The 57,217-nt window shown below is 42.6% G+C and overlaps 4 protein-coding genes and 1 pseudogene across 5 annotated transcripts; 1 reads left to right on the top strand and 4 right to left on the bottom strand.

Moving 5' to 3' along the window:
• Positions 1 to 3,825: 3,825 nt before the first annotated feature.
• LOC120051760 lies at positions 3,826 to 10,451 on the bottom strand. Its single transcript, XM_038998647.1, has 4 exons — positions 9,674 to 10,451; positions 9,456 to 9,542; positions 8,569 to 8,753; positions 3,826 to 4,934 (listed from the first exon to the last, which is right to left on the bottom strand). The coding sequence occupies exons 1-4, from the start codon at positions 9,759 to 9,761 to the stop codon at positions 4,029 to 4,031; spliced, it is 1,266 nt and encodes a 421-aa protein (XP_038854575.1). The 5' UTR covers positions 9,762 to 10,451; the 3' UTR covers positions 3,826 to 4,028.
• A 6,159-nt stretch (positions 10,452 to 16,610) lies between these two features.
• Positions 16,611 to 19,769, bottom strand: LOC120051758 (synaptotagmin-1-like). 2 transcript variants are annotated; one of them, XM_038998645.1, is made up of 8 exons: positions 19,661 to 19,769; positions 18,975 to 19,144; positions 18,649 to 18,735; positions 18,207 to 18,374; positions 17,886 to 18,053; positions 17,610 to 17,727; positions 17,148 to 17,281; positions 16,611 to 16,940 (listed from the first exon to the last, which is right to left on the bottom strand). In XM_038998645.1, the coding sequence occupies exons 1-8, from the start codon at positions 19,767 to 19,769 to the stop codon at positions 16,701 to 16,703; spliced, it is 1,194 nt and encodes a 397-aa protein (XP_038854573.1). In that variant the 3' UTR covers positions 16,611 to 16,700. The 2 variants fall into 2 exon arrangements, with proteins under 2 accessions (XP_038854573.1, XP_038854574.1); XM_038998646.1 differs by lacking the exon at positions 18,649 to 18,735.
• An 18,963-nt stretch (positions 19,770 to 38,732) lies between these two features.
• On the top strand, positions 38,733 to 49,362 carry LOC120051757 (cathepsin D-like). Its single transcript, XM_038998644.1, has 9 exons — positions 38,733 to 38,794; positions 39,101 to 39,251; positions 39,425 to 39,548; positions 40,474 to 40,592; positions 40,673 to 40,869; positions 41,072 to 41,194; positions 48,324 to 48,468; positions 48,756 to 48,854; positions 49,216 to 49,362. The coding sequence occupies exons 1-9, from the start codon at positions 38,733 to 38,735 to the stop codon at positions 49,360 to 49,362; spliced, it is 1,167 nt and encodes a 388-aa protein (XP_038854572.1).
• Positions 49,363 to 52,385: 3,023 nt separating this feature from the next.
• cdhr5b (cadherin-related family member 5b) lies at positions 52,386 to 54,098 on the bottom strand. Its single transcript, XM_038998643.1, has 2 exons — positions 53,962 to 54,098; positions 52,386 to 53,609 (listed from the first exon to the last, which is right to left on the bottom strand). The coding sequence occupies exons 1-2, from the start codon at positions 54,094 to 54,096 to the stop codon at positions 53,043 to 53,045; spliced, it is 702 nt and encodes a 233-aa protein (XP_038854571.1). The 5' UTR covers positions 54,097 to 54,098; the 3' UTR covers positions 52,386 to 53,042.
• Positions 54,099 to 54,934: 836 nt separating this feature from the next.
• On the bottom strand, positions 54,935 to 54,993 carry LOC120053113 (annotated as a pseudogene).
• Positions 54,994 to 57,217: the final 2,224 nt, after the last annotated feature.

Here is a 57,217-nt window from a genome sequence, read left to right as displayed (position 1 = left end):
CAGAACATACCAGGTTGAGGTGGCGGTCACCATAGCACTGAGAAAAAGTGTTTATACTAAACAGAATAACGTTTGTTTTAGTAATAATATATGTAATATCTGCCATTGAATATGAATGTTTAATTTAGTGCCATATTCAGTATGGTATGACGTTAGCTGAAGAGCTGTTTCTTCCAAACAGCCGGACTACATTGAATCTAACACTGTGTTACAATGGGCAAAGGGTTGGAATGATATCAAATGCCCGATCGCATGTAAAAAGGCTCTTTGCAGACGTCACATCACTAATGGGTTGGACAGGTGGGTAAGTGAATACAGCAGCCTCAACATGAAGCCTGAGAATGGGGGAGATGGGAGGGGAGGAGAGAGGTAAACTGTGGGGATATGTAGCACTTAAGGACCAGTGAGAGCCAGAAGAGGGGCAAGGCGATGGAATAAAGGGAAAGCTGAAGTCGTGCAGGTCATAGAAGTCATGGAGGCTGGTGACAGACAGGCCACAGCAGCAGAGTGTTAGCCCTGTGTGTGGGATAAGGCTAATAATACTGTGATGGGGTCACGGTCAGCAAGCCCCCCTTCACCCTCTGCAGGAATGATTGACGTTGTGAAGATGCAATTTCTTCACAAATGTGAATGTTTAAAGCTGATTATTTTAAAACTGGTTCCTTATTCTGCAGAGGGTATTTTGTGTGTGTGTCTCCTCTTCAGATAGCAGAATAATAGTTTCCTGATGCTCGACCTCAAACCTTGAAGCCCCCATTTTCCTATGATTCTCTACCCTTTCCGCCCTCCTTGAGAGTGCACTTGTTCACATCACGACTGATATTAAATTGGGGGAATCCAAGATTAGCCTCGTGTAAATTCACTAGACATCAAACTGAAGAAAACAGAGAGAAATGGGGATGGACTACCTGAACTGATAAGAAACTTGTTTTTGTGGCAAAACGTTTTGCAACATTTGCTATGGTATACACTAATGAATAGAACCCTGAGAACACTAAGACTCAACTTTGTTTACGTTTCTATACAGAATAATCCGGTCAAACAATATACATATGGCAATGATGTAACGTCTTTTTTTAATATGTACACCTACCAAAAACTCGACACAGGAAATGCGTAGCTTCACATATTCTGGTTTCATATACAGTTCAGTCAAAACATTCTGGGCCATTATACAGTTCACCTGAGAACAAGTTGTAAAACCAAACCAAAGTTGAGAGACGACCCAAAGACACCATCACAAGGGTCAAATAAACCTTCTATAACCATTTATTTTTTAAATATAGTATATTCACCATGAAAATGTTAAAACATCCGTCTATGGCCTAAATTGTATGGCGTGCAGAAGTGCACAAAATGTTGAATCATCACATTTAGGGTCGCAAAATTCCCAGGTTTTCCAGAAATCCCAGTTGGTAGATTCCAGGAATCAGGTGGAAATACACAGAAAACCCTGAATCCTCCAACCAGGATTTCTGGAACACCTGGGAATTCTGGGAAAGTTAGGGTCATTCTGTAACCCTGATCACATCATGGATGAATGGTCACAGCCACATTTCGCATAGTACATAAGACTGTGCACCCACTGACCACCAAAACATGTTACAGCAATAACCAATTCACATAACTGTATTCTTTCATAAAATCCTTACGTCATGTATTCCAATTAAAAACATTGACAGCATCAATAGGCAACATTTTAAAGTAGAAAAATGTTTATCAACGCCCAACAACTGCATACAAAGTGTGCAAGTGTCACTGTACAGTCGCACAAGACAAATTCAAGCAAAGGCACCATACTCATATACTGAAGCTTCCATTCCACCCATACTGGTCACAGAACAACAAAAATGTACTATAACCACTACTGACAAAAATAAGCAATTCTAATATTAAATCTGTCAGATAAAAGAAAAGTGGTTTATGATCATAATCATACTACAATAACATTGGATCAGTGGCATTTTATGAATATGATAAATTACTGTAGAAAGCCATTTTTTTTATTTTTTTTTACAGAAATGTAACTATTTTCTAAATCATATGAGCCTCTACACAACTCCCTGGAGAGAAAGTTTTGCTTTCCAATGTTATGTTAATTTGAGTTGATTTTGCAATTCAGACAGTTCTAAAGTGGGCAACATTCAACCCTTGTGTTGAGGTAGAGAATGCTAACATGTAGCCTGTTGTGGCTGAAGCAAAGTAATGAAACACTAATCCTAGACGTAGTCACTACTGGTCTATGACTACTTCCAAGATAAGTAAAATAATGAAAATATTACTTTTGAACAACCTGTCCCTTTAAGGGAAAAATATTGGGACCAAATTAACTGACTCGAACACAAAGTCTTCAAAACAATAATATTAAAAAGACATTTCCATACCACAGAACAATGATAATAAAAAAGTTATAACTGGTGTTTAAATTCATGTCAGCTTACTAATACCCATCAAACTGTGCATTTCTGGAGAACCTTTTTAGGTAGTGCAATAGAATTTCTCGCAGTACAACACTGAATCACCATTCAGTCGGATTTATAATATACTAATACTGACATTCCAGAGAGATAGATACTGACCATTCATTTCATTGCATACACAACAGCTGAAATTACAAAGCCACAGTTTCCAAGAAGTACCACAGCAAATGTTTACAACGGTGAGTTAAAGTGATAGGGAACGTCATGTAAGTTAGTTTTCCTCATAGAGGATGATCTATGATAATTCATTGTCTTCCACCTGGTCTTCTGAACCATAATGGAAAATGTCTGAGGAGGATACCACATTGTTATGTCTGTCTGTGGCAGGAGGGTCACAGACCAATTGAGGTGTGAGGGAGGGATTTACAACAACAAATCGGCATCCATGTGCAAAGTCCCCTGCATGTCGCTGATATAGTACAGTAATGATCTGCTCCTGTGATTGGCCGATGTAGATCCAAGAGAGCAGTGACGTCCTCCATTATTCACACAAAGCTTTCAGATTAGATCAGCAGTGTTTGCAGCTATATTGGAATGACATCATCATTAGTTCTCCTGAGAACTCCCATTCAAATTCCCCTGAAATAAAAACACAGCCACAATAAAACCAACGTGGCACAGGGCTTATTCAGCCTGAAGTCACAGTCTAGAATGAAACATTTTCCATATCTAGCAGACGTAAAGAGTAAAACATCTAATCGCTTATGGAGAAACATCAAAGTCAAATTCACGGGCTCAGAAGAGGACAAATACATCAACTTGCATTTACATTTTCACAAGCATTTTGATGCGTCGTAAGAACAGTGAGCTTCAAAAGTATTGGGACTGACATTTGTTGTTGTTTTGGCTCTGTACTCCAGCACTTTGGATTTGAAATGATACGATGACTGAGGTTAAAGTGCGGACTGTCAGCTTTAATTTTAGGGTATTTTCATCCATAATCGGGTGAACCGTTAAGTACAGCACTTTCTGCACATACCAAAAAGTATTGGGACAAATTCACTTATATTTGTATTAAACTGGTCAAAAGTTTAGTATTTGGTCCCATATTCCTAGCACGCAAAGATTACATCAAGCTTGTGAGACTCTACAAACTTGTTGGAGGCATTTGCTGTTTGTTTTGGTGGTGTTTCAGATTATTTTGTGCCCAATAGAAATTAATGGTAAATAATGTGGTGTCATTTTGGAGTCACTTTTATTGTAAATAAGAATAGAATATGGTTTCTAAACACTTCTACAATGGTTCACCAGATATGGATGAAAATACCCTAAAATTAAAGCAGACAGTCCGCACTTTAACCTCAGTCATCGTATCATTTCAAATCCAAAGTGCTGAAGTACAGAGCCAAAACATAAAAAATGTGTCACTGTCCCAATACTTTTGAAGCTCACTGTTAGTGGCAACATCTCCATATCCAGTTGACTATGACAGAAAGTAAAGCTGCCTTTCAAAAATTGTCCATAGAAAAATATCCATTGAATGCCACGGTTAGATTAGAAAAATAAAGAGGGCCAAACTACAGGGGGAGTGGAGGGGGAGGAGCCAGGTCAGGTCCAGGCCACTTTCCTTGAGATGGCCTGCTTGAAGCACTCTGGGTCCACGTTCCCTCCAGGCCGCAGAGCTCTCTCCAGGCTCACCAGCACATTCTGGTGACACTCCCTGATGTTAACGGGGTACTTGGCCCTCAGCAGCTCGTAGGCCGAGATCAGCCGCATATTCTGCTTCACCATGAGGTACTGGATGATACAGGTCGGAGCCAGGGAGTACCCGTCACGGCAGTGGACTAGCACTCGTTTCCTTTTTTCCGTGGAAGCCTCGATACACTCGTTGATGTCCTCGAAGCAGTGCTGCTTCAGGGCGGGGCTTCCCTCGCCCAGCGCGTCTGGGACATCGCGGATGTCCACCTTGAGGCGGGACCAGCTGTGGCGGGCTCCTCGGGAGCAGGTGCAGGGGATAAGGCTGAGACTTGGGCCGGGGTCCCCCGGCATGCTGCTCATGTCGATGATGCTGTCAATGTTGTTGCGACACAGCGTGCGCCCGTTGTACGCTGCGTTCAGGTTGCCCACGAAGATGTAGTCCGTCACCTTGGAGATGACGGGCTCAGAGTACTGGAAGTGTTCCGGGACGTTCTGTTTGGGCGTGTCTGGGGTGTCAGGTGGACCCGCCCTGCCCACTGACCCCACCCCGGCCGGACCTGTGGCAGCTCTCATGCTGTAGTTACGCAGCTTCTTGGAGCCGGAGCGGGAGGGGGGGTTGGAGTCAGACTCTGAGCTGCTGTTCCAGGGAGGGGAAAATAGGGAGAAGCGGCTGGAGGACTTGCTCTTGGTGAGGTTCTCCACGGGGCTGGATAGGCCTGAGCTGGAGGCCGTGGTGGAACCAGAGGCACAAAACAATGAGGCCCTCTCCAGGGAGCCTGTGCTGCTGGCTGCTCCTGCACTGTGGGCCTGCTCCATCTGCAGGGAGACACAAATGACATCAAACACACACACAAAGCATACTGAAGTAGGGCACCATACCAAAAGATCAAATCCGTGTCCTTTCAAAGAAATTCATTTTGGGATGTCAGCAATACATTAAAATACTAGGAACAATCAGGGGTTGGAACCGAAAAGCTTTTTTTTTTTAGAGGAACAGAACCAGAACTGACAATGAATGTGATCTATATTGTTCTGGAACAGAGGCATTATTTTAAAAAGCATGAGAACAGGTTAACGTTATTTTACATTCCGGACATTTTTTTCCAGTCCCACAAAAAATAAAAAAATAAAGCGCCTATGCAAAGCCCTCACTGTCAACTCAGAAACTAATTCCAGTGTCTGCCTGCCAGCTGGAAATCTTTGCCAGTGTGTGTGCATGTGTAGGGTATCTGCCCCTCCCCCCGAAACATAGTCTACTGTAGCTACTGACATTACAGGCGTCATTCAGAAATTAGGGAGAGATTTTACACTGAACAAAAACGCAACAATTTCAAAGATTTTACTGAGTTACAGTACATAAGGAAATCAGTCAATTTAAATAAATTCATTAGGCCCTAATCTAAGGAGTTCACATGACTGGAATACAGGCACTCTGCCACCATGGGGCACTCTGTTCACAACGTTGTCATCAGCAAACCGCTCGCCAACACGATGCTATATAGACGCTGTCTGCCATCTTCCCAGTACAGTTGAAACCAGAATTGATCTGTGAAGAGCACACTTCTTTAGTGTGCCAGAGGCCATTGAAGGTGAGCATTTGCCCACTGAAGTCGGTTACGACGCCCAACTGCAGTCAGGTCAAGACCTTGGTGAGGACGACGAGCACACAGATGAGTTTCCCTAAGACGGTTTCAGACCGTTTGTGCAGAAATTATTTGGTTGTGCAAACCCACAGTTTCATCAGCTGTCCGGATGGCTGGTTTCAGACGATCCTGCAGGTGAAGAAGCCTGATGTGGAGGTCCACGGCTGGCATGGTTACACGTGGGTTATGAGGCCGGTTGGACGTACTGACAAATTCTCTAAAACGACATTATGGTAGAGAAATGAAAATTGTATTCTCTGGCAACAGCTCTGGTGGACATTCCTGCAGTCAGCATGCCAATTACACACTCCCTCAAAACTTGAGACATCTGTGGCATTGTGTTGTCTGACAAAACAGCACATTTTAGAGTGGTCTTTTATTGTCCCCAGCACAAGGTGCACTTGTGTAATGATCATGCTATTTAATCAGCTTCTTGATATGCCACAACTGTCAGGTGGATGGATTACCTTGGCAAAGGAGAAATGCTCACTAACATGGATGTAAACAAATTTGTGCACAAAATTTGAGAGAAATAAGCACTGTATGGAACATTTCTGGGATCTTTTATTTCAGCCCATTAAACATGGGACCAACACTTTTCATGTTGGATTTATATGTTTGTTTAGTGTAGAGAACAATGGATTACCTTTTTTAATGCTAGTTAAGGACACTATATATTTCATGTTTCACATTGGATTTATTAGCTAAAAAATGTAAGATGTGTTTTTATTTTATTTCTGGTTCTGCTCTGCACACACAAGCTTGTTAGCTACAGTGCATTCGGGAAGTATTCAGACCCATTGACTTTTTCCACATCTTGTTACATTACAGCCTTGCTCTAAAATTGATTAAATAATAGTTTTTCCTCATCAATCTACACACAATACACCATAAATTCAAAGCGAAAACAGGTTTGTGGAAATTTTTGTAAATGTATTACAAATAAAAAACAAATAACTTATTTACATAAGTATTCAGACCCTTTGCTATGAGACTCAAAATTGAGCTCAGCTGCATCCTGTTTCTACTGATCATCCTTGAGATGTTTCTACAACTTGGAGTCCACCTGAGGTACATTCAATTGATTGGAGTCCACCTCAGGTACATTCAATTGATTGGATATAATTTGGAAAGGCACACACCTGTCTATATAAGGTCCATCAGTTGACAGTGCATGTCAGAGCAAAAACCACGCCATGAGGTCGAAGGAATTGTCCGTAGAGCTCCGAGACAGGATTGTGTCGAGGCACAGATCTGGGGAAGGGTACCAAAACATGTCTGCAGCATTGAAGGTCCCCAAGAACACAGTGGCCTCCATCATTCTTAAATGGAAGAAGTTTGGAGCCACCAAGACTCTTAGAGCTGGCCGCCAAACTAAGCAATCGGGGGAGAAGGGCCTTGGTCAGGGAGATGACCAAGGCCCTTCTGAGACTCTAGAGTTCCTCTGTGGAGATGGTTGTCCTTCTGGAAGGTTCTCCCATCTCTGCAGCACTCCACCAATCAGGCCTTTATCGTAGAGCCGCCAGACAGAAGCCACTCCTCAGTAAAAGGCAGGACAGTCCGCTTGGAGTTTGTCAAAAGGCTAAGAAATGACTCAAGGTGCTCTGGTCAAAGATGGAACTCTTTGGCCTGAATGCCAAGCGTCACGTCTGGAGGAAACCTTGCACTCTCCCTACAGTGAAGCATGGTGGTGGCAGCATCATGCTGTGGGGTTGTTTTTCAGTGGCAGGAACTGGGAGACTAGTCATGATCGAGGGAAAGATGAACAGTGCAAAGTACAGAGAGATCCTTGATGAAAACCTGCCCCAGAGTGCTCAGGACCTCAGACTGGGCGAAGGTTCACCTTCCAACAGGACAACTACCCTAAGCACACAGCCAAGACAATGCTGGAGTGGCTTCGGGACAAGTCTCTAAATGTCCTTGAGTGGCCCAGCCAGAGCCCGGACTTTAACCCGATCCAACATCTCTAGAACTGAAAATAGCTGTGCAGCGACACTCCCCATCCAACCTGACAGAGCTTGAGACGATCTGCAGAGAAGAATGGAAGAAACTCCCCAAATACAGGTGTGCCAAGCTTGTAACGTGATATCCAAGAAGACCCTAGGCTGTAATCGCTGCCAAAGGTGCTTCAACAAAGTACTGACTAAAGGGTCTGAATACTTATGTACATGTGATATTATTTTCATTATTGTTTTTATTAATTTGCAAAAATGTATAAAAAACTATTTTGCTTTGTCATTATGGGGTATGATGTGTAGATTTATAAGGGGAAAAAACAATTTACTCATTTTTAGAATAAGGCTGTAACGTAACAAAATGTGGAAAAAGTCAAGGGGTCTGAATACTTTCCGAATGCACTATAGCTAGCTCTGGTCTAGCTCTCAAAAAAACTCATAATCAAGGGCTAACTCTGGTCCAACGTTAGTTAAGCCAACTCTCTGAAGTTCAAAGACATTCCAATGTCAGTCACATGTCACACCCTTTGCTACACTTGTCTGTCCAATGCCTGTACATAGCTTGCCAGCTCCATAGCAAGCAGCTCTATTCATTGGTGAAGTAATTTGATTTCAGAGGTTTAAAAGGGAACAAAAAGGAACGATAAACAGTTTCTTTTTTGGTGTTCGAACCAGTTCAGAACTTTATTTTGCTAGTCGGAACAGTGGAACAGAAAGAAAGAAATTGTAGCTCTGGGCAAAGAATTTTGATTCCAACCCCTGGTTCCAATGCAAGTACTACAGCCACCCACATAGCTAACAGTAGTCACTGATGGGGAAAACCACCAGTATAGGCCTAGTAGACAGACATACCTGGGCTTTGAGATTGTTCTTCCACTCTTGGGTATCCAGAGCTTTGAAGCGGCCATTGCTATCTGAGGAGACGGAGAGGCAGAGGGGCCGGTGGGCCCTTGGGACAAGCTGGGGGGTGAGGGCAACAGGGACAGCCCGAGGCTCGTGGTGCTCATTCCTACTCATCATCAAATTTGGACAGGAGCCTGAATTACATACAGGTAGGAAAACATCCAGAGATTAGGCCTTGCCAAGTTCTGTAACTCTGCAGTTCTAATGTTTCTTAAACTACGAGAAAGGCCTCAACAGCATAGTGCCTCATACAAGCAAAAGGATAGTCTCAGTGCAACATCTGTGGTTTTATAAATAGCTCAACCACTCTGTGAATGTTGCCATTTCTGTTCTACTAGTACAGGGTTTCACAAACCCTGTACTGGTCCCAAACCCTCAGTCCTGGTCCCATTTTGGTTTTTGCACTAGCACTGCACAGCTGATTCAAATAACCAACTCATCATCAAGCTTGGATTATTTGAAGCAGCTGTGTAGTGATCGGGCAAAAACCAAAATGTTTACCCGGGGAGGGGGCCAGGATCGAGTTTGGGAAACCCTGTACTAGACAATGGAGCCTTTTATATTAGACCAATTGTTGCTTGCTGAGGGGCTAAACATTAACACTGAGATATCCCTGATTGACAAAAGCAGTGTGAATATTTACCTGTGTTACAATGTGATTAGTTATGATAAGAATGAACCCTCTGTATATGCTGTAGCTAATGCATAGTGCTAAAACAGATTGTTATCAAAAACCCAACCCCAACAATTAGGATGCAATGCTCAAAAAATAGTCAACATTGAAATATTATCAGGATAAAAAAGGGCACTAGGTTTTAGGACAAATATTTTCTTACCAGTGGCACATTCTGAGCGACTGATGGACTGTATCTGCAAACTATGTTGAAGTCTGAATGTGTTGTGAAGATGCTTCACAATCATGCCTGTGAATGAAAGAACATTAATATTTTCAGTTCTGTATTTTCATTTACCATTCATTCATACACGATGACTTGTTAAGCAACATTGTTTTATGTGTACATTACTAAAAGTGCAACCCATGAAGAACAAGTACCTGTCTTGCCATTTTGTTTGGGAAATACTTTTCTATCCAATAACTTAGGTGATATTAGGCATTTGTTCCATTTTTCCACGGTTTCCATTTTCTGCCACCTGAAACAGACAGATTAATTGAGGATTCTGATGATCAACATTGGTTTCAACATTTTCCAAAGCTATCCGATATCAGTGTTGATAATGGCTGCTGACAATCTGTAACTATCAATCAACACTGCCTAGGTAACTAAATATACCAATTGTCAAAGTAGAGAATCTCCCTCCGCCGCCGTAAAACTGAAATGAATGATAAGTAGCAGCAGCAGCAGAGAGTATTCAAAGAGTCCGACATCTAACGTTAATCTGACTCATGTTGTGGTGGTGGCCGTCGGCTCGCTGCTGCTTTTACCAGCCAGTTAATCAGCTAGCGGTAGGATTCCTGGGGACGTGTGCCAAGCCGTGCATTGACTAACCGAGCCTAATCAAATCATTTTTAGCGTAGCATATTTCTGCTAAATTAATGTATTGCATTATAATATTGTTGCCTGCTATGGTATGCCGTATGCACACAGCTTGCTAACGTTAGTTAGCTAGCTACTGTTAGCAAATTTAGCTAGCTAGAACAGGTTGGTGCAGTGTCGCTGTTTAATGAATGCTCGCCAATCAGCAAGAGACACACACACAATAAATGCGCATTCGAAATAATGTAGACAAACAGTACACTATTGCATAGATGTCCATACAACAAGAATGAAATGGATAGAAATTCCAGTTAGCACAAACCCCCATCCACTCGCTCTTTGCAGCTCTCAGCTGAATGAACAGTACGGAAGCTCACGTGGACAAATCACCTCAATAACGAGATTATGAATTCTACTGAGGTGTAACCATTACGCCGATTCTGTTGCAAAACGTTTCGTCTGTTATTTTTTTGGGCAAAAACCGTCCATTCCAAGAGGAAAAAGCAAACGAGAGTTGCTATTGGACACAATCAGGTAGGTCCTGCCCCATTTCGTTCAATTTTCTCTGTTTGGTTGTTAAACGGTAAACGGTTTCCGTAATAAATACACCCTCGGTAAATGTGGTCCGTTGTGGCCCCTGTGTTGACAACTCTGTCAAGGAAAAATTGTATTGAATATACAAATAACAAAATTGAACAAATATTGCCTCCATTAGACGTATCAAATGTCATCAATTGATTTGATGGAATATTAAAATATAAATCTTGACATCTTGGTCTGATAGTGATCCAATCCCATAGGTTTGGTATAAATGGGCTGGGGAAATGCAACTCTCAAATTCTTCTGGGCAATCGATTCAAGGGACTGACAGTCCATGACAGTTTTTTTAAAGAATTCAGATAACAAAAAAATAGTAGAAAACAACCTTATATGTTGTGTAACAATAGAGTAGGCTCATATAATTATTATATTCTTCAATAATCAAATGGTTATATCATTAGATTAAATTACCATTGAACATCATATTATCCCACATTGTTCCTTAATCATTTGTAGGCTAACAATCTGGGATACTAAGCTGCCTATGCCTAATTCACATTCAAAAAGGTTTAAACACTCACCTTGTGTAGTGATAGCCTATGATTTTATTGGATTTTCTCTCGTCGTCTCTCAATTGACAAATAAACCTTCTTTTCATGCCCTGGTTGCAATCTGCATGAAGCAAACCCTCATTGAGAGCAATCACTTAAACTGTATGAGGCAATGGTTTTCAAGACGAGCCTTAATTGGGCAGCTTAGCCGCACTCCAGGTATCCTGGAAACGCTAGTCACATGATGCCACCCTGCTGCATACAGAGCAGCTGAGCACATAGTCCATAGAGATATAATAGTTTTATCTCTATGACATAGGCCCATAGTAATAGAATAGTTGTATCTCTATGACATAGGCCCATAGTCATAGAATCGTTTTTTCTCTATGACATAGGCCCATAGTCATAGAATAGTTGTAACTCTATGACATAGGCCCATAGTGATAGAATAGTTTTATCTCTATGACATAGGCCCATAGTCATAGAATAGTTGTATCTCTATGACATAGGCCCATAGTGATAGAATAGTTTTTTCTTTATGACATAGGCCCATAGTCATAGAATAGTTGTATCTCTATGACATAGGCCCATAGAGATAGAATAGTTTAATCTCAATGACATAGGCCCATCTGACTATGGAGGACCTAGGGAACTCACTAGATAGGGTGGTGCATAGGGAGATAGTAGGCCAGATGTTGTAACTGTGTCCTTGAAAACATTACAATAGCAATGTCTATATCAGCATTGTAAGCTGCACAAGCCTCTTTCTATTTAATATGCATCATGCAATAGGTAACATCAAAATGTTTATAATTTAAGGTGAATATCTCATAGTCATGATGACAGAGGAGTCAGTCCAGCAGTGTGTCATACTGCACATTTACTGACAAACATCATGACTGAGGTGCCATTGTGAAATGTCCAGGGCATTTGTGGTGTCGGTGTGAATGAAGTGTTGGTGTAGTGTTGGACACTTGCAAATGCATGGATATACAGACACACAATGTCCAGAGAGTGGGTGGGTAGGTGTGTAGGTGGGGGATAGGTGTGTAGGTGGGGGGTAGATGTATAGGTGGGTGGGCGTCATTTACATTTCAAAGAACCCCTCAAGCTTCTCAGCTCTTATTTTTCAGGTGCAAGGTATGCTTCGATAAGAACCCCGCAAGACGGCAAGGGAAGGCCCTGCCTGCCTGTTGCCAAGACACCTGCCTCTCCGAGGCCTTTCTCTCTCCTCTGTGCCTATTATTCAACACCTGCTTGTGACGCTTGGGTCTTTACGCAAACAATGACTCCAGAAGCACTTCAAACAATATGCTTAGAGAGAACTAACAACCACATTATGAATTAGATGGAGCCCCATTGACAGATCATCTGCTTGTTTTCTGCCCATTTGCCTCATGCTAAATGACTCTTGGTGTCATGTGATGTGTCTGGTACCATGGAGTGTGCTTACTAACTCTACCAGGGTGTGGGCTTACTAACTCTACCAGGATGTGGGCTTACTAACTCTACCAGGGAGTGGGCTTACTAACTCTACCAGGGAGTGGGCTTACTAACTCTACCAGGGAGTGGGCTTACTAACTCTACCAGGGAGTGGGCTTACTAACTCTACCAGGGAGTGGGCTTACTAACTCTACCAGGGAGTGGGCTTACTAACTCTACCAGGGAGTGGGCTTACTAACTCTACCAGGGAGTGGGCTTACTAACTCTACCAGGGTGTGGGCTTACTAACTCTACCAGGGTGTGGGCTTACTAACTCTACCAGGATGTGGGCTTACTAACTCTACCAGGGAGTGGGCTTACTAACTCTACCAGGGAGTGGGCTTACTAACTCTACCAGGGAGTGGGCTTACTAACTCTACCAGGGTGTGGGCTTACTAACTCTACCAGGGTGTGGGCTTACTAACTCTACCAGGATGTGGGCTTACTAACTCTACCAGGATGTGGGCTTACTAACTCTACCAGGGAGTGGGCTTACTAACTCTACCAGGGAGTGGGCTTACTAACTTTATCAGGGAGTGGGCTTACTAACTCTACCAGGGAGTGGGCTTACTAACTCTACCAGGGAGTGGGCTTACTAACTCTACCAGGGAGTGGGCTTACTAACTCTACCAGGGAGTGGGCTTACTAACTCTACCAGGGAGTGGGCTTACTAACTCTACCAGGGAGTGGGCTTACTAACTCTACCAGGGAGTGGGCTTACTAACTCTACCAGGGAGTGTGCTTACTAACTCTACCAGGGAGTGGGCTTACTAACTCTACCAGGGAGTGGGCTTACTAACTCTACCAGGGAGTGGGTTTACTAACTCTACCAGGGAGTGGGCTTACTAACTCTACCAGGGAGTGGGCTTACTAACTCTACCAGGGAGTGGGCTTACTAACTCTACCAGGGAGTGGGCTTACTAACTCTACCAGGGAGTGGGCTTACTAACTCTACCAGGGAGTATGCTATCCGTGGTTTATTGATCAGGCCTGTAGTCAGGATCAGAACAGGCATGTTCCATGGTTCCCAGGGGATCTTTGATGTTACTGTGCCCAGCGTTGGGAGGCTCACCACAGGCCAGGTCAACCGGCGGGAGAGCCTGTGTCACAGGACAGAGTGGGTGGAAAACACAGCAGTGTGAGCCATGACCTTTGGTTTGGCTCTGCTGCTGGATCATCACTCAGATCCTTATGTTCTGGTAACACGCGCAGTTCTGCTCTCACACACACTGGGCATCCATTCATCTCTTTCCAGGAAGTAACAATTCACCGGAATAATGAAGAGGATTCTGAGAAAATCTATTTGATTTCCATTGAAACATTATAATTGGAAATGAGAGAAGGTCTATTTAATTTCCAATACAACCATTAAAAAAAAACTATTTAATTGGAGATTGAAGAAATGTTCTTTGAATCCTTCTAATTTCCTCTTATAGGCATAGCCCCTTCTTTGAATTTCACTCTATGATAACTGACCTAGCATGGTTAGAACCCAGTTTAATCAAAGTCTAAACCTTTCCAAGTTATACTCAAACGTCCATATTTGTTGCAATATTGCTAAATGTGTTGCAATATTATTGTATTAAGGGTATGATTGACTCATGCACTCAAGCTATGAAAAAACTCCTTTACTTATTTCATACCATTCAATATGTTACACCTGACCACCTGTGAGAGCAGTAAGCAACATCCCCTATTGTAGTGGCCACAGTGCTTCCAGTGCTCTGTCCAAAACATAGCTCCTCATTAGGTAGCTGTAATGAGCATGTGTACAGTAGGTGCTGACAAGACTCCAAGCCCTGCTTCTGTTGTTTTATCCCTCCCATCGGGATCCATGTTAATCTAAAGGTATTATAGGCTGACACTGCTGTGGCTCTCTGATTTCCCACTGTACCAACCCTGTGTCAATTGGGAGAGGAGGCTGCTGAACTCAGGTTAATTGACCCAAGGTAGAGCACATGATATTATCATCTGAGATTCAATCAGACACATTCAATCAGATGCTTTGGGGAAATTAGAAGCCATACATGGATTTATTGCATATTACCATCAAGTAAGAGATTTAGAATATTTCCATATAGGGGCAGTGTTTGTTGAATAACTTGAGGTAGACACTATGATACTTGTTCTACAACTGAGACAAATTGTAATGACTTTTTTATGAACATGCCAGTCATGTGTGCAGTGTTGAAGTTTGCTTGTAAGGTTATTCAATCTGAGGATAAAACCAATAAACAACGGACTACATAGAAAATAATTGAGCTTCTATAATTGTATTATTCCTAAATTATCATGTGTTTATCATGAAATGTCTATAAAAATGGCAGCATAGACATTGCCTTCAGAAAGTATTCATACCCCTTGACTTATTCCACAGTTTGTTGTGTTACAGCCTAAATTCAAAATGGAATACATAGATTTTGTTTTTGCAACCATCTACACAAAAACCTCAAAATAACAAAGTGAAAACATGTTTTTTGCAAATTTATTGAAAATGAAATGCAAAAATATCTCATTTACATAAGTATTCACACCCCTGAGTCAATACATGTTATAATCACATTTGGCTGAGAGTCTTTCTGGGAAAATCTCTAAGAGCTTTTCACACCTGGATTGTACGATATTTGCACATTATTCTTTTTAAAATTCTTCAAGCTTTGTCAAGTTTGTTGTTGATCATTGCTAGACAGCCATTACTTAGATTTTCAAGCCTGATTTAAGTCAAAACTGTAACTAGACCACTCAGGAATATTCTATGTTGGCTTGGTAAGTAACTGTGTTTTAGGTTATTGTCCTGCTGAAAGGTGAATTTGTCTCCCAGTGTCTGTTGGAAAGCAGACTGAACCAGGTTTTCGTCTAGGCTTTTGCCTGTGCTTAGCTCTATTCCATTTATTTTTATCCCCCAAAAAACTCCCTAGTCCTTGCCGATGATAAGCATACTCATAACATGATGCAGCCACCACCATGCTTGAAAATATGAAGAGTGGTACTCAGTGATGTGTTATGTTGGATTTGCCCTAAAACGTAACGCTTTGTATTCAGAACATGAATTAAGTTAATTTCTTTGCCACACTTTTTGCAGTTTTACTTTAGTGCCGTATTGCCTTATTTTGTACAGGTTTGCTTATTTTCACTCTGTCATTTAGGTTAGTATTGTGGAGTAACTACAATGTTGTTGATCCATCCTCAGTTTTCTCCTATCACAGCCATTAAACTCTGTAACTGTTTTAAAATCACCATTGTCCTCATGGTGATATCCCCGAGTGTTTTTCTTCCTTAGTTAGGAAGGACGCCTGTATCCTTGTAGTGACTGGGTGTATCGATACACCAACCAAAGTGTAACTTCACCATGCTCAAAAGGATATTCAATGTCTGCTTTTTTTCCTTTATCTACAAATAGGTGCCCTTCTTTGAGAAGAATTGGAAAACCTCCCTGGTCTTTGTGGTTAAATCTGTGTTTGAAATTCACTAATCAACTGAGGGAACTTACAGATAATTGTATGTGTGGGGTACAGTGATGAGGTAGTCATTCAAAAATCATGTTAAACACTATTATTGCACACAGAGTGAATCTATGCAACTTATTATGTGACTTGTTAAGCACATTTTTACTCCTGAACTTATTTAGGCTCGCCATAACAAAGAGGTTCAATACTTATTGACTCAAAACATTTCAGCTTTTCATAAAAATATTTTTTGTAAATATTTCTAAAAACATAATTCCACTTTGAAATTATAGGGTATTGTGTGTAGGACAGTGACATAAAACCTAAATGTAATCAATTTTAAATTCAGGCTGTAACACAACAAAATGTGGAAAAAGTCAAGGGGTGTGAATACTTTCTGAAGCCACTGTATTTTGCAGCGTTTAAAAGTGCTAGGGCCTCCAAGCTGCTATTAGCTTAGTGAAGTAAAAGGAGGAATCTGGTTATGTCGGGCATTGGAGGAGGATTTTCTCTAACCTCTTCCCACAGCCACTTGAGTGCCATGAGTCTGGCAAGTCTAACATTTCTCAAAAGTTCTTATTGATGAAGGGGATCCTGACTGTGTGTTTGAGGTTGAGGGTGGAGTCCACTTGTTCGTTGGAAAGCAGGTTGTGCCACTGAGCCACAGGCCTACGGGGATTGGACAGCATGTCTGCCCAGTGCCTCAGCTGGTTCCCTGCAGCATCACAACCCAGGAAAATCTTCCCTATGGCGTCGTTCCTGGTCAACTTGTCATGGTCCCACACGGAAATCATCAGGTGAACCCTCTGTAGGGAGCAACAGCAGAGAACAGTCACTGCAAACTGTGCTTTTACAGAGAATGTCCCATAATCGTTTTGTTTAAATGATTTTGCCAACAAAATAACATTATAATGTAAAGAGATGGCCTATTTTCTGAAGCTCCATAGCATGCAGGCTGTTGAGCTTGTAACTGGCCTCATCTTAGCCATATTCTGAGATAAGATCATACTTACTTGAATTTGTTCAAACGACACATCAAACGTAAAGGATTCGTTGAAGTAGGGATTCAGTGTGCACTTTTTAACAGACGTCTTCTTTCTCTTCCACTTCTTCTTGTCCAGAGCTAGCTGCACTTTTACATAGGGATCTACAGTGTACATGAATACAGTAGAGAGTAGTTTGAGCATCCACTGCCTCACAAATAATGCAGTATTATTTGTGATAATCGAAACTGGCCTCAATAATAACAGAATATTATTTGTTTAATTAATAACTTAGGCTGGAATCCAGACCTGTTTTGTGGTAACATTCCACTCTTTGTTTCTCCATGTTACATGTTTGTTGCATGACACTGACTGAGGACAAGGAGTGGAATGTCAGCACAAAACAGGTCTGGATTCCAGGCTAATCATAACTAGCCTCTTCGGCAAAACAACCACTCAGTCTTCCTCTCAGAGAGCCAGGCTTCCACCTACCTGATGAGCCCCCTTTGTCCATACTCTTTAAGTTCTTGGCTTCCAGGATGACAACAGTCAGCTTGTTAGTGGTGGGGACGTAACGCAACGAGAAGCAGATCTCCCCCAGAATTTCATCCTGTAATCACATGTGGAAATTCAGTATGTGGGCCTATAGATGTCAAGGCAAAGTAGGCCTATGGCTAGATTTGAGAACTTTGTGATATTCAAATGCTGTTTGAAAAAAACCTTTTGACCTGCACTATTTTGTTCCAGAAATCAAGTAAATCTCCTGACCTCAAACTTGGAGGGTTCTCTCAGGTCTTCCCACTCTTCGATCACATGGTTCCAGTCGATGATTCCGAGCTGCAGCCTCAGCTCCCCGATGATGTCGTGTTTGGAGAATCTATCGAAGTCGAACACTTTCATGACTATGGTGGACTCATTGAGCTCAGCCTTGTCAATCTGGACACAAGATAGTCAGGCACGAGTCAAGAGTGGTGCAGAAACACAGACTCACACTGTGTATAGTATGTAAAACAGTTTACAAACCTCTCAAATTGGTATACTGTCTGGTAATAATGCTATAATAACATGTGTATAATACCCTTCAAATACCTTAAATGTGAAGTGTTCATTGAACACAGGGTTGAGGGTTTTCCTGTAGACCTTAGTCTCGAATGTCTTTGACTTGTTGGGAGTGATGTAGACTTTAACATAGGGGTCAGAGGTGCCACTCCGGTCCATGGCTGTCAGAGCTGCAGCCTCTTTGAGCCCCACTGTCAGCTGCAGGGGATGAGAGATGGCAGGATAGTCAAAGATAGTAGGGGAAGATAAGGGTGCCAGAAAAACGCGATATCACTGTATGGTAGAAAAATAAATACACACTGAATTCTACTTCAGTGATATTTTGAAAATGCAGACATTTCTCTTTATACGTGTGATAATTAATATCTTGTTTAATCTGTGATCAAAGGGGAACTTTAGTTCTATGGCTTGTGGTGGCTACAGTATTTTGATCAAGTTACAAGTTCAAAAGACTAATTAAGTTAATTCTAACCTCTTGTGCCTTGTATTCCAGAGAATAGAGTAGTCTTCCCCGGTTTTTAGCTGAGCCGTAGCCTGCATCATCCGAGCCATGTTGGACCTGCCCATCAAGAACACTGTCATAGCTTGAACCAGCCAATCACATTCAACGGCCAGCCAACCAATCCCTCAATCAGCGGCCCATCCTAACAGACATAAGGAGCTAAAGCTGCACCTCTACCTCACTCCTTCTTCACAACGGCGACCAGTCTAAACAAAAATAAATGGATAGAATGGAGCAGACGCTCTGCGCTATCCCACCAAGATCTAGCTACGACGACTACTACTCCCAGTACTTACTAGCGATGTAGTCGAGGAACCAATCACCCCTTGTAGATTGATTTGATTGTCCGGCTTCTTTTTTATCTTTTTCTTGCTCTTGCAGCAGCATTTCGCACAGATGCAGATAATACACACCAAAAACATCAAGACAATGACAGCAAAGATGGTGTAAATGGCCCATCTTGGCACTGAGTGAGACAAAAAAAAAGACAGCAGTTTGTCTCATTGTGACACACATCTGAAGCATGAGGCAAGAGCACAGCCAGCAGGATTAAGAAGAGATGAACTTGTAACAAGTAGAAATGGAGAGCTATTCGAAAAGACATTTGCCTTGTATTTATGTGAGAGCAGCAGCCCCTAGCTGCCGAGTCTTGAGAGAGTCAGTGTAGTCAACTTGTCTCACTATGACACACATCTGAAGCATGCAGCAAGAGCACAGCCAGCAAGATTCAGGAGATATAAACTTGTATAATAAGTGAAAATGGAGAGCTAAGAAATGTGTGTTGGGAGTGGAATTAGATATGACACATGGAGACAGGTGTCCAGGCAAGCAGGCAGCTCTCCCCTGCCATGTCTGTTGAAAGTGGGACAGAAGGGGGGCAGCATAGGGGTGCCCACTCAGGAGAGGGTAGGGGTGGGGGGGACAGAGGGGGGAGGGGGGGGGGGGTAGAGCAAGAGGCGGGGGGATTTAGGGGGTTACTCACAGGGAATCTTGTTCAGTAGTTGGTCTATAAACCCGGGAGCGGCGGTGGTGTGGCTGGCTGTAGTGTTAGGAGTTACGGTGCCCTTAGCTAATGGGATTTTAGGAAACATGGTGTAGCTGTGACCTAGAATCGAGCGCAAACAGCAAACACAGACAATGAGGAAAAGCAATTTGGTTAGTTCATAGCTCAGGTTGCTACTGTGTTTATTGACACCGACTTCTACTTTAACACAGTTACTGTACTGTTGCTCCTCAGCAGTCTACTCTGGTAAGATAAAGCACTAATCATTTTCTTTGCCTTAAACCATTTTTGTTAAGTTTACAGATAATTGTTTGGAGATCATAGCTTTGATGTTGAAACCTAAACCAGTGGTGGAAAAAGTACCAAATTGTCATACTTGAGTAAAAGTAAAGATACCTTAATAGAAAATGACTCAAGTAAAAGTGAAAGTCACCTAGTAAAATACAACTTGAGTAAAAGTCTAAAAGTATTTGGTTTTAAATATACTTAAGTATATTAAAATTATAAATCATTTCACATTCTTTATATTAAGCAAACCAGATGAAATTATTTTCTTGTTTTTTAAATTTACGGATAGCCAGGTGCACACTCCAACACTCAGACAAAATTTACAAATGAAGCATTTGTGTTTAGTGAGTCCGCCAGATCAGAGGCAGCAGGGATGACCGGGGATGTTCTCTTGATAAGTGTGTGAATTGGACCATTTTCTATCCTGCTAAGCATTAAACATGTAATGAGTACTTTTGGATGTCAGAGAAAATGTATGGAGTAAAATGTACATTATTTACTTCAGGAATGTAGTGGAGGAAAAGTAAAACTTGTCAATTTTTTTATAGTAAAGTACAGATACCTAAAGAACTACTTAAGTAGTACTTGAAAGTATTTTTACTTAAGTACTTTACACCACTGGTTTAAACTCAAGTTGTAGCCAACACCCATTATTTCTTACACACAAAATATTGTGCCTCTGCTTCCAAAAACTTGGTTGCAATGACAGAGGAGAGTGGATACTTAGCCACCACCATTGTTAAACAACTGCATGGTTGAGTGCTGACAGCTCCACACAGGCAAATTAAAACAGGGTGTGCTGTACTCTCTGATAACATCACTTTCTAAATGACCACAGCACGGCGGATTACTTTTCTTTGCTTTACATGACGTAAATACATTCATACATAGGTGCTTTCCAATTGGAATGTGTCAAAAGTAAGGAAAAGTCAATACAAAGAAATTCACACCCAATGGACATTGTCCCTAAAACCCAATACAAGGTGTTTTATACAGTAGCTGCTAGTTCGAAGACACAGTATTTGAGCGTTAGAACAAAGGTAATTAAAAAACAGAGTATCACAAGAGCTTGAGTCTTTGTTCACATGAACACAACCAACAACCATACAACAGCCAAAAAATGTTTTTATTAATAGATACCTATATTCTGAGAGAATCAGGTTTTACTTACAATATAGGGAAACGTATATGTAAAAACTAAAGTAGTACTCACTGTTTCAGTACCAGCGTAGTTTGTATCCTTATTACTGTAGCCTACTTTTATCATTCACCCATGCAGTTCTCCAGCAAAAGGGAGTTACAGGATTATAACAAATGAGGGGAAGGAAGTCACTTGGCCCTGAAAGCCTGAAAGTGGCTGGATCGGGCCATAAACATTCTGTATAAAGTGTTTGATCAAGAAGTGGTCTCATGTGGAAGATAAATAGCCATTCTTCTGCTTAGACCAATCCATGTATTTCACATAGTTCATTGCTAAGCAAAGAAAGGTAATCTCAGTTAGGGCGTAGCCTTCAATATTGTCCTGCAGTATCACACTTTAATTTACAATAAAATGTATGAGTAAATTATGTTACCGATGCTTTTTACTAGTATTAAACAGCTCAATAAACGGTGTATTCTGGTTTACAATTTTTTTTCTGTAATGGCGATTGAGTGGGTTACTTCTAAATGTGTAAATATCACACTGGTAAATTGATTTACTCACCTTTTCTCCAATGATAATTGACACGTTTGTTTCCAGAAATGTGAAATCCAATGATGTGTCTAGTCTATTTCTTGATCCCAATCATCCCTTCCTTCCATTTTATTACAACTTGTAGATGATAGGGAGCTCTGATGTATTTCCTCAACACACTATCACGCCTCATGTACACACAGTGACACCACACGTGTGTGTGTGTGTGTGTGTGTGTGTGTGTGTGTGTGTGTGTGTGTGTGTGTGTGTGTGTGTGTGTGTGTGTGTGTGTGTGTGTGTGTGTGTGTCAGGGAACACGTACAGCATTGGAATGTTTGGCTCCACCTCAGGATTAGAGAAGAGAACAGTAGAACAGTAGAACAGTAGAACAGTAGTCTGGATATGTTGTATAAACATGGGATGAACCAATACTACGGTAAGGTATCATATTCCATCTTGAAAGGAAACCAAGGTTAAAAACACAAACATTTGCATTAACATAGGAAGATGCCTAGACTAAACCGGTTCAGTTACAACAAAGTAACATCGGTCCCTCCATGAGTCAATAGTCAACCCCTCCATCGTCTATTTATTGAGCAAATAACTATTGATATTTATCTCCAATCATATTCAATCTACATGTGCCCTATAGATGGAGCTCTCTGACTTTTATTCATGTTGAAAGTTGTCTTGCATTTATAAAAATACATATTTAAATAGTTGCTAACAACAATCATAGCTTCCGCTGTGGCTATATGGTTTCCATAACAAATCCAATCAAATATTAAGAATCTTATCAATAAGGTTTAGCTATAGTTTTTCTTAATATTCATTTTGGAGTACAAATATGACCTTGATTATAATAATATTCGTTTTTAGGGGATAACTTGTGTAGTTTTGTTTGTCCTACTACTCCTGTGCAGCAGATGGCAGTATTGGTTCAGTATCTTTTTCTCTCAGTAGGGAAAAACACAACAACAAGGTAGGGCAATCTGATGTGGGATATACAGTGTATAAAGGCGATCCAAGCACTGTTCCAAATGATTCCTTATTCTGCATAATTTGTTCCTCACATGTTGAAGTTTGTTATTATAGCCTATTCAAAAAGACCATTGTGCACAAATGCCTATTCGTAAGTCTATTGACATTTTACTTTTGTTTACATAAAAAAACTTGGAGTATGAGATTGTTTGGGTTATTTTTTCATTTTTTTTTCACTCTTCCGCATTATCAAGATGGATGGTTTCAATGGTGTGCAATCCCGATTAGGGTTGAAGGGCAGAACCTAGTTACCGAGATTTATCGCCCAAAACCACTCCCTTTTCCCAATATAAATAACTGCAAGAAACCGGTAAATTATCATAAATTATTCATATGAACAGCATGACGTGAAATGAAACTGTTAAATTCCATGTGATGCCTAAATCTGGATTCTCATTGACCAGATGCTTTTCAACTTCATCTGAAAAAATCATACACATAATATTAGGAAATGTGTCGTTATGAAATCATGGAAATAGTGGTCTCAATTTTTGGGGGATTTTTCTACATTGAATAAAACTTTTAAGATAAATTGGGCTAAACATTTCTTAAAGAATCGAACTTCAAGTTGTTTATACACTCATCAGTGTATAATTTCATCACTCATTATATCTTCTTCCGTTTTGGTGGCTTCAAATTTATGTTATTTTGTTTACTATAACATTGATAAGATTCCTACAAAATGATCTGCTTTTCATAGACAAGTATTCTTAGCATGGTCATTAATATATGAACATAATTTGTCCTCGCATAGGTATTTCATTTGGAACGGTAAAGATATTTTGTATAGAATCAAGTCTTTATTTTTTAAGAACTGGTTTAATAATCATATCCTACTGGTGAGTCAACTTTTTAATACAGAAGGATTGTTACTCAATTATTAGGAATTTTGTATCTCGTTACAATATCCCTGTTATACCTACTGTTGAGAGTTCGCCATAGTCTTTGATGCTATTCCATCTGGAACTCTCATGTTGTTTAGAGTTGTAACCAGACCTCACCTTCTTGAGCTACCCTCGCTTAATTAAGTTGACTCTCCAATTGGAAACGTGTGTTTCTCCTTGCTCCTTCAGAACAACATATCCATACGTGCTGTCACGCCCTGACCGTAGAGATATTTTTATTCTCTATGTTTGGTTGGTCAGGGTGTGACTCGGGTGGGAAACTCTATGTTCTTTATTTCTATGTTTTGGCCGGTTATGGTTCTCAATCAGGGACAGCTGTCTATCGTTGTCTCTGATTGGGAATCATACTTAGGCAGCCTGTTTTGCCATCTTAGTTTTGTGGGATGTTGTTTTTTGTTAGCTCTGTGAAGCCTACAGAACGTGACGTTCGTTATTCTTTTGTTGTTTTGTTTGGTGTTCTGAGAAATAAAGAATCATGAACACGTACCACGCTGCACCTTGGTCCACTTCTTCCGACGGGCATTACACATGCTTTATTTCAAGGGATATTGTATCTATTCTTTATGTCACAAGTTACTGGAATACATTTGTCTATAATGCTACACTACAGGACTCTTTTGCTAGCACAGACTGGAATATGTTCCGGGATTCATCCAATGGCATTGAGGAATACACCACGTCAGTCATCGGCTTCATCAATAAATGCATCGTGACTGTACGTACATATCCCAACCAGAAGCCATGGATTACAGGCAACATCCGCATCGAGCTAAAGGCTAGAGCTACCACTTTCAAGGAGCGGGAGACGAATCCGGACACTTATAAGAAATCCCGCTATGCCCTCAGACGAACCATCAAACAAGCAAAGTGTCAATACAGGATTAAGATTGAATCCTACTACACCGGCTCTGACGCTCGTCGGATGTGGCAGGGCTTGAAAACTATTACAGACTGCAAAGGGAAACCCAGCCATGAGCTGCCCAGTGACATGAGCCTACCAGACAAGGTTAAAATATTTTATGATCGCTTCGAGGCAAGCAACACAGAAGCATGCACGAGAGCACCAGCTGCTCTGGATAACTGTGTGATAACGCTCTCGGTAGCCGATGTGAACAAAACCTTTTAAACAGGTCAACATTCACAAAGCCGCTGGGCCAGACGGATTACCAACACTCATGTCGGTGGCTGTGGCACTTATGTCGGTAGCCGTGGCACTCATGTCGGTAGCCGTGGCACTCATGTTGGTAGCCATGAAGTGCTTTGAAAGGCTGGTCATGGATCACATCAACAGCATCCTCCCAGACACCCTAGACCCACTCCAATTCGCATACCGCCCCAACAGATCCACAGATGATGCAATCTCAATCGCACTCAACACTGCCCTTTCTCACCTGTTCAAAAGGAACACCTATGTGAGAATGCTGTTCATTGACTACAGCTCAGCATTCAACACCATAGTGCCCACGAAACTCATCAGTAAGCTAAGGACTCTGGGACTAAACACCTCCCTCTGCAACTGGATCCTGGATTTCCTGACGGGCCGCCCCCAGGTGGTAAGAGTAGGCAACAACACGTCTGCCACGCTGATCCTTAACACTGGGGCCCCTCAGGGGTGTGTACCTAGTCCCCTCCTGTATTCCCTGTTCACCCACGATTGCGTGGCCAAACAAGACTCCAACACCATCATTAAGTTTGCTGACGACAACAGTGGTAGGCCTGATCACCGACAATGATGAGACGGCCTATAGGGAGGAGATCAGAGAACTGGCAGTGTGGTGCCAGGACAACAACCTCTCCCTCAATGTGAGCAAGACAAAGGATCTGATCGTGGACTACAGGAAAAGGCGGGCCGAACAGGCCCCCATTAACATCGACGGGGCTGTAGTGGAGCGGGTCAAGAGTTTCAAGCTCCTTGGTGTCCACATCACCAACGAACTATCATAGTCCAAACATACCAAGACAGTTGTGAAGAGGGCACGACAAAACCTTTTCCCCCTCAGGAGACTGAAAAGATTTGGCATGGGTCCCCAGATTCTCAAAAGGTTCTACAGCTGCACCATCGAGAGCATCCTCACCGGTTGCATCACCGCCTGGTATGGCAACTGCTCGGCATCTGACCGTAAGGCGCTACAGAGGGTAGTGCGAACGGCCCAGTACATCACTGGGGCCAAGCTTCCTGCCATCCAGGACCTATATAACAGGCGGTGTCAGAGGAAAGCCCAGAAAATTGTCGGAGACTGCACACTGACTCGGTACCGGTGCCCCCTGTATATAGCCTGGTTATTGTTATTCTTATTGTGTTACTTTTTATTATAACTTTTTATTTTTGCTACTTGGTACATATTTCTTCTTCTTGAACTGTACTGTTGGTTAAGGACTCGTAAGTAAGCATTTCACGGTAAAGTCTACACTTGTTGTATTCGGCGCATGTGGCAAATAAAGTTTGATTTGATTTTGATTTGATAATATCTGTTGGAAAAAAGTATGGTTATTACCAAACAAATACCTGCTTGGTCAAAGAGGTCTCTTTCAGAATGATCCATAAGTATTACCCTGCAAATAATTACCTGAACAAATTCAAAAAAGACATTAACATTAACAGTACTTTTTGTGTTGAGCATCCAGAAACAGTTTTGCATTTATTTTGGCATTGTCTACATGTAAAGAAATGATGGCAAGATAATTATAGTTTTATAATTGTTAATATTGTTGATGACTTTTGTTTATTATGGGAGAACGTGCTGGTCGGTTTCCTTAACTATAATAAGGATAAAGAAAAACAATTTTACCTCATAAATCTAATTGTGGTAAATTCACTAATTGAGCAGTACATTAAGACCATTCTACATTATTTTAATAAGAAAGCTGTCAAAACAATCAATATGTGTGTATCTTTTAAGTTCTTTGTATAATCTGTAATTTGTTGTACCCCTTAGCACATGTTATAATTGTCTGTGTAAGGGTCGACGCTGGTAGAGACAAGTAGCAGGTACATGGAGGAAACATTTAATGGCGACGGACATGGAACAGGACAGGACAGCGCCTGGACGTAAACACATAACAACATTAATGCAGACACAGGGAACAAACATGACAGTTATAGACCGGGCAATCAACAAAGGGAAGGAGTCCAGGTGAGTCCAATGAGCTTTCCTGCGCGTAATGATGGTGACAGGTGTGCATGATGAAGGGCAGCCCTCGAGCGCTAGAGAGGGAGAGCTGGAGCAGGCGTGACAGTCTGTTTTTTTAATACTTATTGTATGTATGTGTACTGGTGTTTCTCCAATAATAAAAATAATAAAATAATAATTATCTCTGCTCCCTGTATGGTCAATCATCCAAAATAGATTATCCCGTTTAAGATGGATATAGGCATATACTGTATATAGATGTCCTAGCCTACCTCTTTCAAGAAATACATTCAATGCCGTATTAGCCTTATATTTAGCTAATGAATGATGGGCTATGCATAATAAGCTTCTAACTTATAGCCTCTGTGTAACGTCCTGACCAGAGTTCTTATGTGTTTTGCTTGTTTAGTGTTGGTCAGGACGTGAGCTGGGTGGGAATTCTATGTTGTGTGTCTAGTTTGTCTGTTTCTGTGTCCAGCCTAATATGGTTCTCAATCAGAGGCAGCTGTCAATCGTTGTCCCTGATTGAGAATCATATATAGGAGGCTTGTTTTGTGTTGGGATTTTGTGGGTGATTGTTTCCTGTCTCTGTGTTTTGTCTGCACCTGATAGGGCTGTCTCGGTTGTCACATTTGTTATTTTGTTACTTGTATTAGTGTTACCGTTTATTCGTCTAATTAAACATGTTGAACACTAGCCGCGCTGCATTTTGGTCATCTCCTTCACCTATGGAAGAAAACCGTGACAGAATCACCCACCAAACTCGGACCAAGCAGCGTGGAAACAGGCAGCAGCGACAGCAGCAGCGGTACCAGGAGGAATGGACATGGGAGGAAATTCTGGACGGAAAAGGACCCTGGGCAGAGCCAGAGGAGTGTCGCCGCCCCAAAGCGGAGCTGGAGGCAGCAAAAGCGGAGAGGCGGCATTATGAGGTGCTAGCAAGGCAGAGCGGCTGGAAGCCCGAGAGGCTCACCCAAAAATTTCTTGGGGGGGGGTGGCTAAAGGGGAGTGTGGCGAATTCAGGTAGGAGACCTGCGCCAACTTCCCGGGCTTACCGTGGAGTGAGAGGGCGTCGTACTGGTCAGACACCGGGTTATGCGGTGGAGCGCACGGTGTCCCCAGTACGCGTGCCTAGCCCAGTGCGGGCTATTCCACCTCGCCGCACTGGCCGGGCTAGAGTGGGCATCGAGCCAGGTGCAATGAAGCCGGCTCAACACATCTGGCCTCCAGTACGTCTCCTCGGGCCGGTGTACATGGCACCAGCCTTACAAATGGTGTCCCCGGTTCGCCAGCATAGCCCGGTGCGGGCTATTCCACCTCGCCGCACTGGCAGGGCTATGGGGACCATTCAACCAGGTAAGGTTGGGCAGGCTCGGTGCTCAAGGGAGCAAGTACGCCTCCACGGTCCGGTATATCCGGCGCCACCTTCCCGCCCCAGCCCAGTACCATCAGTGCCGACACCACGCACCAGGCTTCCAGTGCGTTTCCAGAGCCCTGTTCCTCCTCCACGCACTCTCCCTATGGTGCGTGTCTCCAGCCCAGTGCCTCCAGTTCCGGCACCACGCACCAAGCCTCCTGTGCGTCTCCAGAGCCCTGTACGCACTGTTCCTTCTCCCCGCACTCGCCCTGAGGTGAGTGCCCTCAGCCCGGTACCACCAGTGCCGGTACCACGCACCAGGCCTATAGTACGCTTTGAGAGTCCAGTGTGCCCTGTTCCTGCTCCACGCACTCTTCCTATGGTGCGTGTCTCCAGCCCAGTACCTCCAGTTCCGGTACCACGCACCAGGCCTACTGTGCGCCTCAGCAGGTCAGAGTCGGCCATCTGCCCAACGCCGCCTGCACTGCTCGTCTGCCCAACGCCGCCTGCACTGCTCGTCTGCCCAGTGCCGTCTGAGCCATCCGTCTGCCCAGTGCCGTCTGAGCCATCCGTCTGCCCAGCGCCGTCTGAGCCATCCGTCTGCCCAGCGCCGTCTGAGCCGTCCGTCTGCCCAGCGCCGTCTGAGCCGTGCGTCTGCCCAGCGCCGTCTGAGCCATCCGTCTGCCCAGCTCCGTCTGAGCCGTCCGTCTGCCCAGCTCCGTCTGAGCCGTCCGTCTGCCCAGCTCCGTCTGAGCCGTCCGTCTGCCCAGCGCCGTCTGAGCCGCCCGTCTGTCCCGAGCCGCCTGAGCCGCCCGTCAGTCAGGAGCCGCCAGAGCCGCCAGCCAGTCAGGAGCCGCCAGAGCCGCCAGCCAGTCAGGAGCCGCCAGAGCCGCCAGCCAGTCAGGAGCCGCCAGAGCCGCCAGCCAGTCAGGAGCCGCCAGAGCCGCCAGCCAGTCAGGAGCCGCCAGAGCCGCCAGCCAGTCAGGAGCCGTCTGAGCCGCCAGCCAGTCAGGAGCCGCCAGAGCCGCCCGTCAGTCAGGAGCCGCCAGAGCCGCCAGCCAGTCAGGAGCCGCCAGAGCCGCCAGCCAGTCAGGAGCCGCCAGAGCCGCCAGCCAGTCAGGAGCCGCCAGAGCCGCCAGCCAGTCAGGAGCCGCCAGAGCCGCCAGCCAGTCAGGAGCCGCCAGAGCCGCCAGCCAGTCAGGAGCCGCCAGAGCCGCCAGCCAGTCAGGAGCCGCCAGAGCCGCCAGCCAGTCATGAGCTGCCAGAGCCGCCAGCCAGTCATGAGCTGCCCTCCAGTCATGAGCTGTCCTCCAGTCATGAGCTGCCCTCCAGTCATGAGCTGCCCTCCAGTCATGAGCTGCCCTCCAGTCATGAGCTGCCTTCCAGTCATGAGCTGCCCTCCAGTCATGAGCTGCCCTCCAGTCATGAGCTGCCCTCCAGTCATGAGCTGCCACTCAGTCATGAGCTGCCACTCAGTCATGAGCTGCCACTCAGTCATGAGCTGCCACTCAGTCCGGAGCTGCCACTCAGTCCGGAGCTGCCACTCAGTCCGGAGCTGCCTCTCTGTCCGGAGCTGCCTCTCTGTCCGGAGCTGCCTCTCTGTCCGGAGTTGCCCCTCTGTCGTGAGCTACCTCTCTGTCGTGAGCTACCTCTCTGTCTTGAGCTACCTCTCTGTCCTGAGCTACCTCTCTGTCCTGAGCTATCTCCTCTAACTAGGGGGGGCCTTGGTGAAGGTTCCTAGACCAAGGTCGGGGGCGAGGGTCGCCACTCAAAGGTTGCTAAGGAGGGGGACAAAGACAGTGGTAGAGTGGTGTCCTCGTCCTGCGCCGGAGCCGCCACCGCGGACAGATGCCCACCCAGACCCTCCTCTTGAGTTTTAGGGTTGCGTTCGGAGTCCGCACCTCAGGAGGGGGGTACTGTAACGTCCTGACCAGAGTTCTTATGTGTTTTGCTTGTTTAGTGTTGGTCAGGACGTGAGCTGGGTGGGAATTCTATGTTGTGTGTCTAGTTTGTCTGTTTCTGTGTCCAGCCTAATATGGTTCTCAATCAGAGGCAGCTGTCAATCGTTGTCCCTGATTGAGAATCATATATAGGAGGCTTGTTTTGTGTTGGGATTTTGTGGGTGATTGTTTCCTGTCTCTGTGTTTTGTCTGCACCAGATAGGGCTGTCTCGGTTTTCACATTTGTTATTTTGTTACTTGTATTAGTGTTACCGTTTATTCGTCTAATTAAACATGTTGAACACTAGCCGCGCTGCATTTTGGTCCTCTCCTTCACCTATGGAAGAAAACCGTGACACTCTGTCTCTTGCGCAATACGCAAGCACCTGTGCTCTGCTGGCCTCTCTCCTTAAAAAATAGCTCCTCAGCTCTGAGTCCCATGCAAGAAAAGCTAGACTAGAATAGCTTGCTGGTCATTTTTTTGTGTGCATTTATTATACCAATAGACTATTCAAAGAGGGATGCAAGCTCTTGTTTGCTGAATGTTAAATAAAGCAGCCAATAGAACTCACGGGTAGTTTGAAAGAAGGGCGAACGCGCGATGGCCCGTAGGCTATAGCATTTATTTATTCAGACCCATAATCATGCAATCTTCATGAAGAGAAGTGGAAGCTGTCTGCATCTAATTCTAGTTTTATATTATGCAAGCATGTCGTTAGAATTATGAAGATAAGGATAACGAAACTTATTTAATTGAACTGTTGAAAGCGAGGAACAAATGAAGCAACAATAGAGAAAGAGGACGTAGGCTATAATATTAGGGGAAATATTGTATATATAATTCAAAATGTAAATCAAATTCGCATGTGCTGCACCAGAATTGCATGTTCTCTCCCAACTTGATCATGGTTTGAACGAGGAGCATAATTCCAGTCCATATAATACAGTATAAAACAATACACTAGGCCTACAGTAATACAGTTCACACTCAGAAAGATTAGCCTACTGGAGTTTGTGTCATTTATTTACCCAACAGTTGAAGTTGGAAGTTTACATACCCTTAGGTTGGAGTCATTAAAACTCGTTTTTCAACCACTCCACAAATTTCTTCGGTTAGGACATCTACTTAGTGCATGACACAAGTCATTTTTCCAACAGTTGTTTACAGACAGATTATTTCACTTATAATTCACTGTATCACAATTCCAGTGGGTCAGAAGTTTATATACTCTAAGTTGACTGTGCCTTCAAACAGCTTGGAGAATTCCAGAAAATGTCATGGCTTTAGAAGCTTCTGATAGGCTCATTTACATAATTTGAGTCAATTGGAGGTGTACCTGATGTATTTCAAGGCCTGCCTTCAAACTCAGTGCCTCTTTGCTTGACATCATGGGAAAATCAAAATAAATCAGCCAAGACCTCAGAAAAAAATTGTAGACCTCCGCAAGTCTGGTTCATCCTTGGGAGCAATTTCCAAACGCCTGAAGGTACCACGTTCAACTGTACAAACAATAGTATGCAAGTATAAACATCATGGGTCCACGCAGCCGTCATACCGCTCAGGAAGGAGACGCGTTCTGTCTCCTAGAGATGAACGTACTTTGGTCTGAAAAGTGCAAATCAATCCCAGAACAACAGCAAAGGACCTGGAGGAAACAGTTAGAAAAGTATCTATATCCACAGTAAAACGAGTCCTATATCGACATAACCTGAAAGGCCGCTCAGCAAGGAAGAAGCCACTTCTCCAAAACCGCCATAAAAAAAGCCAGACTACGGTTTGCAACTGCACATGGGGACAAAGATCGTACATTTTGGAGAAATGTCCTCTGGTCTGATAAAACAAAAATAGAACTGTTTCGCCATAAGGACCATCGTTATGTTTGGAGGAAAAAGGGGAGGCTTGCAAGCTGAAGAACACCATCCCAACCGTGAAGCACTGGGGTGGCAGCATCATGTTGTGGGGGTGCTTTGCTGCAGGAGCAACTGGTGCACTTCACAAAATAGATGGCATGATGAGGTAGGAAAATAATGTGGATATATTGAAGCAACATCTCAAGACATCAGTCAGGAAGTTAAAGCTTGGTCGCAAATGGGTCTTCCAAATGGACAATGACCCCAAGCATACTTCCAAAGTTGTGGCAAAATGGCTTAAAGACAACAAAGTCAAGGTATATGAGTGGCCATCACAATGCCCTGACCTCAAGCCTATAGAAAATTTGTGAACAGAACTGAAAAAGCGTGTGCGAGCAAGGACGCCTACAATCCTGACTCAGTTACACCAGCTCTGTCACAGGAGGAATGGAAAACCCCACTTATTGTGTGAAGCTTGTGGAAGGCTACCCGAAACGTTTGACCCAAGTTAAACAATTTAAAGGCAATGCTACCAAATAATAATTTAGTGTATGTAAACTTCTGACCCACTGGGAATGTGATGAAAGAAATAAAAGCTGAAATAAACTATTCTCTCTACTATTATTCTGACATTTCACATTCTTAAAATAAAGTGGTGATCCTAACTGACCTAAGACAGGGAATTTTTACTAGGATTAAATGTCAGGAATTGTGAAAAACTGAGTTTAAATGTATTTGGCTAAGGTGTATGTAAACTCCCGACTTCAACTGTAGCTAGCTACATCTATGGGCTTTTATGTTTTTATGTAGTCCGTAATGTGCAGTAGTGTCACGTTCCTGACCTGTTTTCTCTTGTTTTTGTATGTGTTTAGTTGGTCAGGGCGTGAGTTGGGGTGGGCATTCTATGTTATGTGTTTCTATGTTTAGGTTCATTGTCATTTAGCCTGATATGGTTCTCAATCAGGGACAGGTGTTTTACGTTTCCTCTGATTGAGAACCATATTAAGGTAGGTTGTTCACACTGTTTGTTTGTGGGTGGTTGTCTTCCGTGTTTGTGTCTGTGCACCACACGGGACTGTTTCGTTTGTTCGTTCGTTTGTGTAGTCTGTACCTGTTCATGCGTTCTTCGTGTATTTGTAAGTTCTCTAGTTCAGGTCTGTCTACGTTCGTTTTGTTGTTTTGTATTTTCCGAGTGTTTTCCGTATTCATTTTTTCCTTAAATATTCATCATGTCATATAACAACGCTGCGCTTTGGTCCAATCCCTACTCCTCCTCTTCGGACGAAGAGGAGGAGGACAACCGTTACAAGTAGCCTGTATACTGTATCATATATGTATTGGATAAAGGCACAATAATTTGGGCTTTTTTGGGCTTGGGCTCATAAAATTTCTTTAATGTATGGCTCATCGGGCTCAGGTAGCATCATGCTTGAATTTTCAATCAAATCTGTAATTTGAATTCCACTTCCGGTTTTGGCGGGAAACACCGAGTTACCCGGGAGAAAAGTGATTTATTCCCGGGATGGAACATTTGTAAAATACCTGGAAAATATTCAACCCTAATCTGCAAAACTGTCTGGTCGGTGAGACAAAGACAAATATCCTGCGGCAAAACCGTCTAGTTGCAGTTTCTCATAATAGTCAACAGAACAACTACTTGAATGCTATGGGGTATTGTCAATGTTTTAACTATATTATTTCATGTTTATTTCTGTCTCTAGAGAGACTCAACTCAGGCTGTGGTTGTTGAAATGTAATCAGACGCAATTGTTTGCACCAGCAGCTGAAGCTGAGCAAGTCCATGGAGAAACAGAAAGGGAGATGCTTTTTCGTTCATCAAGGTGAACATTCACAATTTTAAGCATCCATTCTGTATGCACAGTTAGTAAAATACACAGATGTAGCAATTCATTTATTCATGAATACATGAATACTTTGAATACATCTTTCTTCAGAAAGGAAGTTTGTTTTGCATGCTTTCATCCTCCTCAGACCATCCAGGTAGTGAATGAAAGACTGCTGACTATGAACCCTGATGATATATTGCTGTTTGATGTGATTCTGCTGGCCAATGACAGTAAAGAAAAACACTCAAAGATAATTGCCAGTGCAAAACATTATGGTATGGCATAAACGTTGAGCTACAATAGGGGTATGGAAGAGAATCACAACAACATATGTAAGATGAATACTTATTTTCAAGAACAGTGTTCTTACTTTATTTTTAGGTAGTCATTTTTAGGTCATCCTTGTGTAGGCCTAGTTAACATGTAATTATCACAAACTGGTTGTTGTATTTCTTGTATTCCCCAAAAGTTGTTGATATTAGCAGATTTTACTTCTGCGACAAGGAGGATTCCATTTAGAGCCTGCAACCAAATAATCTGAAGCTGTACCTGTCAACAGATATCAATGATGATTGCAAGGCCTTACAAAATGTATGGTGATTAAATCCCCCCCACCCCCCACCACTCTCTCTCAATTCAATTTACTGTGAGGGCTTTATTGGCATGAGAAACATATGTTAACATAGCCAAAGCAAGTGAAGTAGATAATAAACAAATGTGAAATAAAATGACAGTAAAATTACACTCGCAAACGTTTCAAAAGAATAAAAACATTTCAAATGTCATATTATGTGCAACTAGTTAAAGTACAAAAGGGAAAATAAATAAACATAAATATGGGTTGTATTTACAATGGTGTTTGTTCTTCACTGGTTGCCCTTTTCTTGTGGCAATGGGTCACAAATTTTGCTGCTGTGATGGCACACTGGTATTTCACCCAATAGATATGGGAGTTTATCAAAATTGGGTTTGTTTTCGAATTCTTTGTGGATTTATGTAATCTGAGGGAAATATGTGTCTCTAATATGGTCATAAATTTGGCAGGAGGTTAGGAAGTGCAGCTCAGTTTCCACCTCATTTTGTGGGCCGTGTGCACATAGCCTTTCTTCTCTTGAGAGCCAGGTCTGTCAAGGTTATGCTCACTGAGTCTGCACATAGTCAAAGCTTTCCTTAAGTTTGGGTCAGTCACTGTGGTCTCTCTCTCAATTCAATTTAAGGGCTTTATTGGCATGGGAAACATATATTATGTACATTATAAACAAAAGTGAAATAAACAATAAAAATGTACTCTCTCTCTCTCTTTCTCTGCCTCTTGTCTGTCTCTGTCTCTCTTTCTTTCTCTCCCTGTCTATCTCTCCCTTGCTCTCTCTCTCTCTCTCTCGCTCTCTTTCTCTCTCTCTCTCTCTCTCTCTCTCTCGCTCTCTTTCTCTCTCTCTCACGTCTGCTCCCGCTTCCCTTCTCTTGCGCTCGAGGCAGCCAAGCTGCTCATCATGACGCACACCTGTCACCATCGTTGCGCGCACCAGCGCTTCATCAGACTCACCTAGACTCCACCACGTCATTGATTGCCTCCCCTATATCTGTCACTTCCTCAGTTTCATTCCTGTGTCTGCATTGATGTTGTTTTGTTTCTCTTGTCCAGACGCTGTTGTTGTTTAGTTTCATGTCTATTTATTATTAAATCCTCACCCTGCACTTGCTTCCCATCTCCCAGCGTCTGATGTTACGGAACCGTTACACTCTCTCTGTTTCTCTCCGTCTCTCAATTCAATTCAATTTCAATTGAAGGGGCATTGTTGGCATGGGAAAAATATTTTTACATTGCCAAAGCAGGTGATATAGATAATAAACAAAAGTGAAATAAATAATTAAGAAAATGCACAGTAATCATTACACTCTCAAAAGTTCCAAAATAATAAAGACATTTCAAATGCCATATTATGTCTATATACAGTATTGTAATGATGTTCAAATAGTTAAAGTACAAAGGGAAAATAAATAAATATAAATATAGGTTCTATTTACAATGGTGTTTGTTCTTCACGGGTTGCCCTTTTCTTGTGGCAACAGGTCACAAATCTTGCTGCTGTGATGGCACACTGTGGTATTTCACCCAATAGATATTGGAGTTTATAAAAACTGGATTTGTTTTCAAATTCTTTGTAGGTCTGTGTAATCTCAGGGAAATATGAGTCTCTAATATGGTCATCAATTTGTCAGGAGGTTAGGAAGTGCAGCTCAGTTTCCACCTCATTTTATGGCCAATGTGCACATAGCCTGTCTTCTCTTGAGAGCCAGGTCTGCCTACGGCAGCCTTTCTCAATAGCAAGTCAAAGATTTCCTTAATTTTGGGTCAGTCACAGTGGCAGGTATTCTGCTACTGTGTACTCTCTGTTTAGGGCCAAATAGCATTCTAGTTCTCTCAGTTTTTTTGTAAAACTTTCCAATGTGTCTAGTAATTATCTATGTTTTCTCATGATTTGGTTGGGTCTAACTGTGTTGCTGTCCTGGGGGTCTGTTTGTGTTTGTGAACAGAGCCCCAGGACCAGCTTGCTTAGGGAGTTCTTCTCCAGGTTAATCTCTCTGTAGGTGATGGCTTTGTTATGGAAGGTTTGGGAATCGCTTCCTTTTTGGTGGTTGTAGAATTTAACAGCTCTTTCCTGGATTTTGATAATTAGCTGGCATTGGCCTAATTTTGCTCTGCATGCATTATTTGGTGTTTTACATTGTACACAGAGGATATTTTTGCAGAATTCTGCATGCAGAGTCTCAATTCGGTGTTTGTCCCATTTTGTGAATTCTTGGTTGGTGAGCGGACCCCAGACCTCACAACCATAAAGGGCAATGGGTGCTATACCTGATTGAAGTATTTTTTTAGCCAGATCGTAATTGGTATGTGAAATTTTATGCTCCTTTTGATGGCATGGAAGCCACTTCTTCCCTTGTCTCTCAGATTGTTCACAGCTTTTTTGGAAGTTACCTGTGGCGCTGATGTTTGGGACGAGGTATGTATAGTTTTTTGTGTGCTCTAGGGCAACGGTGTCTAGATGGAATTTGTATTTGTGGTCCTGGCAACTGGTACTTTTTTGGAACACCATTATTTTTGTCTTACTGAGATTTACTGTCAGGGCCCAGGTGTAACAGAATCTGTACAGAAGATCTAGGTGCTGCTGTAGGCCCTCCTTGGTTGGGGACAGAAGTGCCAGATCATCAGCAAACAGTAGACATTTGACTTCAGATTCTAGTAGGGTGAGGCCGGGTGCTGCAGACTGTTCTAGTGCCCTTGCCAATTCGTTGATATATATGTTGAAGAGGGTGGGGCTTAAGCTGCCCTGTGGAAAGAAATGTGTGTGTTTTTTGCCAATTTTAACCGCACATTTGTTGTTTGTGTACATGGATTTTATAATGTTGTATTTGTTTTTCCCACAACACCTCTTTCCATATAGAAGACCCTCATGCCAAATTGAGTCGAAAGCTTTTGAAATCAACAAAGCATGAGAAGACTTTGCCTTTGTTTTGGTTTGTTTGTTTGTCAATTAGGGTGTGCAGGGTGACTACGTGGTCTGTTGTATGGTAATTTGGTAAAAAGCCAATACATTTTTTTCTCAGTACATTGTTTTCACTGAGGAAATGTACGAGTCTTCTGTTAATGATAATGCAGATGATTTTCCCAAGGTTGCTGTTGACCCCCGGTAGTTATTGGGGTCAAATTTGTCTCCACTTTTGTGGATTGGGGAGATCAGTCTTTGGTTCCGAATATTGGAGAAGATGCCAGAGCTGAGGATGATGTTAAAGAGTTTAAGTATAGCCAATTGGAATTTGTAGTCTGTATATTTTATCATTTAATTTAAGATACCATCAACCCCACATGCCTTTTTGGGTTGGAGGGTTTGTATTTTGTCCTGTAGTTCACTCAATGTAATTGGAGAATTCAGTGGGTTATGGTAGTCTTTAATAGTTGATTCTAATATTTGTATTTGATCTTGTATATGTTTTTATTGTTTGTTCTTTGTTATAGAGCCAAAAATATTGGAGAAGTGGTTTATCCATACATCTCCGTTTTGGATAGATAGCTCTTCATGTTGTTGTTTGTTTAGAGTTTTCAAATTGTTCGACGGCCTGTATCACATGGAGGGGGTCACCACGATGTCATGATTGATGGCAGACCGATGGGGAGAAGATACTGCATATTTTGTGATATTTTTCTGTTAGAATTTCAGATCAACTTTTTTTTGCAAGCTTTTTGGATCCAGTTTTACATATTTCACTGGCGCGTTTATCATTCATCATTCATACAACAGCTGCCACCTTCAGTATATCATTGAAGTAACTGCTTAAACAGATTGTACAAATTAAACAATCAAGATTAACATAATATTTCAATATTAATTTACACAACGACAAAATATTGAATAAACTCCAAGAGCAGAAGCACAAAATGCATTCTGAATGACACACATTCTTCCTCAGGTGGAGCGGTGCATGATAATAATTAGGTGGGTGCTTATATTTGTCCAGTTTCACACAAGTGTGTTTTATATGCATGCGTGAATTGGAAATGTGATTTTTGCATATCCCAACTCCCCCTGAGAGTGAGGTCGCAGGGAGGGATCAGCCATTATTGATGGCGACCCTGGAGCAATTAGGGTTAAATGCCTTGCTCAAGGGCACATTGACAGATTTTTCACCTAGTCGGCTTGGGGATTTGAACCAGCAACATTTTGGTTACTGTCCCAACACTCTTAACTGCTAGGCTGCCTGCAGCCGGCATAGTCTAACATCAACAAGAATTAGCTCAGCTCCAATATTTGAACCTGTGAATTAGCCTCAGGTAGGTAATGCGTTGGATGACAGGAGTGACAAGTACACAGAAACAAGCAAACAATGATTTGTATAAACTGCTCTCAGGAGAGACGCTATCCAGTGTATGGATCCTTACTCTACTGTCCAACGCCACAGCAGTGGTAGAGAAGCCATCAGAATTTGCATTGACAACAACCACAAGAAAGCCTCAAAATGAAGATTTTATATCTCTGTGTGTTAGCAGCATGTGCGTGGACGTCTGAGTCACTCATACGGTATGATACACAGCAGATGTGTTTTTAATAGCATTTCTAGTTCATTTATAAAACTGCATTATTAACTGCAATAGTAATGTGTGGTTTGCAACTGGACATTACCTAAATTATGCATTAATTCTATATGAATTATGTAGTGATAAAAATAGATTGCTGCAGATCTATATAAAAGTATACTGCTTAAAACATTATTACTAGTCTAGAGACCTTTTTCGTTCATACTTAGTGAAGGCTCGATAAAGGTCCTAGAGGCACTGAAAATATCCTTATGTCCTGTGTACCTTTTTTGTTTATTTTGCTATCCAGTATACCCCTCACAAAGTGTAACTCCTTGAGACAATCTATGTCTGACTCAGAGAGGGATTTCAGTCGTTTATTCCATGATTCCTACTCCGACAACTTTGACGACGATGACGCCAGTGGGTCCAGCAAAGTGGCTCTGAGGAACTATGTTGATGTAAGTGTCTGCCCGCCTTATGCACAGTATAAGTCATATAAAAGTCCGATTTAATTTGCACAGTAAGTGGCCTTATGCACAGTAACTCAAGTCATACTTCACCAATTATGCATTACTCATTATGCATTGGTTTTGATATGTCTTCTTCATCATTGATGTGATTGTGTCTTCAGGCTCAGTTCTATGGAGAGATTCGTTTAGGAACCCCACCTCAAATGTTCAGGGTGACCTTTGACACTGGATCCAACAATCTCTGGGTGCCTTCTTCCAAGTGTTCCGTCACTGACATCACATGCTGTAAGTCTCTCATCATGCACTGTGCACATGGGTAGCATTTTCTCAGACTATTCCCTGTAGAATATACACTTAAAGTACAAAACATTTTTACTTTAGGAATATCATGTATATCATATGTTACTGCAATGTAATGGTAGCACAGCCAGAGTATAGGAAAGTTAAAGGCTTATGGAAATATACACTGAGTGTACAAAACATTAAGAACACTGCTCTTTCCATGACAGACTGACCAGGTGTATCCAGGTGAAAACTATGATCCCTTATTGATGTCATATTTTAAAACCACTTCAATCAGTGCAGATGAAGGGGAGGAGACAGGCTAAAGAAGGACTTTTAAGCCTTGAGACAATTTAGATATAGGTTGTGTATGTGCCACTCAAATGGTGAATGGGCAAGACAAAATATTTAAGTGCCTTAGAACAGAGCATGGTAGTAGGTGCCAGGTGCATTGGTTTGAGTGTGTCAAGAACTGCAATGCTGCTGGGTTTTTCATGCTCAACAGTTTCCTGTGTGTATCAAAAATGGTCCACCACCCAAAGGACATCCAGCCAACTTGACATAACTATGGGAAGCATTGGAGTCAACATGGGCCAGCATCCCTGTGGAATGCTTTCGACACCTTGTAGAGTTCATGCCCTGATGAATTGAGGCTGTTCTGAGGGCAAAAGGGGGTGCAACTCAATAATAGGAAGGTGTTTCTAATGTTTTGCACATTCATTGTAAGTTTGAAGTAAATGGATATAAGGTTTAAAAATAAAGATAGAGAGTTAAGAGTTAAAATCCAAGGCTGATTTCATGTCTGAGTGACATCATTTATGTCAATACTAGGAATAAACATGAGAATTGTGACTTCCTGTCTTAGCTAGTTTTTTGTTCAGAAAACACCATATCAAACTGACAATGTATGTTTAACGTTGTATTGCAGTGATTCACTGGAAATACAATGATACCCAGTCCAGCACATATGTCAAGGGTGGAAGAAAGTTTTCAATGCATTATGGACTGGGAAGTGTAACTGGGTACCTCAGCCAGGATACGTGCATAGTAAGTTTGGAGAGGAGAAATGAATGGCTGCCACTGACAGATTATATAGTTTTAAATAATCTGCTTTGCTCTTCTGTCAGATTGGAAGTGTATCCGTAAAAGATCAGGTGTTTGGTGAGGCCGTCAAGATATATGGAGCGAACTTCGTTGGTGCTAAGTTCGATGGAGTTCTGGGAATGTCTTACCCAACAAATGATGCCATGAGCCCTGTCTTTGACAACATAATGAAAGAGAAGCTGTTGGCGGAGAATGTTTTCTCCTTCTACCTCAACCACAAGTGAGTGGCGATAGTGAAGTGGAACGCAGATCATTATTGTATTTTATACCTATTTATCCAGAAAGTCCCATTGAGAAGAACTCTTTCCCAAGGGATATCTGAATGAGCTGTAAGTTAACATGGCAGTTTTAGAAATCTACTTGTGCCACTGGAAATGTACTGCAGATGCTGTCTTCTGATGGGCGCTACTGTTCTGTGACAGGATCTCCTCCAACCAGCCAGGGGGACAGCTAATGCTGGGAGGGACTGACCCTGCATACTACACCGGGGACTTCCACTATGTCAACATCACCACAAAGGACCTCTGGAACATCCACATGGACGGGTTAGTGCTGCTAACCAGTGTATTTATTATAACCAGTGTATTTAATATAGCCAGTGTATTTATTACAGCCCGTGTATTTATTACATCCAGTGTATTTATTACAACCAGTGTATTTTATTTTAAAGTAACTGTCCATTGTTTTCAGATTTCTATGAAATTACAATATGTGTGAAATAGTTTTTTCACCAAAAATATTTTAATTAAGTATGTTAAAAATCAACTTTTCTGTTTAGTAAGGGTATCGGCATATCCCAACAACAGAATAATGTGGGTGTATACCGGTCTGTTGTGTTCAGTAATTTGTGTCGTAGCTCAGTTGTGTATTGAATACTGTTGCTTTAAGAATGTATCAGGCAAATTGTGCGTGTACGGAGGTGTGAGGATAGGATGGGTGAGTTGGTACTAGTTGTTAACATGTTGATCTGAAGTAAAGACGTTCAGTTTAATTGCACAACAAGCCTCCGTGCATTTGTAACATTTGGCGACTAGGATGGCTGAGTTTAGCTTACCTCCACCATCTCTATTTCTCCCGGTCCTTGGAGATCCACCTGTTCCATGGAATCACTGGTTTCAATCCTTTCAGTTGTATATGGTAGCTATCAATCTGCATGGAGCTGCCAACGCACACAAACGGGCGATTCTCCTCCGCTATCTCGGCGCTGAGGGACAATGTGTCTCCTCCACTTTGCAGCCAGTGGAGAACAAGTTTACATCGGCTGCCCAAGCTCTGGAGGAACACTACAGTAGCTCAGTGTGATCATGGATTGTTTTCTCTTCAGACAACGAGCCCAACTGCCGGGTGAGTCCGTAGCACAGTACCTAGTGTGACCATGCAGATTGGGACCACTAGAAAACTAATTTGTACATGATCAGATCATTAAAAAAACGTCATGTTCTCCACTGAGGGAGAAATTGTTGTTAAAGACTGATGATCTGACACTGGAGAAAGCACTTACTGTTGGAAAACAAATGGAAGTTGTTCTCACTGACCTACAGAGTGCATCTCAAGGGGCAGGGCTTCACACACTGGCTGAGGCACCAGTCCAAAATGTGCAGGAAACCACTGGGGGGCGACGTTGTTCTAATTGTGGAACAGTCTACATGTCCAGCAAAAGAGCAACGCTGCAAGAACTGCAAAAATACAATCATTTTGCCCGTTGTTATAATTCAGCAGTGGCAGGACAGCATCGAGAAGATCAATCAATCAATTAAATATATTCATAAAGCCCTTTTTACATCAGCAGATATCACAAAGTGCTGTAGAGAAACCCAGCCTAACAAACAACAAGCAATGCAGATGTCGAAGTTCACCAGTCTCCATTAACTCTGTACATGATGACTCAGTTGCGGCCAAGCAATGTGACTGCTACATCGAGGGTGTTAAAACCTCACTGGTGACTGACACTGAAGCAAATATGTCACTTTTGAACAAAGCCACTTATGACTAATTCTTCTCACATGTTCCACTGCAGAGACCAGCAGTATCCCTCTACAGCTACAACCACACACTGATCTCAATCATTGGAACTGTCTCACTGCCAGTCTGTTACAACAACAAAACCACGCCGGCCAGCCAGTTTTACGTTGCCTGCACTAGTGCCTATGGAGTACTCACAACTGTTTGAGGGGCCAGGTCACCTCAGAGATGTTGTCCACCGGCCTACAGTCAACAAAGAGGTCAAGCCAGTAATCCAGCCATTGTGGAGGGTTCCGCTGACCCTTCGGGAGCCCATTGACAAGGGACTTGACAACGTCCTTGACACCTCGCCATGGGTCTCAAACCTGGTCGTTGTGCCCAAGAAAAATGGCGATCTTTGGATCTGTATGTGTAACCGATGTGAAATGGCTAGCTAGTTAGCGGTGGTGCACGCTAATAGCGTTTCAATCGGTGACGTCACTCGCTCTGAGAACCCTGAAGTAGTTGTTCCCCTCTCTCCACAAAAGCCGCGCCCCTTGCAGAGCAAGGGGAACAACTACTTCAAGGTCCTCAGAGCAAGTGACGTCACCGATTGAAACACTATTAGCGCGCACCACCGCTAACTAGCTAGCCATTTCACATCGGTTACACATGGACCTCAGGGCCGTGAACAACTGCTCCTCTTTGACAGCTTCTGAAAAAAGATGCACCATGGACATGGACTCAGGACTGTCGGGATGCTGTGCAGGAGCTCAAGGTGCAGCTTACATCGACACCAACACTGGCTCACTGTGACACATCAACACAAACGATTGTCCCCTGTAATGCCTCGGCAGTGGCCCTTGGAGCTGTTTTGTCTCAACTGCATGGAGGCGTGGAATGGCCAGTGGCCTTTGCCTCACGGGCCTTGTCTCCGATTGAACAAAAGTACTCTGTGGGAGAGTAGGACACCATGGCTTGCATGTGGGCGTGCGAGCACTGGCACTTGTAATTGTAAGGCAGAACATTCAAACTCTGCACAGACCATCAAGCCCTCACAGCACTGCTGGCCACACAGGGCTCCGGACATAAGCCTCTATGGCTCTACTGGTCATTCATGACTTGCATTCGAAATGGGCAGAAGCCGTGCCGTTGTCCTCTACTACCTCACAGATGATCATCCAAACACTGGATAAGCTGTTCTGTCAGTGGGGGTTGCCCAGCACCATTACGACAGACAATGGTCCCCAGCTTGTCTCGAATAATATGTCTGTGTACCTTGAAAAGCAAACCATCAAGCACATCTGGACGGCTGTGTACCACCCTCAAGCAAACAGGGGGGTGGAACGCTTGAACAGAACCCTGAAGGAAGGAATACGAGCCAACTTGGCTGAGGGATAACTTTTTGACGTGGCTCTGTGCTTTTTAAAAATATATATATATTTCACCATTATTTAACCAGGTAGGCTAGTTGAGAACAAGTTCTCATTTACAACTGCGACCTGGCCAAGATAAAGCAAAGCAGTGCGACACAAACAACAACACAGAGTTACACATGGAATAACAAACATACAGTCAATAATACAAAAATAAATACAAAAAAAAGTCTATATGCAGTGTGTGTAAATGAGGTAGGATAAGGGAGGTAAGGCAATGAATAGGCCATAGTGGCTAAAACAATACAATATAGCAATTAAACTGGAGTGATAAATGTGCAGAAGATGAGTGTGCAAGTAAAGATACTGGAGTGCAAAGGAGCAAAATAAATCAAATAAATAACAGTATGGAGATGAGGTAGTTGGATGGGCTTTTTACAGATGGGCTATGTACAGGTGCAGTGATCTGTGAGCTACTCTGACAGCTGGTGCTTGAAGCTAGTGAGGGAGATATGTCTCCAGCTTCAGTGATTTTGCAGTTCGTTCCAGTCATTGGCAGCAGAGAACTGGAAGGAGAGGCTGCCGAAGGAGGAATTGGCTTTGGGGGTGACCAGTGAAATATACCTTCTGGAGCACGTGCTACGGGTGGGTGCTGCTATGGTGACCAGTGAGCTGAGATAAGGCAGGGCTTTACCTAGCAAAGACTTATAGATGACCTGGAGCCAGTGGGTTTGGCGACGAATATGAAGCGAGGGCCAGCCAACAAAAGCATACAGGTTGCAGTGGTGGGTAGTATATGGGGCTTTGGTGACAAATCGGATGCCACTGCATCCAATTTGTAGAGTAGAGTGTTGGAGGCTATTTTGTAAATGATATCGCCGAAGTCGAGGATCGGTAGGATGGTCAGTTTTACGAGGGTATGTTTGGCAGCATGAGTGAAGGATGCTTTGTTGCAAAATAGGAAGCCGATTCTAGATTTAATTTTGGATTGGAGATGCTTAATGTGAGTCTGGAAGGAGAGTCTAACCAGACACGTAGGTATTTGTAGTTGTCCACATATTCTAAGTCAGAACCGTCCAGAGTAGTGATGCTGGATGGGCGGGCAGGTGTGCCTTATACTACTCCACATCAGGGTTACCAAGCACTCCACCACTGGGGTGTCTCCTGCCTCCCTGATGATTGGTAAGGAACTGAAACTCCCTTTGGACTGTCTCTGCCCAAAACAAAAGAACAAGCCTGCTGCAGCAAGGCAAGCCTATGTTGGAGCAGCACAGCAACGGATGAAACAACGTTATGACACGTCTCACAGAGTGAAACAACTAAGCCTGAAGGCCCAGGACTGCGTGCAGATCAAGACTGACAACTGTCGGAACAAGCTCTCCTCATTTTGGTCCAAGCCCCTGAAAGTGGAACGACAGCTAGGGCTTGCAACATTCCAACTTCCTGATGGATTCCGCTGGCATGCAAATCGCCTCAGAAAGGTCCATTTGCCTGTGGGGTATCCTTTCCTGACCTGTCTGTCCACAACTCACTATGGGCATGAGCAAGATCAAGGGTCTCATGCACCTCCAACCCTACACCAGGCTCAGTTCAGGGCCCTTCCACCAGTCAGGTCTCAAATGCCTGCGGTTCCCCTGCCATCAGCTGCACTTCTGAACACTGGGAGACCCCAACGGGTCATAGCTCCTCCCTCGTGGCTTAATGACTATGTGAACTAGAGTGGGTTGGAGGGATGCTGTGTTCAGTAATATGGTTTCGTACCTCAGTTGAGTATTGAATACTGTTGCTTTGAGAATGTGTCAGGCACATTTCGAATGTACGGAGGTGAGGATTGGATGAGTAAGTTTGTGTTGATCTGAAGTAAAGACGTTCAGTTTAATTGCAGAAATCCAAATCAAATCAAATCAAATTTATTTATAAACCCCTTCTTACATCAGCTGATATCTCAAAGTGCTGTACAGAAACCCAGCCTAAAACCCCAAACAGAAAGCAATGCAGGTGTAGAAGCACGGTGGCTAGGAAAAACTCCCTAGAAAGGCCAGAACCTAGGAAGAAACCTAGAGAGGAACCAGGCTATGAGGGGTGGTCAGTCCTCTTCTGGCTGTGCCGGGTGGGGATTATAGCAGAACATGGCCAAGATGTTCAAATGTTCATAGATGACCAGCAGGGTCAAATAATAATAATCACAGTGGTTGTCGAGGGTGCAACAGGTCAGCACCTCAGGAGTAAATGTCAGTTGGCTTTTCATAGCCGATCATTCAGAGTATCTCTACCGCTCCTGCTGTCTCTAGAGAGTTGAAAACAGCAGGTCTGGGACAGGTAGTACGTCCGGTGAACAGGTCAGGGTTCCATAGCCGCAGGCAGAACAGTTGAAACTGGAGCAGCAGCACGGCCAGGTGGACTGGGGACAGCAAGGAGTCATCAGGCCAGGTAGTCCTGAGTAGTGGAGAAGGTGGAAAGTTTTAAGTTCCTCGGTGTACACATCACGGACAAACTGAATTGGTCCACCCACACAGACAGCGTTGTGAAGAAGGCGCAGCAGCGCCTCTTCAACCTCAGGAGGCTGAAGAAATTCGGCTTGTCACCAAAAGCACTCACAAACTTCTACAGATGCACAATCGAGAGCATCCTGTCGGGCTGTATCACCGCCTGGTACGGCAACTGCTCCGCCCACAACCGTAAGGCTCTCCAGAGGGTAGTGAGGTCTGCACAACGCATCACCGGGGGCAAACTACCTGCCCTCCAGGACACCTACACCACCCGATGTCACAGGAAGGCCATAAAGATCATCAAGGACAACAACCACCCAAGCCACTGCCTGTTCACCCCGCTATCATCCAGAAGGCGAGGTCAGTACAGGTGCATCAAAGCAGGGACCGAGAGACTGAAAAACAGCTTCTATCTCAAGGCCATCAGACTGTTAAACAGCCACCACTAACATTTAGCGGCCGCTGCCAACATACTGACTCAACTCCAGCCACTTTAATAATGGGAATTGATGGAAATTATGTAAAAATGTACCACTAGCCACTTTAAACAATGCCACTTAATATAATGTTTACATACCCTACATTACTCATCTCATATGTATAGGTATATACTGTACTCTATATCATCTACTGCATCTTGCCATCTCTATGTAATACATGTATCACTAGCCACTTTAAACTATGCCACTTTATGTTTACATATCCTACATTACTCATCTCATATGTATATACTGTACTCTATACCATCTACTGCATCTTGCCTATGCCGTTCTGTACCATCACTCATTCATATATCTTTATGTACATATTCTTTATCCCTTTACACTTGTGTGTATAAGGTAGTAGTTGTGTAATTGTTAGGTTAGATTACTTGTTGGTTATTACTGCATTGTCGGAACTAGAAGCACAAGCATTTCGCTACACTCGCATTAACATCTGCTAACCATGTGTATGTGACAAATAAAATTTGATTTGATTTGAGGCATGGTCCTAGGGCTCAGGTCCTCCGAGAGAGAGAAAGAAAGAATTAGAGCGAGCATACTTAAATTCACACAGGACACCGGATAAGACAGTTTCATGAACTGAAATCAGAGGTCCCAGAATTTTTTCACACGCACAAAAAGCTTATTTCTCAAAAATGTTGGGCACAAATTTGTTTACATCCCTGTTGGTGAAAATGTTTCCTTTGCCAAGATAATCCATCCACCTGACAGGTGTGGCATATCAAGAAGCTGATTAAACTGCATGATCATTACTCAGGTGCACCTTGTGTTGGGAACAATGAAAGGCCACTAAAATGTGTATTTTTTCCCCACAACACAATGCCACAGATGTCCCAAGTTTTGAGGGAGCATGCCATTGGCATGCTGATTGCAGGAATGTCCACTAGAGCTGTTGCCAGATAATCGAATTTTCATTTCTCTATCATAAGCCGCCTCCAACGTCGTTTTATAGAATTTGGCAGTATGTCCAACTGGCCTCACAACCGCAGACCACGTGTAACAATGTCAGCCTAGGACCTCCACATCCGGCTTCTTCACCTGCAGCATCGTCTGAGACCGGCCACCCGGACAGCTGATAAAACTGAGGAGTATTTCTGTCTGTAATAAAGCCCTTTTGTGGGGAAAAACTTATTTTGATTGGCTGGGCCTGTCTCCCCTGTGGGTGGACCTATGCCCTTCCAGGCCCACCCATGGCTGCGTTCCTGTTCAGTCATGTGAAATCCATAGATTAAGGTCTAATTCATTTATTTCAATTGACTGATTTCCTTATATGAACTGTAACTCAGTAAAATTGTTGAAATTGTTGCATGTTGCGTTTATATTTTTGTTTATTTCTCTAACTAAATATTTGGGTGTCTTTGGCAGTTTGAGCGTTGGAGAGGATGTCAAGCTGTGTAAAGGTGGCTGTGAGGCCGTGGTGGACACTGGCACCTCCCTGATCCTAGGTCCCTATGATGAGATCAGTGCTCTGCAGAAGGCTGTAGGAGCTGTGCCCTGGAACCGTGGAAAGGTAGAACATGACAGATGACAGAAACTAGAATCACCTATTATTTTCTATCTCTTCTCTCTACAGTATCTCCCTCATCCTTTTCTTTAGAAAATGCATACCAACCGACTAGTATATCCTCCTGGTATCTACCAAACCAAAGAGGGTGAATATAATTGTAATCATGAAGCTAAATAGGTCCTCGAATAGCCATTTCACAACTCTCTAGCGATTCTGTTGACATTGAAGCATGTTAGCTGTGAGAGGGTGGTTTTACTGTTGTTAAACACTATCTGTTACTTGTTTCACAGTACACGGTTGACTGTGAGAAAGTGTCCTCCCTCCCCAGTGTCTCCTTCACTGTCAGTGGAAAGGTCTACCCTCTGACTGGAGAACAGTATATTCTCAGGGTATGTACAGTATATAGTGTATCAGGCAGTTTGTAAAGAACTAAATGCACTATATATTTACTGTATATATATCATCTATATCATATGATACTGCAATGTAATGTTAGCATAGTCAGAGTCTAGGAAAGTAAAAGGCATATGGAAATATACAGTGTAATAATGTAGCATCATTATACAGGCTGTTAGAATAGAAACCTTGTTAATATATCTGTAGATGTCGCTGGTGCTCCTTCTTACCTTCTTAACTGTGTGTGTGTGTGTGTGTGTGTGTGTGTGTGTGTGTGTGTGTGTGTGTGTGTGTGTGTGTGTGTGTGTGTGTGTGTGTGTGTGTGTGTGTGTGTGTGTGTGTGTGTGTACGCAGTGGACTACGAAGGGCAAGAAAGTCTGCCTTTTAGGATTTTTCCCCTCAAGCTTCCCTGGCTGGACCCTGGGAGATATCTTCATTGGAGCTTACTACACAGTCTTTGACCGGGACAACGATAGGGTGGGATTTGCCAAAGCAATATAAGAGGAAGGGGAAGTGGATACCTCGTCAGTGGCACAACTGAATACATTCAACCGAAATGTGTCTTCTGCATCCGCATTTAATCCAAACCTTCTAGATAGCCCTGCCCAGTGAAATAATGTTGAAAAGAGTGTAATGCTAAAACACCTGTATAAAATGCAGTATATACATATGGGATGAGTAATGCTAAAACATCTGATGCTATAAAATACAGTATATACATATGGGATGAGTAATGCTAAAACATCTGATGCTATGAAATACAGTATATACATATGGGATGAGTAATGCAAGATATGTAAACATCATTAAAGTGGCATCATTAATGTGACTAGTGATCCATGATTTCAAGTCTGTATGTTGGCAGCAGCCTCTGTTAGTGTTAGTGATGTTAGTGTTAGTGATGGCTGTTTAACAGTCTGATGCCCTTGAGATAGAAGCTATTTTTCAGTCTCTCGTGCTTTCATAGATTTAAAATTATTATTTTAGAATAACAAACTTTGTAAAATCATATTTGTCCTTGAAAAGGAGGATAAGCAGACAATTAACTTCTCTCATACTGATAGCATTTGTATCATAAATCATTTTCACAGCATTCAAAGTTTTGTTTGTTTTATGAGTAAGTGGGTGCATTTTCCTGTGTTCATTTCCCTGGTTAATCTCCCTATTTAAACATGACCTCTATTTGATCTTTTTGTGTGTAAAGAGATGAATTAATCAAATAAAGACTTAACTCCCAGTTATTTGGCATTTGTGTGTATGTCGTGTTATTTCAGAGTAATGGTCGTGAAGTTGCACCAACAGCGATGTTTATCACAATTTGTTATGGTTTTGCTGTTGCCATGAGGAAATGAATGTGCTTTCCTTTGACTTTTGAATCACTTCAGCACATCCCCATCTATATGGACTCAGCATGCCCTCTACATGCTTTTCTTCCTGCGTACATTTATACATGTGTATTATTCAATGTTATGAGGATATTACTTCCTATTCAGATTTGGAATTTGACATTAGGTATTAAGATAATACTGATATTGCTGATACATGAATACGTGTGGGGTCGTTAGGCACAACATTATTTTGGTAATTTGACAGAAATACTGCAGTGACAAATAGCTAACATTTTTATTCAGTCCCTGTGATGGATTGGATTGACAAGTGGACTTGTTCTCCCCTGGTATGTCATGGGTTAAAATGTACTCATTCTCATAAATATAGAACATCTATGATTATTGTACATGGATTATTATTTTATTAGAGTACAAAGTGCACTTGTTTGCATCAGTCTATTGCTCTTTACAGCCCCTGGCTGCTGGTAACCAGGGCCTTATCATAAACAAGCACTAACAACGGAGGACTTGTTGCTATCAGCATCTGTACTGCCACGTTCTTACATTCAGTTGTCTGTATTATCAAACTCATGTGAGACATGATCATTCGATATTTGGTTTGTCAAATCATACTTGAGTTCTTTATTATTACATAAATAATTTTATTTTTAACATCCATTATTTACAAAGATACAAGAAAGTTGAAGCTTAAGTTCAAGCCATGAATGATCTGACCCGAACAACGGGAAAACAAAATGAGTAAACATTGCACTTTATGTTATTTTTTTCTGTTTGTTTTTGTGTATGATAACACATTTTCTAATAGTACTGTATCAAGCAATAAAGTGAGTTACTGATTAGTGAACAGCAGAGTTTCGGTAAGCAACAAGGAAGCATGACTCCGATGTGTACCAGGGTCAAAGCTCCACATGATTAATAATGGCTTCTACTGTAGAGCAAGTATGGCAGGACTAAATGTTTCCAGGATTGATGAGAAAGCAGCAGAAGTTCTAACATGTTGTCCAATAAAATAGTAGTCTAAAACCTCATTCCTGCAGTCAAATGACCAAATCACCCTAGTGGCCTCATGTGTGAAATGTTATTCATATTTTTCAAAATGTCATAATTAATAAACATAATTTTAAAAAACCTGTTGAAAATCCAGTGTTTCTATGTCATCCGGTTTTGTTATATTTCAATCTGCTGTGATGTATATAAAGTGTAATATTGGGATGCTCAAAATTGAATACATTTCAACTCTATATCTGACATGGTACAGGTGTCTTCTTTTTTTAAGCCCATAACCATGTGTGTGAAGTGTATACTTTGTTTCAAAGTAGATTTATTTAAGACTACCAAGAAACACTCTGTGTGACCCTGATTTAGCCCACTGCAGTAAAAGGTTGATGTGATGCTTCAGACAGGTGGGATCCTGGTGCAGAAAAAAGCATTTCTTTCTTTCACATACAGTACAGTACTTCAGAGGCCTCATTTATAAATGTTGCGTAGATACAAAATATACCTCGTAACTTGAGAATGTCCCTCCACGCAAACTTTACGCCATGCGCACGCACACACATTGTCTAGTGGTTGAAGTATTGTATTGCAAGCAGACCAGTAATGCCATGTCCACGTGCTCATTGGAACTAGGAAACTCAGACATGTCTGACTTGCTAACAGGTTGAACGCGACACGTGTATAACTACAACCAGTTAGCAAGTCAAAAATGTGCTAGTTTTCTAGTTCTGACTAGCATGTGAACACGGCATAAGTATTTTGTGCAAATGGTTGCTATTATGACACACTTATTCAAAAAAACATCATAACAAGATGAAGCCATTTCTGTTAATATTTGTTGAATGATTAGACATAGGAATCTATTCCTATTTATTTTATTTTCATAACCATTGCAGAATAAATGCCTCGCCTTCCCGGGCAGTCCAGCATATTAGGTTGGGGGGAAAGTCAATGTAAAACATTGTTGAAGTCAAACGTTCTGCTGACAGGTCCATAACAATTTACCATTGTTTTCTTGTTCAGAAATTGTCACAGTCCTTCGCTAAATACAGCATAAGTTACTGCAAAAGATTAAAACAGGCTGCCAACACAGTAAATAGACCAGTAGTTTTAAGTAAAATGCTACAGCCCACAGTTTTATGCAAAAGACAAATTGTTGTTCAATATCTTGTGTATCAATCGATTATTGTGTTTCTATCTCCTGTTTTGGTATAGGCTTAAATAGGCTATGATGTCACGCTCCTATTGCACAGCAATACTGTAGCCTATACCCATACTGTCAAAGTAAAACTGTTTTGAATATACAATCAATAAAGTGTTTGGCACTCACTATAGGCAGCATGAATGTTAAGTTTGAAAAAGTCACTGTAAAAGACTAAAACATTCTGCTCACACCTCTACAAAATGTGATCAAATTTGCCATTACTCTTTCTTTCAGAAACCTACATGGCCTAATTCCAACAGTTCCAAATTATACAGCAAATAAAGGGCGTTATTGTCACTATAAAAGGTGAATGAAGGGACTTTTTCTGACAGAGTTAGAATGCTTGTTCATGTGTGCACAGTTTAACGACAGGTCTGAATTATAACGGTAAAAATGTGTATGTAGGGCGTGTGCCAAGTTTAGAAATCTCAATATTTTTAGACGTACGTATTATTTTCAGAAATGGCGCACACAGATATTTAGTGTGGAATTTACACAACAATTACAGTATAAATGGGGCCCCAGTTGCGCAAGATTTAGCTTACCCGGCACAACTGAACGAAAAAAGAAAACCTCACCCACCCAAACAGACAAGGCAAGCTAAATCCAGTGCAGGCCTACCCCCATACTCCTCACAGGTCAGACGTCTGGATTTTTTCATTCTCAGAATCCTCAAACCTCACCCCACGGCCATCATCCATATCAGCATCAGAGAACAACACCTTTGGGGTCTGTGGTGACGAGTTGTCATATTCTTCTTCCTCCTCTCTAAACCCCTCCTCTTCCTCATCATCATCATCATCATCATCATCGTCATCACCTTCCCGCTCCCCATTGTCAGGTATGATGACCACTTCCTCCTTGGCATTGGGGTCGATGTCCTCTTTGAACCAGACTGACTTGTAGCCCTCCTCCACGCGCCTCTCCTTGGTCAGGATGGGCTTCACCTCCTTCTCGCTGTCGGCCTTATCAGACCCTGCCAGGCTGCCGGTGTCAAGCAGGAGGTTGGAGTACAGTGGAGCCGAGACCTTCATGACAGTCTCCTCCACAGCTCTGGAGGTCACTCCATTCCCGATGGACCGTTTCCCATCCATCTCCTCTGGGCCTTTGGATCCCACGCTGTTAGTGTCCCCGTCATTCTGGAAGCCCTCGTTGGTGTACTGCACCCCGTTCTTGAGTCCGCCGGGACCTTTCCCAAGCTGTAAAAAAGCAATGTACCAGTCAGAACAGACTGCATTTAGGGAGGCAGAGCAAAAATCTTTAACACAAATATATATTTTTTGCCATCAATTGATTACTACACTTCAAAATGGTTTTTAGCTGTCCACATAGGATGACCCTTTTTGTTTCCAGGTAAAACCCTTTTAGTTTCCAGGGTTCTACATGGAACTCAAAAGGGTTCTACCTGGACCCAAAAAGGGTTCTTCAAAGGGTTCTGATATGGGGACAGTCGAATAACCCTTTTAGGTTCAAGATAGCACCTTTTTTTCTGAGTGTTGCTTTTAAAAGCTTTGCATTGCTATTTCTTCTTGCAGTGTAGAATGAACTCACAGAGCTACGGAAGATGTTGGCCTCTGACAGCTTCCTCCAATCTGTCTTGCCCTTCTGGATGCGGAAGATGAGCAGGCCGATGACGACCGTAGAGATGACCAGTAACACAGCCAGGCTAGCACCCAGGGCAGCCATGTCCCCAGGACCATACCCACCTGGGGCCCCAAGAACCCCTTCTGCAGGGCCAAGGTCAAACACAATATTTAAAACATGCCGACCCTCACAGAAATAAATACAACACAAGAATGGACATTGGCATCCAGCCAACATGTCTACAGGACAGCCATCTTGGTCGGGAAAACGTTCTTTCTAGAGACTAATCAAATATGGTAAAATATTGTATAATATTGTATATATGCATCTCTATGGCCCACTCCCCCCTAAAAAACCTTCAAAAGGGGGGTTAGGGAAGGGGTTTAACAATAACCACAGGAATGTCCAAAGAAATACCTCTAACGTTATGTGTGAGTATAATTTCAGCAAGCTTGGGTAAGCGCAGGTTTGCACCCTTTGGACATTGGTTTACAATCAGTGAATGGCTTTTGGGAGGTGTTGACAAGCCAAGCGAAAGGACTGTGTGTGACCTTGTTTAAGAAGCATAGGCAGCAGCAATAGGCATTATCAGTGAGGTTGTGTTTGGAGTCTCCTGAGAGAAAAAGAAGGGTGGTTAGGGGATACCCACATGAAAAAATACTATAGTATATTATGGTATAAGTACTGTAGTATTGCTATATTTATATACTATAGTATTCACTGTAGTAATTACTGTAGTGTTTTTGCAGACATTATTGTAGTATACTGTAATAATTACTGTAGTGTTCTTGAGGACATTATTGTAGTATACTGTAATAATTACTGTAGTGTTCTTGAGGACATTATTGTAGTATACTGTAATAATTACTGTAGTGTTCTTGAGGACATTTCTGTAGTATTTACTACAGCATTTTTATTTGATTATCTTTGACATAGAAGTGGGGGCTTTCTCCATGAGGAAACCTACTGGACAAATACAAAAAGAGGATTTTTCCATTACATGTAGGTAGGTAGGACTGGAGGAGTCTGAATGGATAGTTCAGAGCTTCTGCTCTTTTCTATAACCTGTAAGTAGGTAGGGAGGACTGGAGCCTGATTGGATAGTTCAGAGATTCTAGTCTTTTCTATCCATGTCATTTCATGGGATGAGAGGGGGAGGCAAGGCAGTTAGAGGGAGGATGTGTTTAACTCAAGGCTTGTTATTAAGGGTGCATTGGGTGGGTAGAGGGGAGTTTATTAGGTACACCAATTTAGTTCTGGGTCAGACCCACCTTTGCCTCCAGAACAGCTTGACATGGAATCGTTACTCAATTGGTATCAAGGGACCTAACGTGTGCCAGGAAAACGTTCCCCACACCATTACAACACCGCCACCAGCCTGTACCGTTGACACCAGGCAGGGTGGGGCCGTGGACTCATGCTTCTTACGCTAAATCCTGACTCTCAAAATAAATACAAATAAAATTTTCTTTGTCACATTCGCTGAAAACCTTTAACATGAAATGCTTACTTACAAGCCGTTAACCAACAATGCAGTTTTAAGAAAAATACGAGTTAAGAAAAATATTTACTAAATAAACGAAAGTAAAAAATAAAAGAGCAACAATAAATAGGGCTCCCGAGTGGCGCAGCAGTCTAAGGCTAGAGGCGTCATTACAGACACCCTGGTTCTACTGGCAGTGATTGGGAGTCCCATAGGGCGGTGCACAATTGGCCCAGCGTCTTCCGGGTTTGGCCGGTGTAGGCAGTCATTGTAAATAAGAATTTGTTCTTAACTGACTTGGTTAGTTAAATAAAGGTTAATTAAAAAATATATATAATATATATTTAAAAATAACAATAACGAGGCTGTATACAGGGGGTACCAGTACCGAGTCAATGTGCGGTACTAGGGGGGGGGGAGGCAATGCAAATAGTCCGGGTAGCCATTTGATTAGCTGTTCAGTAGTCTCATGGCTTGGTGGTAGAAGCTGTTAAGCAGTTGCCATACCAGGCGGCGATGCAACCAGTCAGGATGCTCTCGGTGGTGCAGCTGTATAACTTTTTGAGGATTTGATGCCAAATATTTTCAGTCAGGAATAGGCTGATGACTCTGCCATAATCATGCCACAACAGGAACCAGGATTTGTCGGACCAGGCAAAGTTTTTCCGCTCTTCAGTTGTCCAGTGTTGGTGATCGCGTGTCCACTGGAGCCGCTTCTTCTTGTTTTTAGCTGATGGAAATGAAACCCGGTGTGGTTGTCTGCTGCAATAGCCCATCCGTGACAAGGACCGACAAGTTGTGCATTCCCGAGATGACGTTCTGCACACTCCTGTTGTACTGCGCCGTTATTTGCTAGTTTGTGACCCGCCTGTTAGCTTGTACAATTTTTGCCATTCTTCTTTGACCTCTCATCAACAAGCTGTTTTTGCGCCCACAGGACTGCCGCTGACTGGATGTTTTTTGTTTGTCACACCATTCTCGGTAAACCCTAGACACTGTTGTGTGTGAAAAGCCCAGGAGGCTGGCCGTTTCTTAGATGCTGGAACTGGCGTGCTTGGCACTGACGATCATACCAAGCTCAAAGTCGCTTAGGTCACTCCTTTTTCCCATTCTAACTTTCAATCGAACAGTAACTGAATGCCTCGATGCCCGTCTGCCACGTGACTCGCTGTCTGTAGGAGTGAACCATTTTAATGAACGGGGAGGTGTACCTAATAAACTGGCCACTGAATGCATATCGTTTTGCAAAAAAAACATTTGAATTAATATCTAAATTCAAACATTTTTTATTGTATTTATATATTATATATTTATTTATTTTTGTTAATAAAGGAAAGAAGAGTGCCAACGAGATGAGTTAAAAGTAGTTTGTGGGAGAAGAGTTAAAATAGTAGCAGAGTTTAGAAAGGTAAAAGTGTAAAGAACTGTTTGTAGATGCCAATAGTCAGTAATGTTTAGTAAGTGGGAGGGGAGGGGGAGGATCCGAACCCGGATTAGGGTAAGGGTTGGGGATAGGGCACATGTTAATCAGGGTTATGTTGTGTTTATAAGTGAGGTATGTTGCTGTTGTGTGGAATGTGAGGTTGAGTTTATATCAGTCTGACATCTGGAGCATGATGGACAGAGGTGTTTCAGTGTAACCTGTAGGGAACACAATATGTGGCATGTTGGTTTCTCACTCATGGGGGGCACAAATTGGGATATGGTGGATAGGAATGAGTGGGGTGTATGCAAATTAAA

This window comes from Salvelinus namaycush, chromosome 8, assembly GCF_016432855.1.
Source record: "Salvelinus namaycush isolate Seneca chromosome 8, SaNama_1.0, whole genome shotgun sequence".
Taxonomy (NCBI): domain Eukaryota; kingdom Metazoa; phylum Chordata; class Actinopteri; order Salmoniformes; family Salmonidae; genus Salvelinus; species Salvelinus namaycush.
This window is presented reverse-complemented; position numbering and strand designations above follow the sequence as displayed.

Coding starts and splice junctions, on each gene's coding strand:
- LOC120051760 (XM_038998647.1), bottom strand. CDS start 9,761: ATGGAAACCGTGGAAAAATGGAACAAATGCCTAATATCACCTAAGTTA. Junction 9,543..9,673: donor CAAACAAAATGGCAAGACAG/GTACTTGTTCTT, acceptor TTTCATTCACAG/GCATGATTGTGAAGCATCTT. Junction 8,754..9,455: donor TCGCTCAGAATGTGCCACTG/GTAAGAAAATAT, acceptor TATGTAATTCAG/GCTCCTGTCCAAATTTGATG.
- LOC120051758 (XM_038998645.1), bottom strand. CDS start 19,769: ATGTTTCCTAAAATCCCATTAGCTAAGGGCACCGTAACTCCTAACACT. Junction 18,054..18,206: donor ATGAACACTTCACATTTAAG/GTATTTGAAGGG, acceptor TCTTGTGTCCAG/ATTGACAAGGCTGAGCTCAA. Junction 17,282..17,609: donor GGACAAAGGGGGCTCATCAG/GTAGGTGGAAGC, acceptor TGTACACTGTAG/ATCCCTATGTAAAAGTGCAG.
- LOC120051757 (XM_038998644.1), top strand. CDS start 38,733: ATGAAGATTTTATATCTCTGTGTGTTAGCAGCATGTGCGTGGACGTCT. Junction 38,795..39,100: donor ACGTCTGAGTCACTCATACG/GTATGATACACA, acceptor TTTGCTATCCAG/TATACCCCTCACAAAGTGTA. Junction 48,855..49,215: donor GAGAACAGTATATTCTCAGG/GTATGTACAGTA, acceptor GTGTGTACGCAG/TGGACTACGAAGGGCAAGAA.
- cdhr5b (XM_038998643.1), bottom strand. CDS start 54,096: ATGGCTGCCCTGGGTGCTAGCCTGGCTGTGTTACTGGTCATCTCTACG. Junction 53,610..53,961: donor CCAACATCTTCCGTAGCTCT/GTGAGTTCATTC, acceptor GCTTTTTTACAG/CTTGGGAAAGGTCCCGGCGG.